At 46.1% G+C, this 51748-nt stretch overlaps 3 protein-coding genes across 3 annotated transcripts; 1 reads left to right on the top strand and 2 right to left on the bottom strand.

Moving 5' to 3' along the window:
- Positions 1–1845: 1845 nt before the first annotated feature.
- Positions 1846–5817, bottom strand: LOC131272479 (lysozyme-like). Its single transcript, XM_058274222.1, has 4 exons — positions 5617–5817; positions 2436–2633; positions 2268–2341; positions 1846–2198 (listed from the first exon to the last, which is right to left on the bottom strand). The coding sequence occupies exons 1-4, from the start codon at positions 5699–5701 to the stop codon at positions 2040–2042; spliced, it is 516 nt and encodes a 171-aa protein (XP_058130205.1). The 5' UTR covers positions 5702–5817; the 3' UTR covers positions 1846–2039.
- A 1439-nt stretch (positions 5818–7256) lies between these two features.
- On the bottom strand, positions 7257–25985 carry LOC131260346 (uncharacterized). Its single transcript, XM_058262045.1, has 15 exons — positions 24469–25985; positions 23752–24438; positions 19673–19989; positions 15994–17799; positions 15798–15930; positions 15208–15340; positions 14892–15033; positions 14619–14823; positions 14399–14532; positions 14194–14324; positions 12010–13434; positions 11025–11362; positions 10626–10949; positions 10436–10546; positions 7257–10324 (listed from the first exon to the last, which is right to left on the bottom strand). The coding sequence occupies exons 1-15, from the start codon at positions 25983–25985 to the stop codon at positions 9559–9561; spliced, it is 8169 nt and encodes a 2722-aa protein (XP_058118028.1). The 3' UTR covers positions 7257–9558.
- Positions 25986–27503: 1518 nt separating this feature from the next.
- Positions 27504–51535, top strand: LOC131268908 (protein flightless-1-like). The gene is made up of 2 exons (XM_058271208.1): positions 27504–27586; positions 50650–51535. The coding sequence occupies exons 1-2, from the start codon at positions 27504–27506 to the stop codon at positions 51533–51535; spliced, it is 969 nt and encodes a 322-aa protein (XP_058127191.1).
- Positions 51536–51748: the final 213 nt, after the last annotated feature.

The raw sequence follows: 51748 nt of genomic DNA, 5'->3' as shown, positions 1-51748 counted from the left end.
ACTTGATAACTATAAATAATGACTAGGATGATATTTTGCCTACTAGAACCTCACCAAACCGGTGTTTTGCTTCAAGAAAGGTGGGTGTACGGATACTTTTTTGTCATCGATTTTGAGCCTTTTTTTTGGGTTTCTATAGAACAAAGTGACCTACAAGTAACTTTCTCGAAATGTTAAGACCTCATTGGATAGAATAGAAGTTTATCTACGATATGTCATTTAAATGGTTGTCCTAGGTCATGTAGTCGCTGAGATAACTAGGCTTGAAGTTGAAATTGGTGACTGTACGGATACTTTCTTGTCAGACTGTATGTTGCAAAGACGTATGGATTGTGTCTGTTATGTAGCCAAATAAACCACAACCACAGATATGTGTAAGCTCCCGATGCAAAAACTGAGACTAAAAGATTAAAAAAGAAAAACTTGAAAAAATGTTATAGAATTTTAAATGTAATCTGTAGAAAAAAACAAAACCCCGAATGTAGGTAAACTTCCTTTCCTACGTTCACATGTTTTAGATTTTGCTACCAAATAGTAGATCGAATCACCGGGCTACCGAAAAGTGGGAGAAAGTGGAATAATAATCAGTAGAAGATTACTAATTCTTCGCAAAACAGAAAAAAAAGTTCTAAACTTCTTCAGGTCACATTGCAGTAGACGCGCGCAGCAGTAGAGCTCATCCTTGTCGTACATCATCGACCGTCGTCCCATTAGTCAAGCAGCGAAGGTGTGGTCCGCAAAACGTCCTAAAAACAGCAATATTTATTTAAGTAGAAACAGTGTACAGAAAACCGAAAGCATTAGTTTTCACTTCACAACACAATCGTCGTTTTCGAATAAGATAAAACGTAGGCGATCCTAATACATCGGAGCTGCATAACTTGTTGGAGAGAAATAATGGTGTGAAACGAATATCAGAGGTCCACAAGAACAAACCAAAAGTTGCCAAACTAAAACTTGCCAGTCCCAAGGTAAAACTAAACTAGTATACAGGAGAATGTTGTTTTATAAGCTCGACCGTTTCAATTTCAGTCATAAACAAGAGGCACCACGCCAGAAATCCAGGCTAATTGAATAGAAGTCAATTCAAACATCAAAAAAATCATGCTGAATGTTTTAGTGATCGCTGAATTGTTTCTTAAACTTTTCGGTATGAAAATAAGTTTCAAAAATTTTATTTAAATTGTATTTTTCTTGAAGTTTGTCCTCCAAACTGTGCAAAATTATAGTCTCTAGAGAACAGTGAAAAGACAATGCATTTGTTTTGAATTAGATGCTAATTCAAGGTAAATCAATGTATTGATTGAGAAAAAACTAAACGAAAAACTAAAGCATGATCCGATGAAAAGAGTGTTAGACAAGAGAAAGTATTAAATACATGTTAAATATTATTTTTTTACAATAACTTCTCGCTGATTGAATAAAACTCTGATAAGGTCTTTAAGACAATTTGAAAGTGTGCTGAATGAAAACGTTTCTCTGCTCAAAGAAGCAAAGGATAATAAGCTTTTGGGGGTGGGATAGGAAACATTGGACAAACCAAAAAGGAAAGCATGACCAGGCAATTCTGTGCGGTGCAATAAGCAACAATGTTTGACAACTTTATTCACGTCGCAGTGGGCAACAGGCAATATTGATTTTATCGTAAGGTTAAGTTTTTATTAAAAGTTACAAATTGCGCGAGAATGGTAGATCGAAGCAAAACAAAAACAAACCAAACAAACAAATCCCGAAATGAAAACTAAAACCTTCCTGTAACTACTAAAACTAGCTTTTGAAAAATAAAAATATGTTAAAGCGAAACCAATCGATGTCGGATTTTAATGTATAAATATATCCAATTCTTTATTTTAGTGAAATTGTGCAGTTCGCATATGGTCGATGTCAAACGAAGGAGACAAAAGAGAGGAGACACATTTTTCAGCTTTAAATCTAGCATAAATTAGCGAAGTCAATCCAAAATCTTTCCAAATGCAGCGGTTCCAGAGATCGTCCCTCGTGAAATGGGCTGATACCGTGTCTTGCGATGGTCAGGATGGTTACTGTCGGACGGCTCCATACTCGATGGCCTTACGCTGGATACATTCGTCGATCTTTGACTGGTAAACGAGCGGGACTTGGTTCTTGCAGTTGTAGCCGCCCAGCTTGTGGATGATCGCGTGGTCGAAGCAGTCGATGTTACCGTCGCCATTGCAGTCCTAAGGAAAAATGGAAGAAGTGTCTTAGTGCCGTGGGTCGATTGAAGATTGCTTGAGGAGTATTCTTACCTGGCCGAACTTTCTCATGTAACCCTGGACGGTGTTGGCGGCGCAGTATGGTTCGTTGGCGCAGTTGGCGTAGGCTGGCGAGAGAGAATAACAAAACAGGAAAAGAATCGTTAAAGAACAGAACGATCGTAAACTATGACGAGATGGGATGGGAAGCGGAACGCTTACCGTTCTGCGAGTCGGGGCTGTCGCCCTGCTGGACCGGTTTGCCAGCATCGGCCCAGTAGGCCCAGGTGATCTGGAACATGCCGCAAACATCTCCGTTACAGCGAACTGCCGTATCGCAACCACTGGATGCCTCACAGATGCACGCGAGGCAAGCGTCGGTGACGGGAGTTTCTAGCGCCGCAGGAGCCGCTTGTGGAGCTATTGAAGATGAAAAAAGAGGACCAAAATGTTAAATTAAAATTAGAAAAGAAAGTTCGATCTAAAGCCCTCCATAAAACGAGCTTTTTCGTCAAAATTTCCGAAATATGCAAAACAAAGAAGAAATCTTCGCATACGTTTGAATATTTGTTTACAAGATTCAACAACGTTGCATTATTGCATTTATATTTCGCATATATAGTCAAATAGCTTTTGGTCTTTTCTACAATTTATTTCTGAATTCGGCCCAATGTTAGCTAAAATATAAGCTTGTCTCATATTCTTAATTCAACAAAAAAGTATACATCAAACAGACTAATTTAAAAAACACATAAACAATTTTGAATTTCAAATTTGTGATTTGAAGTTCTATATTATAAAAATCAACAAATAAAAAATTCAGGATACAAGTGACATTTTCAAATCTATAAATGTGATTTATAAAAGAGGGTAGTGTGTGATAAATATTCGAAAAGCCGAAAAATTTTCAAGAATGTTAAATAATCTGAAAACTATGTGTTTCATAAAACGGTTGAAGCTGGGATAGTTTTGTAAGTAACACTTGTTGTTTTTTAAATTCTTTTAAAAATTCACAATCAAGAATATTATGTCTTTTCAAATAAATCATTGACAACTATTATTTAAAACAAACTGCATTCTAAAAAGACTAATGTTAGTTATGTGATGAAAATGATCTTATATCCGGAAAGCTTCGCCATTTAAATTATTTCATGACCTTTCTACATCATGATTAATCACACAAAGTTGCTTGTGCGATTGAAATGCGGATGAATTCCGGAAAACACGGGCTGTAAAATAAATAAACCAAACGACCATTGATTACACACTTTGCACACCGTTGTTTATTCGAACGAACTGTACAGTCCGGTCGATCGAACCCCAATCGACCCTTTCGTCATCGTTTGACGCGAGAGGATCGTTCGCTCGTTATCACCGATCGCTGCAAACCAGTGCGAAGAGTGATTGAACGGTTGGTAAATGCAGTTGATTTTATTCCGCCTCATAACATCAATCATCCTCTTAATAATGAAAAGCTATGATTGCTGCATATGAGTTAAGAAGTGGTTTATGAGGATCTTGTTAATAATAGGCAAGTGGAAGTCATAATGGAGTAATATATTGATTGATATATTGATTTAATAACCTATCATAAAACGGAACATACGGTGAGTGCATCAGTTTACTACGGTGTAGGTGATTGAATGTATTTTTTTTCTAATTTTTCCTCTAAGTACTGGTAGAGTGTTAATAAAACCCTCGAAGAATTAGTTTCTGAATAAATTAGAATAGGTTTCTTTAGCGTGCGAACCAATCCTTTTTGAACGTTTGATTATTTACCCTGAATTCACTGCATTAAACATTTATTTTGATGTTTTGAGTTCAAGGATCAAACCAAATCCAACTACATTTTATCTTTACCTTTTAAATCGTGGGAATTCCCTGTACCGATCTGAAAACAAATATCTGACCTAATGGCTGCCATTCCTTGACTTTAGTGAACTCTCAAACTTATCGGATGATCCGAAACCCATCTGGCAACATGTTTGGAACCATCATTAATCATCGAGCACGTGTTGCGAAACGCTTGGTGTAAAAGTTGGAACAAAAAAAGGACCCCAGACCCTGTCCCGTTATAACACGGATTCGTCACACCGAGCACTTCTTCCACGGGATGACTTCACCAAAACACAAGGTACAAAATTTAAATCAAACGAACGAGGTAATAATCTACATAGAAAACATAAATCCGAAATGAAGTTGTAATAAAAAAGGACAGAACCTTGCAATTCCGTAGGCTAGCGCGCGCACCGGAACCGGTTCACAGAAAAACCAAGGCCAGCTAAGATATATCTTAAGTGGCGCGTGGTAAACAAATGCCGACTAAGAGCCACACGAACATGACGTCTGTCATCTCCGGAGTCCGTTGGAAGATGTTGGTTTCTAGGAGGGCGACCATCAGGCAGGAAGGTAAAGGGATTAAAATGCGGATTTGGCAGCGGAGTTGCGGAATAACCGGTTGCGAAATAGTCATGCCGCTTTGTTTCCCTATCCGTAGCGATTATGTTATTTTGTCTGGCAGGGATTTGAGCTCGGTTTCTTGTTTTGTTCATCGAATTATTCTTTCTGCCAGCTTTGGCGGTAGCTCGAGGCTTATTTCGACGTGTGACATTTTTATCTTGTTTTTTGATCGTTTTCAAAGTTCTGAAGCTGGCCAAAGAAGAAAGGAACGATTTTCGACAAATTACATGAGTGTGATTAAACGAAAATCCATTCAAAATAAAAGGGTAAAATAAATTAAACTCATTTTATATTATTTATTCTCCTTCAAAGAATGCAAAGCAACCCGTTCACGGACGAATGCCTTTGGAGACAACCATTAAGATTTTGCTGTGCCTTCCTTTATGAGCAACACACACCATCCATCACTGAGACGCGTTTTTCGCATTGAGTCATACACTTTATCATGTTGTCGTGATCAACGATGCAATATCATTGTGCTTCCGGAACTACATGCTAACGAAGTGGCAGAATAGGAATTATTCTTGACAGGTGCATCACTGATAAAAGATTTCCATTTGTATTTCCCATTTGCATACGTGCTTGGGTGGTATCTGAGCACCATTAAATCTTCCCCACTGGTTGGAATTCTTATTAAAATTTGATTCCTCTATTGAAACGGAATTGAAGTGCGAATAATCAACAGTCAAATTAGCGTTGTTTTTACAAGATGCTTTTAATAGAATTGAAAAACAAAGTGTCCCCTTCTGAAACACTGGTTCGATAAAGTTGTCGGTTTACTTAGGCGAGGCCGATAAGTAGGCGGGAACAAATGACGCCATCGTTCTGTTGCTATGGTTTCGTAAGACCTCTGTCACCAATGTTAAACATTTTCCTGTTCGTTCTTTTTCAACCACAAACCATTATAAAAATGTTCGTAACAGCTCTTCTGGACTAAACTTACCAATATGGGATACATCGGCCTGGACGCTGCCCAATCCGATGGCAAAGCAGCAAAGGGAAGCGATTACAATCGATTTGGAAACCATATTTGCAATTTTTATAACAGTCCACCACACGAGCAACTCACACACACGTTCCGTTGGGGAATATTAGGCACACAAACTGACTGACCGACCGGAGGTATGGCACACGGGATAAGGCGTCCGCTTCGCACGCGATGATCTGCAAGACTGAAGCGGTTGTTGTGCCGCTGGCTCGATCGAGCATGAATATAACTCGCGAAACGCGCGATCGTGCATCGTCTTTTGTCCGCGAGATTCATCCCTTTCGAATGTACACCGCGAGATTTTGATCGCGAGGTTCATCGGAAACGGTCGTGTATTCATTTCAGAAAACGATTCAAGCAGAATGGACGCGATCGGAACGATGGAGATCCGTCGCATCATGATGTCATCCGGATGGGGACAGGAATTGTCGTAGCTTATTGGTTGTATCTGATGAAATCTGATACAGCCACGCACCGGGGGCTTCATTAGGTTGCGTTTTGGGCGCTGCCTTTTTATAAGACATCATTTCTTCTTTGCTCCCCAAAATCTGTGGTAAGCGATTTACGACGCTTTTATTCAAATAGAATTTCTTTTCGAACATCACACTTCCCAAACGTTAGACCGTGCCGTGTCGTTTTAAAATAGGCTAAAGTCATAAAGCGAAAGCACAACAATGTCTTGAATTAAATAAGATTTAGTAGACCGAAAGAAAGTTAACGAGCTAGGTTATAGAAACTGAAGAAGGAAACTTTATCTTTTAGTGTTTTGGGTTGCATGATGATCTAATGGATTTATTCTCGACGTGATTTCTTCAACGTTTGGCTGAATGTTTTGTTATTTCATGATCAACAAAAAAGGGGCATCATGATAATTCACCGGGAGGACAGAATCTGATCATAGAATATAAAACATTTTCGTTGAGTTAAATTGTCCCATCCTCTTTCTTATGTTTATCCTTAATTAATATACGGTTATGATTTTGTCACACAACCAGTATCGATTAAATATTTTTCTTCACCATGCGTCTTACGATAAAACATATTAAACCCCTACATGAGAAGGTAATTGTTTACCAGTTTACGCCTCTTCTTTGCCAAGTAAAGTAATGAATTAATTAAATCGGTTTTTTCCAATCGTGCAGCAACGTCCGACTGGTTTTGCGCATTTGCTCGGTGATCTTGACCTAGCCCACGGATGTTGCCATTGGACGATGAACCCGACCATCAGCTGTCCGGTCGTGGCAGAGGATTTATGAACAGGGAAAAACCCTCAGTTGATCCATCGGGTAATGCAGAACCGGTTGAAGGTAGCTTGTTCTGCAATTGAAGATTCTGAAGACAAACCAATGCCAGGAAGCCCAACAATGCTCATGAAATAAATTGTAGGGTTTATTTATCATTTACCATTGATTCAATCGCTATATTTAATGGTTATGGTATTAATGGTAATGGTAATTAAAAATGGTTGTTTTTTGAGTGAGTGAAGACAAAAAAAAAATAAAAATAAAATGTAAAAATAAACTGTCATCAATTCTTTGTTAGTATTTCTTGAAATATTTTAAGGAACACCGTCTGTGTTTTAATATGTTTGATTCTGCTTTATTAATGAGTAGAATGATCGATTGGCGAACCTACAAAAAGGGATTGGAGGGTTTGTTTGAAAAGTACTACTTGATCAGCTGATAATCCGGATTCACGACATTAGTAAACCTCCTGCATTCTACCATCCCTGCAAGCTGCTCGTTAGTGTTATATGCTGTGGATTGATTAGATTTGTTGTTTTGTAGCAATTTTCCCTGTGTTTTCAGTTTTTGATTACAAACCACCACCGGCTTCCTTCTTGCCTGCCATTCCTACTCGCATGTGTTACGCAGATTTTATTAATTGGTTAGATAATATAACAAGCGAACTCTCATAAATTAACCACTCCGGTTGCTCTAATTGAAGCACATAAGAAACTTATCGAAAAGTTCCTCGAGATCATTCTTTATTACACAAAGTTTACTTGTTTGAAGGAGGAAACCTATAATAAAAATGTAAAATGAACTTGGAAAATACATCCATACCATGTTTCTATTTTTCCTATGTACAAACTTATTTAATATGTTGCGGTTAAGAATGAAGTTAGATCCATTGTGATTAGCTATTGCGTATAAACTGGTTTTGGCTTTTATCAAAGCGTTGTTAGAAGCTGCGTGGCTTTTTTGCTAGCGTAGATGCGTTTAGTAGTTGAGTAGCATGACTTCTTCGTACACGTCCATGGTATATGTTTTTCCATTCCCAGAAAATGTTAGCATTGGGATGCAGATCCGGTTTCAGATCGTTAACACGAAACACGTTATTGAGTAGATAGATCCCCTTGTGGTAGATAAATAGTTGGACCAAAAAGGAAAACGGCCAAACAAAACACTCACACATTCACGCATAAAATGGGCATACGTACATGCATAGATTTTCGCCTTCCCACCGTCACAGTTTGTTCTAATATTTAAAGTTGTTAGACCCCTAGGCTACATATATAGTGTTTTCTTAAACATAAAAGCATTAGCAGTCAGCGGTTACATTTATCTTATTGGTTGGTGGTTGAATGGCGCAAACGAACGAATGTCAGTTTTTGGTCGGTTAGAAATGCACATTACGGTACGGTGGAATGTGGTGTCGCGCATTAGTAAGAGGGGTTACGGACAACAAGACGTAAAAAAAGCGGAACAAGTACGTCGTTACTATTTGCTTCTACTCAAACTGTGTAAAATGGTTCGAAACGTTTACATTCAGCAAAAAGTGTCTATTGCCACAACGTAATTTCCTTTATGATAAAACGGTGGCATCTAAAGTTGAGTTCTATTGTTTCTACTGCATTGTAGTTTAATTTTCTATCTTTCTTGATTGTGTTGTAAGTTTTGAGTTGGTGGTTAGTTATCGGTTAGGAACAATTCCTCTCAGTGCTCGGGTAAGAAATATAACGATCGTTATTAGGTCGATTGCAAAAGAAGCAAAAAAATATGCGGCTAAGCAAAAGAGAAAAGGCTACAAACTTTTGTTTTCCAGAAAAAGAACTGTTCAGATTGATTGCTCGATGACGCGAGGCAAACGCCTGGTTCTGGTTGCAATAAAGCAGATTCAAATCAGCACTGGCGGTTGTTTCATTATTCATTTGTTCACAATTTCACTTTATTGACATTATGTCGCACGAATCATACCACGCGCGGAATATCTCCTAACGTCAGCTTGGGTGTTTATCAAATATTATAACTCATCCGCATTACAAATATTTAGCGCGACCGTACAGGAGGATTTTCTGTAGCTTCCCTTACTAGATAAAACGGACCATTAATTCTAGCATGTGTGCACCCAGATCCATAATGCACTGTGGATTTGGCCATACTGACATATGGTGGCGATTTAACTCGTGCCATCTCTTCTCATATGGAAAACCCGACCTGACGTTCATGCTCTATTCCGGCTAGTGAATGTGTTTCCTGACTGATACTGATAGCGATTACACTGTTTATTATTTAATTCCGACTTTATATCGTTCTCTTAGTTCTGTCGAACTGCCACCGCTTTTGGGGCAATTTTAAACCATCTTCCAACATTCAGTTCAACGCGCGTACAGGCAAGCTAATTCTAGAACAAGTCTCAGACGACGTTCGTCTGCTTCCCGACCGTTTGACTACTTTTACTATTCACAACAAAAGTTCACCGTAGTTCAGAAAATAATTGAGTATATGAGATACGCGATGAAATGAAAATGTAATTGTCCCTACCGTGGGCAATAAAAGTGGTTAAAGAATGTAGGAACGGGGTTCCCTTGGTTGAGGTTGGGACCACTGCTTGTCTTTGAAAAGTAAAAAAGAAAATACCCCCACACTGTGGAGGGTAAAAGTGTTGTTGCCCTTAACCGCTCAGCTTGTTTGTGGCCATCACCTTCTGATTGTTGGCGGCCAGAAGGTTTTCCTGCACGATCGTACACGAAACGGGATCGGGAAGTTTGATGTCTAGCTGTCCAGCGCCGTTTGCGTTGTTCGAGGACGGTGCTCCGGACGCCCCGGTGTTTGAGTACATCTCACAAACACCCTCCGGAAGGGTGCCTTCGGACGACATCATACCAGCCGGTTTCAGTTTCGCCGAAGCCATCGCAACGACCGATGGTGGTTTGGCAGCTATAGCCGGTTTCCTGAGCTTCCCTCCGTCGGCGGTCTGTTGCTGCTGCTGCTGCTGGCCGATCATACATTCGTTATCGTAGATGCCACTCTGCTGTCCACCCATGCCGCCGGCGGCCGCCACCGACGTGTCGAAGGAATGTGTGAGTGATGTTGGCGGGGAGCTGTGCGCCAGCAGGGGTTGCTTTGGTTGGAGGTTCTGGTAGCATTCGCCCATCATGAGCAGCTGCGACTGATCGAAGGAATGCTGCTGCTGCTGCAGATACGGCTGGTGCTGTTGCTGCTGAGCGAATGCTCCTGCCATGGGAACGCTGGACGGATGGACTGACGAAGCGGACGGGCCCGTACTGTTGGCCGTGGCGTGTTGGCGTTGCGTGGGACTTGTCGGGACGCTCGGTTGCCGCTGGAAGAGGTTCGGGTAGCGCACTCTTATGGAGTCGACCACATCGAGGAGGTTTTTGGCATCCATCGCTAGTACGTGAGCTGCTGCTAGCATACTCCTAAAAGTGGAAAAAACAAACAAACGGATAAATTAGTTTATTTATATTCAAATAAAACTTTTATTTAGTTAACGGAAACTTTAAATCATAGTTTAGATTGATTAAACTTACTTCCGGTACTCGGCATCTAGCGTCGTCTCGCTATACTGCTGCGCCAGCCGCATGGCTGTAACTAGTTCGTACATGTCTTTGGATAATACTTTGTGTGCCATTTCCACTTCCCTGTAACAGTCGAACAAAAGAAAATATTTATTTACCGCAATTAAAATCTCTAGTAAGAGCATCCAGTTCCAAAACTTACTTATAACGCTGTGGCGGGAAGTTGGCCGACAGCTGATCGACTGCACCGAGCAGTGCACGCAGCTCGAACCCGACGTTTCGTACCAGGTTAAGGTATTCCGGTGCCTGCGCTCGGTCCACACCCTGGCTGAGGGCCATAATCGACTTAACCACACTGGTGGTGGCGGTGTACACCTGATCGTTCGTCCGATCGAGTGGCATCGTTTTGGTTGGTTCGACCTTCTTCACCGCGAACTTCTCATCGCCCGACTGGGGCGTGGTGCAGCGTTCCATCGAGGAGCTCTTCGACTTTATCATGCCACCGCTGGAACCGGGGGTATGTGGTCTGTGGATGGGTGAAACAGAAGATTAAAAACATACTGTCGAAGAAACCGAGAGAAACCGTCTCATAGAAACCTACCGTGAATCGCTCGTATTCGGTGTGGTAGGATAGTGATCGCCCAAGCTCTGCGGTCCGGACATGGTGTTCTGCGGCGAGAAGTGTGGGCTCTGTTGGGAATGGTAGCTTCCAGAGAGGGATGAACCTCCGCCGTTGATCGGTGGTGTGCCACTCTCCACTGGAGCCCCGGTTGGAGCAGATTGCTGCTGTTCGAGCGACATGTTGGCGGTGTTGGCCGTGATCAAACTGAGCCGCTTCTTAAGGTTGTTCTCCTCCTGCTGCAACCACTTGGAGTCGATTTCGCTTTCCTGCTGCTGCCGGCGGAGCTTCTCTTCCAGCTGTTGTTGCGTTTCCTGTAGCTTTAAGCAAAATAAAAGGTAAGTTGGAAAGATGTTAGAACAAATGCAGTGTAAGTAAATGAAAAACGGTAGATTTTAAAATATACATAATGAATCAAACATTATTCTAATTACGACCAAATAATACTGATAAAAAAACAAACTCGTATCTAGAAAATAAATAAAAATCTTTCAAGGCCATGTTAAACTAAAACTCGAATCATTCAACTGAAACGATTGAGAAAATGTGAAAATTATGGTTACAATGAACCGAAGAAAAAACCAATCCATAGGAGAAAATAAAAAAGGTTTAAAAATTCGCATAAAGAAGGTTTCTATCCAACCATCGAGGAAACAACATTCAACACAAAGAACAAAACTGAAAAAAACGCTAAAGAACTATTAAAAGAGAGGAAAAAAGAGGAAAAATATCTAAGACTAATGAGCCACACATAAAAATAAATGGATTTACTAGCATGGGAAATAATGATTGATGGAAGAAGCAAATGAAGTGAAAGATGTTCGAAATAATATCAAATGATAATCAGCACACAAATCAATCGAGGGAAAAAATGTAGTCGAAAGCAAGCACAACATCCTTAATCGTCAGTCGGTAAGGAGGAGACAAACAAGGTGATGATCGAAAAGTTTTAGTCCAATTTAGACACCTGAGCGGGCGGCGGCTGTTGCTGTTGCTGTGAAGTCGAAGCTTGTTGATCACCCATCACCGGCTGGTGGACCGGCTGTGCGATCGATGTGGCCATCTGCATCGGTTGCATCGGTTGAACGGCTTGATGGGCCACCGATTGGCTGTGGGACATTTTCATCGGTATCTGAACCTGCTGCGATGAAGCAATTCCTATGATCGGCCCGGAACCTCCACCGGACGACGACGACGCCATCATGCTTCCAGCGACTTGCGGAACCGGTTGGGGTTGTGTTTGCGATTGTTGAATGTAAATTTGCTGATGCATGGCGGGCCCGGGGGCACCACCTGCCCAGAGGGCGCGCTGTGGGGTGCCCTGCATTTGATGCTGCTGTTGCTGGAGGTTTGCTGCTTGCTGCTGCTTGCTGGCCGAACTGTACGGTGGTGGGAGGGCAAAGTTAGCCCCGGAGGAGTTGGCAGGAAGCCCTGGCGATACCACCAACGAACTCGGTGGCAGCATGCCCTTCTCGACGCTCTTCTTCAGCGCGATCGAAGCGCAAGACTTTACGTTCACACCGCCAAAGTCGTAGATTTCTTCCTGGAATGGTTCCTGCTCTTTCGGGGCCGCCGCTACCGGGCTGCGGTAGTTCTGGAAGGGCATGTTGCGCTCGAGACTACCCACGGCTCCACCACGACTCATCAGGATGTGCTGGTTACGCTCCAGACTACCACCCTTGTACGCGATCTTGCTGTTTAGCATATCGTTGACGATCGCGGCCGATTGGTTGCGTTCCAGGCTGCCACCTTTGATCGAGTTCAGGAAGATTGACTGGGTGGTGGGCGTCTGCTGGTTCCGTTCGAGGCTTCCCATGCGGTTCATATACCCACCACCACCACCACCGCCAGCATTCGAGGGTCCATTACCGCGCTCGAGACTAGCGGAGCGAACGCCATGTCCGACGCCCGGATAAAGATCGGACTGATTGCCACCACTGTACTGGCGGGTGAGCGAATTCGAGCGCATCGCCTTGACGGAGCTGCCGTACTCCATGCTCATCTGGCGTGTCCGCTCGAGCGAATTGATACGGGCCGCGTACGCCGACACGATGTTCTGTCCCACGTTACGCTCGAGGCTGCGCGATTTTGCTCCACCCGGGGGTTGATCTTCCTGCTGGGGCGATTTGACAAAGTTCGCCTGCGGATATTGACCACCAGTTTGTGGGGGTGGGGCAACGCCACCACTGTACGCCATATAGTTCCCTGGATGTCCACCCATTAGAGCGGGCTGTGACTGTTGCATCACGTACTGTTGCTGCTGATGCTGATGCTGGTAGTACTCGGCGGCGAGGGCCTGCTGGTGCTGCTGCTGGGCATGGTACTGCTGGTAGGTGACGATGGAGTTGCCTTGCGGGTAGTACGGCTGCTGCGTTTGATGCTGCTGTTGTTGCTGTTGAGCGTTGGAATGCATGAAATTATTGTTCATCAGTTGGGGGTTTAGGTTCGCCTGCAGATTAGGGCCACCCTGCTGAAGCTGCTGTTGTTGCAGTTGCTGCTGCTGTTGCTGCTGCTGCTGGAGTTGTTGCTGCTGCTGTTGGATGGCTTTATAGGTCGGTTCGATCGAATGGGTCTGCTGGGTCAGGGCGTTGATGATCTCGCACGGTACCGGATAGCCGATCGTCCCGTGCGGATGAGTGACGGAGGAGGAAGATGAAGCGGAGCAGCTGGAGGAAAGCATTTGCGAGCCCTGGGAGTTGGGCTGTGCGGTGACGAAGGAGGAACTTTGCGACATGGAATGAATGATGTTATTGTTAGCGGAAAGTACAAGAATATCTTGAGGGTTCTTATAGCGTTCCAGGGTGTCTGTGTTCTTTGGTTGAAGCATTTCCGCGGTACCGTCCGCAATGGTACTGCCAGCGTACGGATTCTGGTTGCATTCTTCATGCGCCATTTCTCCACCACCACTACCGCCGCCCTGCAGCTGCTGTTGCTCGGCGGAATCCGCCTGCTCACCGACAGCAGCTGCGTTGGCGGCGGTGGCAGCAGTGTGCGCCTCGTCGATGGTGGGATCAAGCTTATGCAGTTCGGTCACGGGTAGGGGAACGGTTTTCAACGGTAGGTTAGCGACAGCAATCTCTTTGGCAACTTGGTTATCAGTATTGTTTGGTGGTGCATTAGGATCTAAGTCTACGGCTAGAGTGTTAAATACCGAGGCCGGTGTCGTGTAGGACGACGGATTGATGCCCCGCTGCTCGTTCTCCCGCATCAGCGCCGCCAGCACGGTCGGGTCGCGGGCAACGATGTAGGTTTGGGGTGCACCCGGCACAAGGGGACCATCGCCTGGAAGAGTAAACGTGGATGTTCATCAGCATTCGAATTATTGACAACAAAGAACAACTAAAAACAATTCTTACCACCCATTGTAGGTCCACGGGCAGGCTTCGGAGGTGCCATATCGTCTCCGGCACCCCAGGACATTGCTGCCACACGGCGATTTTCCCGGCGCATCGTTTCACAGTCACTATGTCTTTCTTCCATCAAAATTTCGCTGCGATAGGAAAACAAAATATCGTTTAATTTAAATACGTTTGTCCTCCATGGTGAGGCGGAAGATGAAAATCAATTGCAACTTACTAGAGCGTTTCTTTGACACTCTTAAAGTTGGGCCGCTTCAGCGGCTCCAGTGACCAGCACTGCGACATCAGCGAGTACAGGCGGGGCGGGCAGTTCGGTGGCAGCGGAAGACGTTCACCGTTCTCTAGCTTCCCAATCACGTCACAGTTCTTAACGCCTTGGAATGGTTTGACACCGAGCATGAGAATTTCCCACGTACAAACACCTACGCACAACGAAAGAAATAGAAATAGTAAATATGGAACTGCTGTTTAAAGTAGGCTTTACACTTACCGAACATCCATACGTCGCTGGCGGTTGTGAAGCGCCGGAAGTTGATCGATTCCGGCGCCATCCATTTGATCGGAAGCATACCTTTGGTGGAAGTATAATACGATTGATCTTCAACCCATCTTGAGAGTCCAAAATCGGCAAGCTATGAAATGTAAACAAGCGGGAATAAAGTAACACATCATGGTAGGCATTGACTCGAGTTTAGTATCAAAACGAGTGAGGAGTTATTTGGTTGAATCATTCGCGTGGAACCTGTCCAAATTTGAAGTGTTAAAGCAAAATATTTAAAAAACGGTGCTTTTTCGTTCAACCTTACCTTAATACACGTCGGTGAGCTGACCAGAACGTTTCGTGCGGCAATATCGCGGTGAACGAACTTCTTCGATTCCAGGTAACTGAGCGCCGTCGACAGTTGGTACGAGTAGAGCAGAAGCGTACCAAGCTTGAGCCTGTGTGAAACAGTGAACAAATAGAGAAATTAGAACATGACCCAACGGTACTATCCCGAGGATAGTTGCTGCTTTTACGTCGAACGTTTACTAGCCGGGCACTGTTCGACCGGTGTGCAGCAGTTTAAAAGGAAGCAAACCAGTAACAGATCCGGACAATCGAAAGAAGTTTGCGTATGGGGATACGGAGAACAATTCGAAAGGATTAGCGGACTGAAGGGATGCACATTCGAACAAAGTCGATTGAATAACGATCCGCTGCCGGTGGCGGGTCGGAAAATGCGCTACCGTATCAACCAAGCTGGTCCGGCAGGATTTTGTAATGCACCAATACCCGCCTCAAAGTTACCGATAAAACCCTCTTCGTCGCTTGAACAACAATAAAAAGCGTTGTAAAATGCTCCCAAGAAGCAGAAAACGAAATTGAGAAGGGGTTTCCTTTCCACGGATGACTTACTTGGGACCGTTCTTCTTCAGATATGCTCGTAGTTCACCGTGACGGGCCAACTCCATGACGATCCAGATCGGCGGACCACTGGAAATTCCGATCAGTTTGATGATGTGTGGATGCTCGAACTTTTTCATGATATCTAAAATAAAGATTTGCCTTCGTGAGTACTCGATCTCCTCCTTATTATTCTCGTCACACTTACATGCTTCCTGCAGGAACTTCTCCGAGGTCGTAGTATCCGCGTCCGGTTTGCAGGTCTTCACGGCCACCTGAATAATGCCAGTCTTCTGCGCGTCGGCATTGCCATTATCCAGCATCAACTGCTCATCGAACTCGGTCGTCAGCGATTGGTTCAGCTTGCTGACCAGGGTGGACTTGTTCGGCAGCCGGCAGGTACCGATGTGTACGTCCCCGAACTGCCCCACGCCGATGATCTCGTTCAGCGTAATCTGCGTTCGTTCGAGCTCGTAGTCCCGAGCAGCCGGCGTCGAGTAGTCACCCTCCTCGTCGCACATACCCAGCTCGGCGTAGTCCTCGTTTAGCGTCGGTTTTGGAAGCTGACCGGCGGTGGAATCTTGCATCTCGTTGGCACCGTTCAACCGATCCACGCTGGAGGATCGCGATCCATGCCGATCGGCGCCGGACGTTTGCGACTCCGTGAGGCTCTTCTTCAGCTGCGAGCTCTTCTCGAGCGAGTTGGTGGCGCTGTTGCCGGTTGGCGGCGTACCCTTTGGTATGACGGAGCGATCCCACAGGCTGGTCTCGTTATTGTTAAATAATCTACAGTATCCATCGACTAGATCGGCTATACTTTCGGAAGTCTTAATACCATCACAAGTGATCGCCAGGTCCTCGCTGTTGCCGTTGACGCGGATCCGCAGCTGGGTCTTGATCTCGCCGCACGCGCACTGGCTGGCGGTGCCGCTGCCCGACGACCCGCCGGACGATCCACCCTTCTTCGAGTCTTTTTTGCTGCCTCCGTCGCCGGTGGACGAGTTGCTTCCCGAACCACCGCCACAGGAGCTGGTCAGATCTGGTTGGTCTTTACCCTTACCGCGGCCCGACGACTGGTGGTCACTTTTCGTAAGCGACGTCGGCAGCACACTAGTCGTGATGCGCTCAATGCTCTCGAAGTCGGTCACTTTCGTGGGCGGCGCTTGGGGGTTGACCGAGTACGAGATGCCGACGTGCGGGCCAATGATCAGATCGACGCGGATGTTCCAGCTGCTGCTCAGCTGCACGTTGAACTGCTCCTGGTCGAAGGTGTACTGCGTGCGCAGCAGGTCGAAGAATTTGAGCATGTACTCCATTTCGCTGTAGCTGTACACCTTCTTGTAGCCGGCCTGGATCTGCTTCTTCAGATTCTTCTGCTTAATCGTATCTATCACAGATTTCGGTATGAAGTTGCCGAAGCCCATCTCCTTCTCGATGTAGTCGAGATGCTGCTTCCGGTCGTTCGAGGTATTGCTAGTGTCTTTGTAGTAGTGCCGGATGCCGAGGCAGCACAGCTGCACCGCAATCTCCGGATCGATGTTCGGCACGTTCGACTGGATGTAGTCCTGCTTGACCTGGTCGAAGTAGAAGTGGCACGTGGTGCGATCGCGCTCGTACAGCTCCTTCAGGTTCTTCGGGATGTAGCGGACGCGCAGTTCCGCCTTCCACACGCTGTTCCCATGGCCGACCGCCGTGCTGCTCGCCTTCTGCTGCATGCGCTTCGCGATCGTACTCTTGTCCACGTTCGGGCAGTCCGCGTTGCTGCAGCACGGGTTGTAGATGTGGGCCATCACCTGCAGCATCGACGTGTCCGGCGGCATCCAGAGGACCTCTTTGGTAAGCATGTGGCGCAACCGGAGCGCGTAGCTTTGCGGGTTTGGCTTCTGCCCCGGCGACATATAGCCGACGATCAGATTGATGATCTGCCGTACGTCCGACGCCTCGTCGAAGCGTATCATCCGGAAGCCATGGTTTGGCAGGTAAACGTGCAGTGTTTGGGTGTCTCCGGTTTGTGCTGTTGCGATGAAGATAAAGATCAAGAAAACGTGGTTAAGCAAAGTGGAAGAAATTGATTCTTTCGAGAGTTTAAAACAGCAATGGGAAACAAGTTGACTACAATATGGCGAACGACTTTGGCATCGTAGCAACACAGCAGCTTCCACCGTAGCCTGCTGTTTGCATTACCGATGCAACCTGAGAATGAAAAATTAACTGCATCCTTTGCGATGGCACACGGACACGGCATCCTACACGCTGTTCTCGCATGAAATATTCACCGAGTCCGTACCGGTCTGCTACCTGTGCTACTCCGCCGGGGAGAGCGCAGCCAAGCGTCGCCGGGTTAACTTGGTTGACTGCAAGATTAATTACTCCGACAACCACTTGCCGGCGAACACAGGCAAGTTTGTGCACTCTCAAGGTGGAGCACTCCGGGTGGCTGGAACTCCACCATCGAACTTAATGCCATCGTCGAGCCGGACCCCGCCAAGCTTGTGACATCGGGGTCCAGCTCCGATGCGAGAGCTTTACGACAAACGGTCGAACGGCGCGACGGTGAACTTGCGAACAAGCGGCATATTAACTTTAAGCGAATGATACAAATTAGTCCGGTGCACTGTTTTTATCTAACATTTATCGCAGCAGGATGCAAACCTTCCCTCGCTGGTGGGCAGCATGAAATGGGATCTCGCTACAATTTTTAATTACACTTCAAGCAAACCCTTTCTTGCAGCGCGCGTGCGAAAACACTTGTCCATCGATGATGTCGAATGAAAGTTTTCGCGGTGCGAGATGATAAAACCGAGATAACAGCGCTGTCAGCTTTTGCAAAAGCACATGCAAAATAGAAGGCCTTCGGTGTTGGAAATCCGTGGAGAACCAAACTGGCTAAGTGCTTCCTACGACACGAATGGGAATTATTATAAAATCGGCGCACATTATCGCATTCCTTCTATCGGTGGTTTTAATGCACCTCGTGTTGTTTCTAACACATCGTTGGTGACTGTTGGCCAGGGTGTGGTTAATGCATATGATTAATCAGCAATATCTATCAATTTAATTATTGACACCAAGTTGAATACCTGAAATACTCCATTTACTCGTTTGGTACGTTTGTTAAAGTGCAAGCATATATAGAGACACAAAGGTAAAGGTTCCTTCATCCAATTTAGTTCTACTGAAATGTGTTTCTCGAATGAATTGAAAAATGAAATATTCTTCTTCTTATGTTTGGAACACTTTTCAAACGTTGAAAATAAGTTTCCAAATTTCAAATCTTACAAGAGCACTCGCAATCTTTGTGTTCCTTTTTTCTTGTTAGTTTTCAATTGGAGTCGTATCCACGTTATCTTTTATCCTAATACACAACCTTCTATTTTGTTTTTTTTTAAGTTGGATCATTCCTCATTCTAATTGCACTTTACATAATGTGTGAATCTCTTTTGCATTCTAAAATCAGAAAGCTAACTATAAAACAAAACTGCTTCAGTTTTAAATGCCCTGTCAGAGCATGCTAAGTTTACCGGGAGCTAACTTGTTTCGACACATTTGTATTCAATGCAACTCATATTTAATCGTCGTATGTCGCAATGATGGCGATAGAACCATCCTAAGACTACTACTTTGTAGCTAAAAATGTGCTAATAAGTCAATTTGAATTCAAATATTGTATTCTTCAATAAATAGAGGAGTGTGTAATAGTTCTTGTAACGAATGTTTTGTCTCGATTGTTTTAACCTTCCAACAAAATAAATAACTAGCTAAGATGGTAAACGAATCACAAAATTAGATTCAAAATATTTTAATATGAACAACCATCAAAACGGTGAGTTCTCTATCATCCTAACACCTTTTTGACTTTGGTCCTTGTCCTCGTCCGGGATACTTACTGGCTTGCCGGGAGGGGCTGAAGTGCGGCGAGTGGCCACGCGGAACGTTCAGATCAGCCATGTTGTGGTGCGGGCGATGCTGCTGCTGGTGCTGGTGGTGGTTGTGTCCACCGGCCGCCCCCGGGACCGCTGCGCCGGCCGAACTGCGGAGACGTGAGTTGCGTTTGAAGTCGGTCGCTCCGGCGCTGGACGTGCGCCAATGCTGGAGCGGGCTCTTGGCGGCGCTGCCGTACGAGTACCGCGATGGCGAGGCGTGTGGGCTACCGTGCCCCCGGTGGTACGGGGGCTCTCCTAGACCGTTTCCGGAGCCATCGTAGCTGTGGAAGATTGGAAGGTAGGAGAGAAGCGAAAGCGTTCATTAGTACATCATCGCCAAAAACCGGAGGATTATAACCTCACTTAGCTGGGAGTGGGCTAGGAAAAGGTAAAATCTATTTTTAAACCGTGAGCCCCAACAAGAGTAATGCGTCGTTCGCTTGCCGATTGACGTTGTTCGATTCTTCGCCGCAACAGTTTGTATGAACTTCCGGCCACACCATTCCGTTCGAGCGTTCAATTAACCCCGGAGTCGGAACGGAACAACGGTTCGGTTTGAACGATAAGCAAAAGGGGAAGGTCGAAAGGCTGTTGGTCGCCGACGTGCAAGGTTAACTCGGTGCAATATCACCCACCAACACACACCCCACCCACACACTGCCTTCGTTCCGGGTCAATCGGTGCCCTCGGGGAATGGGGGAGGAATTGCGGCCCGAAAAAGGAATTTAACAGCCGCAATAAAACCTGTACCATTGATTGGACACTAATTGCCGGTTCGGTGCGAATCTACGATCGCCAAAATGGCACCGGGGCGACTGAGGCGTATGATCGAATTTCACGCCACCAGCTCCATAAACGCCAAGGGGACAAGACCCGATACACTCTCCCCTCTGGTGGCCCTGTTGATTCATTTTAGATTGGCAAAGTGTCCGTTTTCGGGAGGTGTTTCGTGATTATGGCGTGCGCAAATATTTGATTAAAATCTCCCACAAAGAATCGATTGCACGACAGAAAAAGTAAATTGGAGGATTATTGTTGGCTTATATTGACTTTTAAACAGTGCAACAATCACATGAACCCCGCAAAATCCTGCAACGGCGTAAGACCTGGAGGGAAATTCGGGCATCAAATAATGCTGTTTTCTCGTGCCCATTTTCGACATCGAAAAACATCCACATAAATATTAATTAATCGAAGTCGAACGCAATCAGCGATCAATAGAATAAATCAAGTGCACGATGGGAACCTTCCCGTGTGAGCAAACAGAAACGGTGCATCTGGGAACGTCTTTTGCCCGTAAGGCGAAAGATTTATGCACACCACACCTGGGAGGTGTCCCGACGCCGCTGGAACTCGGCCGTCCACTCGGCCTACCGGCAGATGCATTTCATCATAACCTTCGCGGTTTATTCGGGGCAGAATAACACTCGCACATACAAACATACCATGCACAACATGCACCTCTCTCGTCTGTATCAAGATTCTTGGTCCCACAACAAGGAGGGAGCAGAGGGCAGGCCACTGGTTTCAGGTTTCTATTGCGATGTTTGTTATTCAACCGAAGGAGAATGGGGACTGGAACACTCCAGCAGAAGCGGAAGGTTCCCTTGGGTGCAGTTCCAAAACAAGACTTTTCGTAAAATTACCCGGGTGACAGATGGAACCGGTCCCAAAGATTAATTGCCTTCGATAAGCACCACACCTCAATTGCAACCGAAATATCGTCTACTTTGTGGAACAGGGAAGGCCGCGCGGGATATAAGTACTTGATCATAAATAGTGTGTGTAGAACGCGGTCACCATGGTGATGGCTATCGCGCATACCAACAACAATGGGGAACCTGTCGATTTGTCAAAATTTTGTCCGGCGTGTGGAAAAACGGGTCGTTAGAATCAAATTGAGCGCCTGGGGAGTACTGATGGCGGTGGTCCGTGGCTTGCGCTAGCAGGAAATCTGATCCATTTCGGGGAGTCAGGTGATTTGCTAACGCTCGAAAAGGCGCGACAAGATACCTTTGGAATTTGGGGACGTTTGGAGAAGCCACTTGTCGACTTGAAGGGAATGGAAGTTAGTTATAACTTTGGTCACGCAACTCATGTTAGGTTTAGGAGAGCGCTTCCTGAAGGAACTTACATATGTTCTGTATTCATTAGGTATATGCCTCTCTTTCTCTCTCTATCTCCTCTTCGCTTGGGCTCTATTTACATCACCCAAGCGGGAACTTGCCAATCCAACCCTCCAAATGGTGCCATTTTCAAGTTTTCAGCGGAAATTGGGAACCCACGGCCTACCAACCGAGCAAGGTAAATCTAGATTAGCCACCGATTTTGCAACGCACTGGCGGTGGACTCCGTGGGCAAACGAGTCCAGAGTCCGCGTCCACACGACCAGTGGCTGACTCCAATGGTTCGCAACATTGAAGGCGGCCTCCGCATGGCGTTGTCTCAAGTAGCAGGCGAACATATTGCGGAGGGTATATGTTTGCATGCGTGGTCTTCTTCGTGGTCGTTTTTGGCGAGCCAGTTCTCCTCCGGCAAATAACAAAAAAAAAAAAACAACACATACACAACCCCGTGGGAAGGGCCTCGAAATCTGGTGTCGACTAGCCGGGTTCGGTCGGTGGTTAGTGTCTCCCAGGTCTCCTGTCACCACCACCAGCAGTCATCGATTCGGTCTGGTGTTGGCGGTGCAGTTTCTTTTTGGTTTTTCTTCTCCTCGCGATCGCGATCGTGAGCACACACCTCGCGTGTGTGGAGAGTAGGTGAACCTGTTGGGGGGTTTCAATTGCCCGCGGTATCGGGTAGCGATGGCCAACTGCGCTATATGCAGCCATTGCCGGACACACGTGAAGGCTTTCTTTTGGGTGCGCACCCATCGGCGGATGCAACGGATTTTCGAAAGTAATCCCGTTTGGACCTGATTAAACGGCTTTGACACTGATCGGACAAATAGGAAACATAATCTGATCGTTAAATATCTTGAAGATTTTAAAAACGCCCAACGTGTAATGAAATGTCGGATCGATTGTAAACAGGATCGTCGGATTGAAATGAAAAAAGTGCCCGCATGCGATCTAATATCGTTGCCCGACTGTTAATGCACTTTTGTTTTTCGTGCCCTCCAACGTTTCTAAATCAGCTTTTGGACGTCGGTTTTCACGCCCGTTTGTGCAATCCGGCTCGTTCGTTCGCCAACACACTCCATAAAGTGTGGTGTTACCATTATCCCCAGAGCATGAAAACGATGTCATTTTTTCCCAATAACCAACTCGAGCGTGCGGGCGATGTATCCAAACGATTCCGATCTCTTAGGGGGGCGTTCAAATTGCAATAAAGTAATCTCCCGAGCTCACAAAGATGGTGTCACTTTTGCTGCTTTTCCTCAAAATGTTACATTTAAATCGGGGATATAGAGGCGAAGGAGGGAAAGCAAGAAAAAGAAAGATGCAAAGAAACGCGAGTTCATCGTCCACCCGATCGCGGTTTTGTGTTGAAAATTGATTTCTACCATCTGCCGGGTGTCGTGCCTGAACGACCGAATAAACCTGTCAAATCGGCGACATGGCAGACCATCAAAGCTGATCTCGTCGGCCGGGATGGGAACAGGGCAAAAGAGGAAGGTCCATATGCAACACTCTAGAACTAGTCAGATTTTAGTAGTGAAATTAGGGAAGGGCAGAGAGAGAAAAAAAAACTCGTCTTCCACACAAAAGTGACAACCCCGTCCGAGAGTGAAACTGCCCGTCTTCTGGGTGCGTCGGAATACGACGAGTGATCATCAAAAATGAGGTAATATTTCGAGTTGGGATTTTCCGAGACAGAACAGAAAACAAAATAGGGCAACGACTTTTCTTTGGGACGTTACGAAATTCTGCCACGAGCAAAAGAACCAAAAGAAACCATGTTACTTGGGTGACATATTCCCTTCGGGTTGAGTTTACATCGAAAGTCCATAAGGGAAGCAGATCATACATACACCCTTCTGTCTGATGCCATTTAAATTGACCCCGTTTCGTTGAAGATGAACAACTTTACTCGTTTACCTTTTGCGATACACCCAGGTATTGACTACGTCCGGGGTGTTGGAGCGTCGGAGGACTCCCCGGAAGGAGGAGGACTTTTTGCGGAGGATATTTCCTCCGGAGTTTGCTGCTGGAGTCCCGGAGGTGGCAAGTGACGCGGATGAATTCGAACCGGAGCCGCTATACGCTGCCGAGGTGCTACCAGATGGTGGAGGTTTACTGTGCGACTGCCGGACTAAGGCGGCCACGAGGCGTCGCTGTAGGGCGCGCTGTTGACTACCGGAAGCCGTACTGCCCTGCGAGGAGCCCGTCGTCGTGGAAGATCCCGAAAGCGATCCCGAACCACACAACGGTACCGAGGACGAGCTCGAACTACACGTGGGTCCAACGGCGGAGAGGCGTGCGGACAGGTTGTCGCTCGTACTGTCGAAGATATTCTCAAAGTTCCGGCCTTGCTCCATCATCCGTCCGAGCGTTCCGAGATCACCGGTGCTCCAGTAGAGCGTACGGCGGTGTGGGCGAGCGTGTAGATGCTGCACGAAGCTATCACTCTTCCAGTTTTGCCTCGAGACCAGGTCCGGCTCACTGGCGGCACGTCTCCTCAGTCGGCCAGCAATTGGGAAGCTTCTCCCCCGGGAATTATACACGCGACCGACCTCACAGTCATACCGGGCCATTCGTTTGAGGTACTCAAATTTCACCTTATTACTCCCGCCAACGGATGACAATTTCTGGGACTGTCCACTGGCGATGCTACCGTTGCTACTTCTCGCGAGAATGACATCTCCCCAAACCGGCCGCCTGAAGGGAACGTCCGGGGTTGGCACCACACCTCCACCCTTGAAGTGTGGACACTCGTGTGGTGGACGTCCCCGTTTGCTGCGTCGCACGGAGAGATTCAGACTGCGTCGTTGTTGTAGAAACCGTTGGAAGAGATTTGCGGTACGGCTTTGCGGAGGGTTCTGCTTTGCCTTCTGTGCTCCTCGGTCACCACTCCCACCACCAAGGGGAAGCCCCGGATGCGATGAGCTACAGCTAGTCGGGGGACGACTTTTTGGCAGATTGCTTACAGGGGTACTACCACCACCACCATTGTCGGGGTGCGCAATGGATGGCGATGGACTCGGTGACGTGGTTGCGCCACTCAGGGAGGAAGTGGTCGATGACAACCGTCCGTCGGCTTTCATCGGGAAACCCCCGGCCGATGACGTCGGGATTGGCGGATTGGTGACAACGGCCGACAACGCGGCAGACGACGACGACGTCGACGATGTCGATGAGGACGGCGGTTGACACTGTCCGCCCGTGGTGTCTATTTTAAGCTTCTCGTTTCTAGTCCGCCGATACTGCTGCTGCTGGTGTGCCTGGCGCTCGATCTCCTCCGAGTTGATGTCGTACCGCATCAGCACGGGATAGAACTCGGAGTTATCGACGATGATGATCGATTTGTTGCCACCACCAACGCCATCAGGTGGGCGACCGCTATCTTGCTCTTTCGCAGCTTCTTGTCGATCCTGAAGAAGTGCCGCCTCTTCGGTACTGAGGGGACGCTTCAACAGTATCGGCTCGAGTGCGTTCGAATCCACTAGCAACACCGCCCGATGGTTATCGCCGTTGAAAGCGGACGTTTCGCTGGCGAACGTCTTCCGCTCGGCGCCCGAATGGCGCCGGCCATGATTGAAGTAGAACTCGTGGAAGTCTCTTGCTTCCGCATCGGGCCGCTGCTCCCGACCACGCTTGTAAATCTCCTCCTCCAGCTTGCGGATCATATTGAGGTCCAACTGTTGGGCGGTGGCTCGTTTGGAGTCGCCTCGAGGCTCCACGACCGGTTCGGTGCCATTAGGAACTCCATTTGATATCGGTGGACGAGGAGGTGGAGGAGGAGTTCCAGCAACACTCTCCCCCGCCGATGGTCCACTGGAAGAACCGAGCGACTGTTTGAAGAAGCTGAGAAAACTGGATGGCCGTGGCCAGATACGGTTTCGGTTGCACTTGATACGGTTCTTATCCAGATCGATCACTCGCCGGCGCATGACGACGCCACCGTCACCGACGGCAGCCTGTGCCGGCTGTCTGACATCATCGGGCTGGCCGATGCTCGTTAGGCCCATCATGGTGCCACCGGTGGACTCTTGAGGTGAGGATATTCTTGGAAATACTTGTCCCTCGCCCGCCGACGGTCGCGGCGGATGGCGCAATACCGCGGCACGATTACTGAACACTGTCCCACTTCTTGCTGGCTCCCGCGCGCTCATGGTGGCATGGGCCGTTTGCACTGTGAGTAACGCGGTTGCATGTCATCAGGGCCTCGGAGGTTGTGGCACTACAAGTGGACTTCAATCACACGTATTGACTATTTTCTTTGACCTACTCGTCGGGGTTCTTGAGGCGCACAACTTTCACTCTCGCCCGGAAGCGGAACGACACCGTCTCGTTTATCTGTATTTCTTCTCGGAAGGCCAAAGATTACGCTTCCCGTTGGGCACATACACACAACAAACACGCACTCAAGCCACTTGAAGCTCGGTGTAATAGCTGGTGATGATTTAATCTTCTTTACGACCGAAACGCGATAAACGCCACGGTGTGCCACGGATATTTTACGAATGATTAATGACGATCCACGGGAGATTTGTTCACTGACAGCGAAAACAGGAGGAAAAAAAAGAACACCACACTTGTACACACGCCTGAAAAAGATGGTGGTGTCGTGTTGCCGATGATTTAGACACGAGGAGACAGTCGCCGTTTCGTCAGCCAGTCAAACGTACACTACAAAAATCACAGACAACAAAAGATGGAAGAGAACTTTTATTTCTATTTATGAAGGCACACGCCACGGGGAAGGTGAATTCATCATCGCCCAACAGACACCGGAGAGTCGATCGTCCTGAGGCGATCGTTGCGACGGATGACACCGAAATGACGCACGGTCAGCCACAAAAGCACCCGCCGAGTCCAGTCCGGTCCAGTCAGTCTGTCAGCCAGTCATGGATAGCTCACGGACACCGATTTTCATTTACGAATGTACGCACGAACACATGCCGATAGCGGGATAAGGAGGGAGTGTAAAAAGCCCGTTTTCTACACGCCGATGCCAGGTGAAATACTAAGTTCTCCAACGAAATGTTTGAACGGTTTTGTGTTTGTCTCTGGTCTATGCTTAAGAAGGCGACTCCATCCACCCAAGGTGATCCGGAGTTGGGGAAAATGTGCGCCGTTTCGGCTCGTAGGTGATGAGGACACCTACGCAACCTACGTCGACGACATCATCGAGCGAGGGACACAAGTCCAAACAGCTCCAAACGGCACGTTCGAACAGGATATGCCGCGTAGAACGCGAAGACCGATTTCAGTGTGGCAACGGAAACGTTGTTCAAGAGTGAAAAATAGTCGCGCCGTTTTGGAGGGAGAGGATCGTAAGATCATGTGCGAGGGAAGCATGCGCCAGTTTAAAAGCCAATTCTTCAGCTCTGTCACAAATAATAATCGACGAAAACGAACTTCACAAAGTGAGCGAGAGATGCGAGAACTGGAAACGACATGAACGTTAGGGCGGCTTATAGAAAAGTGCGCTTGTGGGTAGGCCATGGGTCCTCGCCTGCGTGGGAGGAAAAGCGCTCGGCTCGAACACACAATAGAATGGACAAATTCTAGGCTATGTTTAGCAGAAACCGAACTTGCATGACTAATGCACACAGAACCTCACGATTCATTCATTGCGTTGTTCAATGGGCCATAGAGGTGGAACAGTTTGGCCTATCCCTCCCGGTATGGACCACGATGGAGGTTGGTTGCGTTCGAAACTGGAACAGAACTGCTTCACCTCACAACCGATACCGGATCGTGCCCTCAGGTGAGTCCCTTGTTCAACTGGAACTCGAGATACTTCACCTCCCCCAAATAAGAGATTAATTCGTTCCGTGTTGCAGTTGAGCAAATGAATGCTTACAGTGGCCAAAAGGGGGAGAACCATATAGAAATCTAATTGCCCTCGAGCTTCCACAAAAGCCCGGTCGATTCTAGTTGATTAAAATGTAGCCAATATATTAGCCACGCCATCGGCTAGGGAGAGCTTAAACACGGGGGCTTTTTAAAAGTGACCAGAGCTCAACTGACGCTGCAATGGCCGCCGGCAAATGGTAGGAATGTTACATATTTGCCGATCGAGTCGAGTCATTCTGCCCCCTCGAGAGCCGCGCTTGTGCAAATGTTTGCCGTGCGTCTTAGAGAGGCACAACGCCACTACTTGAGGCGCTTGAAGTCGACGCTTTCGCTCGCAGCTGCAGAATGGAAGGATTAAAATTCTTAAATTCCTTATGCATGCGGAGGGAAGACCATGACGCTTGCAGTGACATAGCAAAAACCAGCTGGTTTCGCGTAAGTGTGATTGAAGGAATACACTCATCAAATCAATCGATTGAGATCTGCAAAACTCGCACCGGAGCAAGAAGACCAAGATGCACAGATATGGCCACTCACGGGAAAATATTCCCCACAGGCATCAACTCGGCGAAGACGTTTGTATCCCATCAAAAATCCATCAACACTGTGCGATCTCTATCACTTCACTCGGCCGCACGCCCCGGGGTCTACGAACGTCTTTTTAGGTGTTGGAACAGGTGGAACACACTGTCAATGTAAACAACTTAGGCCAGGGAAAACGTGGGTCCAAATATAGACTCGTGGAAAGTTCAGGAGTGAGTCGAAGATTTTCTATTATAGACAAATAATCTGCTAAAGTAACTGTACGGTAAGTGCAATTAAATATCTAACAGTTTTAAAAACCAAACAACTTAAGGCGTCATTCAATTAATGGCTCCATGTAGGAACACTAACAGAAACATGTGTCATTTCATATTTTTAATTTGCAGTTATTTATTTCGACATTCATTTCACCACCTTAGGCCACTTCCTTTGTGGAAAGGTTTGCATGTTGTTTCTGCTATATAAAGCACCCATCCACAAGGGCAAAAACATTGAACCGACACCAGACATCAAACGCACCACTATTCCGCCAACAATTGTAACACATTTCGTAACGTTCGAAAGAGCAAGGAAAAAAAGGAAAACCCTACACCAACAATCCTCCATAATTATGATTGATCTATTTGGACCATAACTACTTTCGTGCCCCAAAGGAGGATCGGGCCTTGTTCGTGGCAGAGATATTTTGCGCCCAAATGACGTTTTGTTTGCGATGACTACCCCACACCCACCCCCGGGGGGGTCGTCGAGGTGAGTCAATTCCTCCTCCCGGCTGAAAAGTCGGCATCATCGGATCGGGAATGAATGAAATGAAATGAAATAAGAGGCGGTGCAAAAAAGAAACACCCTAAATCTGCACACCAAGCTAGCCTACGTCAGGAGTCTGTAAGAGATAGAGCTCGGACTCGGAACAGGTTCTGAATCGGAGGAGACTCGAATAGGAAAACAAGACAATCCAAATTACCTATAACTCAAACGCGCCGGTTGCGGAGCGGGTGAAGGTGTCGAGGTTGACCATTTCGCACGCGGATGACCAGTTTTCGAGTTTTTCTATAGCCCGCGCTAAACGATTGAAAACCGGTATCCCAAGCGATCGTTTACAAAAGTAACATTTAGATGCCGACGAAATGGCCGACAAAAGTGACGATTTGTGACCAAAATGTTCAACGAGAACTGCGATTGTTGGATGATAATTATAGATTTCCATTGGCCAAGCGGGAACTCTCCAGGGGAGGTCAAAAACACGAGCAAGAACATAACAAGCGTTAATGTCTAACGCAAAAAAACACTGAACTAAATACTATTCCCGAGGGCTTTGACTTTTTTGTTTCAGTCACTTGCCATCATCAAAGACTTAACCACAAAGTAGACTTCTCAACGTATAATCAGCGTTCTCTACGTAGAGCACGCATTTGTCTCGCTTTCCGGCAACAAACCGCGTGAGTTCTAGGATTGGTCGAACCGTCTCTTTGCTTGGTTTGTTTTGATTTTCCTTGTGTTTTTTCTTAGTTTTTGCCATACCCTTTGACAAAGTCACGTTGAAGACAACAAGTTACATTGCGCTTATCAGCAGCGTAACGTAGAGGGTCGGTATCGACACCAGAGCGAATCTCAAAGAAAAGGAAGAAAGAGATAGAGGAAGGCTCGGTGGTGGTGCTGCTGCTTAGTCCTCTCCACTTGTTTCGATTGCAGTACGTTCCTATCTGGTGCCGTAGGTTCGAGTTCCGTGACCTTTTCTTATCACACATTCTGCAACCGGCCACACACCAGACGTCAGCCTTCGCTTGCACGACGAACGCAGCCAACGCCGGCGAAATCCATCGGACGGCACTGTAACACCCTGCGCGGACGGAGCAGCCTCAATTCGACGAACCGCAACAATTTGTCGAAGTGGCCATAAAAATTACCCGGCTATCACACGGCAGGAGAAGCGGCTAGAGTAAATACTTCTGGAAGATCATGGCCAGAATGGGCCCCCGTGTGGCCTGCATCGACATGCAGGGCCTGATATCACTTGCACTACGCAAGACACAAGACTTCAGGCTTGCAGCTGATAGCGATGGAATGCTCCACCGGAAGGTTGGTGTCGATTGCAAGGCGGAGTGGAAAACAAGGAACGTTCGTACTCCATCGATTCCCATTTCTCGACCAATCGATGAGCCCCTATGGGTAGGCAAAACGAGAGGCAAGGAGGTGGTACTTCGGTTCAGGACTGGACCATCATCAGGTCTGGCACGAGCGCAAGGCATAACAAAGTGTAAAATTGACCTTGTGCCAGTTTATGGGTGGACCGACCGACACTCTGGAAAACAGGTTCAACGTGGAATGTGCGCCCGTACTTCGTCGTCGTTGGCGTCGCTGTTGCAAGGCAAGGTCTCGCGCATATCCTTATTTACGATGCATTTTAGTAACGGTAAGTGGAAAGTGCAGTTAAGTTAATTCCATTAAGGATTATTCAAACACTGATGGCGTGGTGTAGCCTCGGGAGTTGCCGACGGTATGCGAAACTGTAGTGTGCGCATTGTTTATGGCTGATGGCCACCATTACTCAGACCTTAAGAATGGCTCAATCCTGATCGAATGGTGAAGAATGTTACCAAAAACCTCTTCAAGATGATCACCATCAAGCTGTCGCCTTTGATTAGTTGGCATCGGCACCTCAAAATGCGCCAAAAAGAAATCGAAAAAGACATTTCCATATGAATGAACCAATCACTCATGGCGGGAGTATCTCTGTTCCAACCTGCAAAACCGTCACATCACGCCAGCTTAATGGCATTTTTTCGGGGTCTTAGGTCAACACTTCGTTGGCGCAAGTTTAGGCGTCGCAGCTCCACAATCCAGTATTTTGATTAGGTCAGATAACACGTCGTTGGCGTCTAGAGTTCCGGCATACCCGGTGTCAGATGCGGCAGGATCTAAAGCCAGACTAATAACTGCGATTGTTTGGAAGAAAGAAAAAAAGCTAGGAACTACATCAGACCAAAGGGTCTTCAGGGATCATCTCTGCGACCTCCATGGTAAGGGGAAAAAAATACTGGACACACGCGCACACTACACTTTCAACAGTCCAACCAGATGTGGTCACCTCAACAGAATTCGACAGTTGTTGGAGCGGACGCGAAATTGATAATCGGTAGTGTCAAGAGGCGTGGACACGAAATAAAACGCCAAACGGAGGAGGACCCGGCGGCCTTCGGTTTGAAGTTGTTACATTTGACACATTTGGAAACTGCGGGGCAGCCCACACACGCGCCGACATTGGAAGTTCGTGTCGTAGCCGCCCCGTCCACCGATGCAGTCAGCAGTTTCAGGCTTTCTCGAAAGGCGTTCCATTTGGAACGATGCGTCGTTTTCTGCAACCCAAACGCTTCTCCATCATCATGATCATCATCATCATCGCCATCACTGTCAACCCCGTTGCATCCATTTTGGACGTGGGACACGCGCGGCCAACAAATTTACCAAAGATTTTGTGCAACCCCACACCCGCGCGTTCCCGGCTTTTTGTCATCCACGAAAGTGTTACCAAATCTATCTTTTTATCTTTCTTTTTCGGAAGGAACGCACTATTTCCCCGGTACCGGGAAAGTATTACCAGCAAATTTATCGTTGCCGTAAATTTTCATTACCACCGTTCACCATCACCACCTTCGAGGGTTGTTCTCGGCGCGATCTCGTTTAAAGCGGACGAAAGTTCCAAACCGAAAATAAAATCATGAGAGGTTACTATGTTTGGGAACCGCGCTCGTGTCTTCGCTTGCTCAACGGACGTCCGTCCCGGACCACGGTGCTGTCAACTCCGGAAGATTACCCATCCCAAACTGGGGTGAGGGGCTCGGGCATCTGCCGGGCATTCGTCCGAAGGAGTCCTAAAAATACCTGCCCCCTTTGTGTTGCACATTATGGGGAGTACATTTTGTCTGGAAATTCCATTTAAATCGTGGAATCTCGAACTCTTGACGCTGTTCGGAACCGAGGAGAAGAGAGTGCAGAATGACAAGAAAACTATCCGAACATAAGTAAGTGCAAGTTAACGTGAATTGAGGCGAATTATTTCCAATGATCCCTATGCAGATCCTCGTGCGATCTCCACTCGATCCAATTCTTCCTCATTCCGCTTCCAATGGTTACAACAGGCAAGCGAACAAAACATACTCGCTGTTTTAGGCCTAATTAATGAACCGTTAAAGTTACACTTTTACTGTCCGTGAGCAATCGTAAAGAAACCAGCAAAACCCACCGTTTCACACACCATCGTTAGAAATCGTGGAAGGTTTAAATTTAACCACAAGACGTTTTATATTCTCACCTCGGGAAGAGATTAGGAAGGGAATCGGGCGGCGTTGGTTCCGTGAAGCGAATGAGCCTGGTTTTACAAATTTGGAAAGAAATGAGGAAGTGTTTCACTAAACGTGCGAAAGGTGCGCATTCGGTGCGGTTTATGGACGTTGGGCAGAAGGTTGATGACTTCTAAGCAATTGATTGAAGTCTAACAACCAGCCATGAACATGATTTTCCTATTTATGAACTCAACTGTCTTTGAGGAGTACTGGAATATCTTCCACAGCAGGATAAAAATAAAAGTCTTTTAAGACTTATTTAGTTAGTTTAAGTATTCCACAACTTAAGAATGTCCAAATACAACTGTGGAAGCTTATTTGTGGCCAGAAATGCAACTCACACCGTCGATCGCTGACATAACATAAACAAACAGCTCTTTCTTTTGGAGCAAAAAAAAATGGCTGCATGAAATGAAAAAGGGGAAACATACGGATGAATCTGCAATCAGTCACCATCGTTCCCCTTTCCCCCTTCTTGATGTCCCTCACTTCCTGCCCCTCACCCGTTCCACGTTTCCACGCGAATTGCTTCAGATCGCAATAACGATTCTGCGGACGCACCCTGCGCTTGAAAAATAACAATTTGACAGATGGTTAAGCGGTTTATAAACACTACCAGACCAGACCTGCCCCAGACCAGCCAACCCACCCCGGACCCATCCCACTTCACCCCTTGGTCCATCAGTTGCGATACCATTCAACGCAGTGAATCCAATCAACTATGTTTCGATTATGTTTGCATCTCGAAATGGATGACGGTCTCGATCGTATGGTTTGTCGGGGGGGGGGGGGAGGTTTGAGGCGAACCCAAAAATAAAAAACACGAAACCAAATGATGTACGATGGAAGGAAACGGATGGAGACGGGCACGAGTTTCAAATTTGTGCCGATACAGATATTTGCAGAATGTTCCGAATTCGCGAAACTGTGCTTGGTCCACTTCTCTTAATCCGGGGTTTATGTAGCGGCAAGTGTGCAACTTGTGCACGATCTGTTACGATCGCTACGAGATCGCTGTAAAGGACCGGGTTTCGAGATTGCGGATGATGCCGCAATCGCTGTTCGAAACGGATCGCCAATTTGGTTATTTCAATTTATTTGGTATTTAAGAAGGGACGCTCGAACCTATCACGACTTCCCGAAAAGCTTAAGCGTGTAATGCCTCGAACAGCGAGCCCTTCTCACCGGGGTGGTGGTGGTGTTCCAAAGCATCTAGCCTCCCCTCATCTACAGCCTTCCAGGTGAGAAGCAACCGACACAATATGAGAATACGTAATAAATCAAATTTAATTGACACGAGTCACACTTTTTTGCACTCCCTTCGGTTTCCTCCAATTTTTCTGCACGACCGGTTGGTTGGACCTGTCTGACCCCCCTGGTCACCCGCGCACCTTACAGGAACATAAAGCAACCCCCGGGTGCTGTAGTAGGCCAGTGGGGCTACCGACTGCCAACGTGAACCGGAGGAGGGTTGCGAAATTTTCCTGCAAATATCGTGAGAGATCGCTGATCACTTTCGGTTTCGTTTCGATGCGAAGGCCGCGATAAAATTAATCTCCACCAGGGAACCATGCCCGACCTGGAGATGCAGGTAATGGTCTGCCGCATTCGTCGATCGCTACTCCACCTCGCGTTAATCTCCGTTCCGTTTGCTTGCGCTTCGTCCGGGGAACTTCAAGAGCGCAACGCAAAACCGAGTTGGCCAGCAGCGAACGGGTTTAGCCGAAGAACCTACACCACTTTCATCGACCACGAGCAGTAGCAATGGCACACCAGTTGTGAAGAGCCGATGAAGTTGCCTTGCTCAAGTGTGCTGCTCCCTTGCCGGGGTGTCCACCCCGACTTCCGCAGTGATTGATCGATTTTGAGGTCATTGAGCCAAGCCCCCGTGTGCTACGACTCCCGGACCCTCAAGCCGGCACAGGAGAGGAGTACGACGTGTGCGTCTCGGTGCGATTAATCTTGGCACGCACGCGACAACAAGCGCTCAAGTGGAACACACTACACTCCTCCCAAGTCCGATATGTTGTGATCCCTAGAGGCGGCTCACATCATGCACAATCGTGATGATTCTTGCGGCGTATCCCAAAGCGTTTGCACAGCTGTTGTGCCCCCGCTGCACTTTGGTCACTCGCGCTGCATGTGGTGATTTTTCCGATCCTCCCGACTGATAGTGAGGCGACCGGGCCCCTCGTCGACTACCTACTACAACACCATCAGAGGTTGGAAAGAAATCCGTCGGAATCAGAGCAGGAAGAAAGAAAAAGTGTGGTACACGTCCACGGCGGAACAGCACACGCACGAGAACTATAATTAGATGCACTTTGCTAAACCCGTGCAGAGGCGAGGAGTATCATCCCCGAGGAGTGTGTGTTACGGACGGCGGAGAAAACTAGCGATCAGAGGAGATAGGTCGGTAGTGTTATAGATAGTCGGTGGTATGTCGCGAGGAAGTAGGAACTTTCATCACCCACGAGGTGAGGATTTCACTTTCATGCACTTGGCGCATGGTAGTTTAGATAACAGCTAATGATACGACTGGACTGGACCTCTGACTGGGCTGACCGTGGACACCAAGGATTTAGGCGACTCGCATGTGTCACCATTTCCCGATGAACCAACCTTACACCAAAGGGAAACACTTCACGATGACACCACTGGGCACTGTTTCTCAACCATCACCCAATATCTTCACACATCTCAAAGGCCACCGAATGCGCACGAGGTTCTCCACTAGAAGATAGGTACACACACGCACACACACACAATCCGTGGATTGATTGATAAGCGGAGGCGCCGCCGTGCACCGACGAAAATTGCGATAATCACCAAACCGAACTGCGCGATGCGTGCAACTAGGAGATACGCTGAGAGATTCCGAGGACTTAGGACTGACAATGGCACTAAATGGATCCACACAGGAGATCCGCACGAGCGTGAACGTAAGATCCCGCGAACTCGCACAACAGCCAGCTCCAGAACTGAGGTCTCTTGCTGGTATTTCTTGGTCACGTTCCAAGTTTGCTGCTCTATGCTACGATTTTCGCAAAGCTCTTAAGTCGCGCGCCGGATGGAGCCCGAGCGGTAGATCCGTTGCGGTCCACGTCTTGGCTCGATCTGTCAACCGGTGGTGGCTGTCCGCGATCACAACAAACGCGACCCAAAGTTGGACGCTCTCGCGCCACCATTCTCTCCCCTAGTGGTTATGGTGCGCTCTTTCTCCATATTTATCTTCAACATCCAGACCAATCTCTCACGGAGGTTTGCAGCAGAGGCCCACCCCACACGTTTTTGTGTGGGCTGTAGGTGGTTTTTTTTCCCCGACCGGCGCGAATGTTTTTCTTCTCCACCGCGAAGTAGCGGAATTTGGTTTGTGGCGCTCGTTTTGTAAGCTCGCGGACTTTATGTTCTCGCGGACTGACTATCGCGCTCCAACACTTCGAAGTGGTGGTTCTCTCAGGCTCACTTATCTCGCAGGGTTCATGAGCAGAGAGTAGCGTAAGTGTCTCTTTTGCGTAAAGGGCCGCTATTGAGGGTTGATTAAAAAGTTTATGGGGTCTTAGTTTTATTTTGTATTTGAGAACTAACCATGTTCAATTTTCTATTACTATTTTTCCGATATTTACACGCAAATATATCCGAAGGGACTAACATCCTTTACAGTTCGATTAAGAAAAGGCCGTTTATCATCCCGGGTCATTCGTATTAACAAATGCATCACGATTTATTAAGTTGACTCTGACTATAAAATACATAACCACCCAAGATGCAAGATTAGCACATTCAAGCAGGTTATTTTTGAACCGAAAACTGATCGTCGCGGTTTCAAAGTGATACTTATTATCACACGACAAGGTGTTCGATCGGTGCAGTGTCACTAAGGTTTCATGTCGATAATCAACACATTCACAGGAAACAAAACCAATATCTGATCTGATGGTTCTGAACTCTTCAATTTAACACAGGATAAAAGAGTTCATTAAAGAAATATTGTCCACCGGAAATGTTCCGCCATCATGGCCATCAAAAACAACCGAACGGTGGTAAAGTTCAACGAACGATTTTGTTTTTAATGTTTTACTTCTCCCCATCAAGGATACTTTGATCGCTTTCATTTGAAATCAAAACATAGCCGGATCACGTTCTTCTCCGCCAAGATCAATTAAAGACACAATCCGAAGGAAGTTGGTCGATTTTTTATGCCCTTATTTGGATTATTATGCAATTTCGCAGCGGATATCAGAAGCGAAAGAAACACATTCTCGGGTTCTTTTTATTATTTCACATTTGCATACACAGCTGGGTCGGCCGGAAGGGCTGTGCCAATTTATGAAGAGGAAATAGAGAGAGAATAAACTATATGAAACAAAATACGAACTTCTCGGATCTGTGTTTGTCTAAATTTTAAAAGATAATAAATTGTTTAAACAGATGCAGTTTCGGGTTTTTCACAATGTTTCAACCAACAACAAGTGAATGACCTGCATACACTTTATGCAATCTTTAATGTACCACATCGGTATCGGTTGTTTGCACCACTGTTTTGCTTTGCTTGAGCTCTATCGATAGTGAATGTGCACGCAAAATCTCATCAGACATTAAAAACATCAATCGAAACATATGCGCTGCAGCCGATGCCAAACTTCTCTTCTCCTATCGCCACCATTACGTTTTTGTTCTCCCATTACTTGATCTTTTCATATTTTCCTTTGGCTAGAAACAGAAGCCGACATTAATTTACAATCATTTACTGCCATCGTCCGATAGATGTTATTGGTAAGTAAGTATCAGCTAAAGGGGAAAAAAGTATCGATCCTTCATGAACGACGGTGAAGAGACGATCAAAGGGAATCTTTATTCTCATGCAACATCGTTATCAGCAATTAAGGGAAATGAGCATGATACAAAGCCAACAGCGTGTAGGCCGATCTGTTCCGGACTGAAGCGATTGTAAAAAAATAACAACCACTTGCCACAATAAGATGTGAATCGTTGAATGAGTCATTCGAAATTATCAGATCAAATGAAAATGTTTTGAACAAGGATCGAATAAGAAAATTAAATACTAATAATACTAGTAACACTTTAAAGATTAAAATAATAAAATATCTCCAACTGATTGTACTTAATAAATTTATCTCCAATCGTGTAAAGATATTACATACAAAATACAATAAAGACAAATTTATGCAAACATCCCAGAACCTTGGCCGTCTGCCTTGGCAGACGCAACACACGATACGCAACGTTAATGTAAACACAACCGACAACGATGACGATGGCATTGATTGTTTGCAAACCAGTTACCTATCCTTATCGTTGCAGACGGCTGCAGAGACCGGCCAGACACCGGAAGAGATGCACTTGCGGACATTACGGATCGCCGGTTCGGTACTCGGACCACGCCAGACCTCGATCGGCCACGTGCGTTGGCGAAGCATTGACCCTTTATCGTAAATTATCCTAACGAGTGTGGAGAGTGCTGTAAATTCGCTTCGGTTTCGGTCGAGCCGAGCTTGTGGGGGGTGGGGCGCGGAACGGTGTTAATTTGAGTTTATATCCATGTAACGGCCTATAACCGGGACTCCCACACACGCAAACCAAACGAACAAACTTTTCGTAGCGATACGATACTCTGCCGCCGCTTTCCCAGCAGGTCACGTGTAGGTTGTACGACGCGGATGGATGCAGCATGTCGGGGAGGATGCCCAGTGCCGACCAGGTAAAAGGTGGCATCCCACGCAATTATGAACCCGGCGCGTGAAGACTTTTGGCTTGGCCAGCAATTTATGTTGACCGTCAACATCGGGCCGGTTTTGGAGCGGCCTCGTGGAAAACATTATACGTTTGTATGCACATTAAAGAATATATAGTGAAATATCCCTGTACCTGGACAGTAAAGGAAGGATGGGTTCAGATTTTATAAGCGATCTTTCCCAAAACTGACGTGATCCCAATTAAAAATCTTTTCCAAGAGCCAGCTCTTCCTTTTCAAACCCGTTGGCGTATACGCAGAAAAGCACTTAGTTGGACAGGGTAAGTGGACTAAACATCGGGTACGGGTAGAAGAGTAACAGAGTACATAAAACACTCATCAAATCACCACCAATTGCCGGGCCGACCGGACTATGGAACTGTTAACCCGTCACATTTGAGATATCGTACGGAGCAGAATCTCGAACGCTGACACAGAGAGCTTTCAGAACATTCCGCCAGAGTGCGCCCTCGTATATCGGGATGATCTTATTTTGTTTTTCTTGGCGCACACTCCCGAACCTAAAGACGATCAGTGCACCGACCGGCGGGAGATGCTGTGCGGCTGATGGGAATGATGCATTGGTTTGCATCGGAGAGGGATGATGATGATGGTTGATGATGGTTCTTCACCGCTTTATTCTTTTATGATAAATAAGAAGCCAAAGGAAGAATGTAAGTGGCCCGATGATTGGAACGAGATTGCGGCACTCGCGCTTTGGTGTTATATGAGCGGATTGTTTTCGCTCGTTGTTGCGTATTTTTATCTTCTCTTCTCCGTTGAAGTACACTTCTCCTTTCTATTCTCAACCCAACCCAAACAAGCGCCAGTCGGTCAGTCAAACGGTCGGTCATCAAGATCGGCATTCTTAATTAGAGGCGAACTCGGGACCCCCCTACCCAGCAGAGCACAGCGTGTTCTTCATCCTTTCTCATCGCAAGATTACGCGAGCCGGCATTTAAAGCTACAATTGAAGTGATCATAAGCAGTTTTATTGTGACGCAATGACGAACGACGCATTACTTACGAAAAGTGTAGGCTCTCGGTAAAAGATAGTTCCGTTGGATAAAAATCAGAGAATGGTTTTTGAAGTGAACTTACCTGCAAGAAGAAAAGGAAAATGAACATTAGTAAAATAAAACAGTTAAAATGCATACAATATACTTGAAAGATGAGAAAAGTTTGACATTACAAAGTGCAACACCAATGATAAATCATAACCTTTTCGAAACACTCCGACAAGATGGAAAGCTGTCAATACTGAACATGGATCAGTTTGCACGGATTGAAATTGAGACAATACCAATAATATGATCATTTCGTATCGATCGCAATGGCATTTGGTAATCGAAACCCCCATCGAAGCTGATCTGATGAGATTTGACGCAAAGTGTATTGAGTAACACAATCCAAGCAGCGAACGTTGATGAAGTGCAACGAAATGTGATAGAGAAAGGGTCAAATGAGAGGGACAAAATAGGACAGTGAGGAAGAAAAATTTAATTTTCCTTTCAATCCGAACAAGCAGACGGAAATAATTAGATTGGTGAAAGGAAAATTGCATCAATCGGGGAAAACGATGCAACTTCTTCACTTTCCTTTGATTTCGTTACAAATGGTTAGTGAACGTCCCCGTGGCACATAATCGAGCGAAGATGGAAACGCTCAAGGAAAATCGGTTTTCTCTCCTTCTCCCGACGCACTTTAAAAATAAAACAGGTAGAAGAACGATAGAGAAGTCGAGCAGGAAGCCAGAAGGGCCTTGAGATCGGAGATGATCATCGGAAAGTCCAACGACCGACATTCGCCGTGTGTTTGGCGGCGTTGCATTTGCCGTCTTTAACAATATCCGGGGTTAGTGACGGTAGTTGCCACCGCTTTCTACCAGATGGGGCCTTTTCCAAGCGCTTACTCAAAATTGCTTGCCTTGACGTGGCGTTCCACGTACTGGCGCCAGATGGTGGGACTGATGAAATATGCAAAATGGGTGGAAAAAGCCGAGCCAAGGAGAAGCATAAGCCGATCGGATGATAATGGTGAAAAGCTGAGGCACACAAATGAGGCACCGACCGAAGGTGGAGCGCATCGCAATAGAATTGGATGAAACGGGAACGTCTCTACCGTGCGTCTCCCACTGGCGTCTTCACGTCGTGTACGTGCCCAAAGGTGATTATAAATGATTAAGATGCATCTCGGCACCGCTAGACTGAGCGAAAATCCGTTCCACTTCGACAGCTGCCATCCAATATGCACAGGGGGGTGAATAATGCGCGAGATAAAAGGGTTTACAGTTTTCCCAAGTGCGCCGTCATCTTAACGCTCGGAAAAACGGGAAGGGCCCAGCCGTAGACCTTAACCCTTCATAGGTGACACACGTTCGATAAGTGTGGCATGGGCTGGGAAAATGATCTCGTGGACGTATCTGGGTCGAGCGCAAGTAAATCGTGGAGGTGTCGTGATTAATTGCCATTCTCATCCCATGCGACGGGGGAGCTGGCGCTCGGAACCCGTTTCTAAATGGTTCTACTACGTGGCTGAGGTGATGGGCGAAATTCACCCGACACTTGTTACTGATAGGAAAGGAATGGAAAATCAATTACCCTCAATCGATCGTGAGGAGCGTATTGGAACAGGTTTTAATTAAATTTTAAGGAGACTTCGAAAATATTTTATGATCTCTGCAAACTTCTTTCAAACTCTCAACTTCCGACAGGTCATTGCTCCGACACGAAATAGCTGTTTCGTGCGCTGGGTGAGGCTACTTTTACTTACGCTCGACGAGCCTACGCACAAAACCCACGGGGACGAACGCCCAAAAGGCTGCGCCCTCGAAAGTGGGCTCCTGCAACTCCATACAAGCAAAACATGCCTGGTTTGCGTCGAATCGAGTACAAGGTGTTCCGTTTTCGAAGGTGGTGCAAAAAATATTTATACTAATCCAGCATTTGCCATAAAAAATGGGTAATACTGTTAGCAGAACTACACATTAATTCAATAGAAGCGAGAAGGCAGAAACACACCCCGTCCTCAGGGGTGGAAAAATGAATAAAACCTCGCACTCTCGCGCCGCCATCGTGGCTCGTCAACATCGTGTGTCCTCGACGTCCTGTCGATTGCAAGGCCCGTCATGCAGGGTGTAAAAACGAGGTAAACCAACGGTTATGCTGTGGGCAGGTAGCGTCCCTTTGGCGCACGGAGAACCGGTACGTTGACGCCTCCTCACTTGCAACAAAGCGAACAGCGATTTTATGCAAATGCTTCGCGACTCCGTGGGCTCCATTTTATGACGTTATATGTGTACAGTCACCCCCTAACGGGGGTAGGTAGCTTCGGCAGCAAGGCGTTTAGAGGCACGGCAAGCCGAAGGTGCGAACGGCAGACCGGATAGTACCTCGGTTAGGTTGAGCAACATGTCGAACTAATTTTTCCTTTTTGCCAAGATTCGCCCGAGCGACAGTTTTGCATCTCTTAACAGCCCCGTTTGCGTTTGGGCAGTGCAGTTTACGCTGGAATGAAACGCCTGGTTCGGTGTTTAATAGTTTTCGATTTGTGACCGCAAACGGGTAACGAAACGGTATAAAGTACTGTTTATGACCGCACGGCTTAGGGGAAGAGGTTAAATGTTTGCCGGATAGGATAATAAAATTGGTAGCCGAACAAATGTCCACAATCTGTGCATCGTCGGTAACGTTGGCGTGGACACTGCAATTTAATGGATGCTGACTTCTTTTTGCAGATCCGGAATGATTGCGTTTTGATAATCTATTTTAATTTATCTAAGCTTATGTCTTGCGATATAAACGATTTTTTTTAATTACATGGTTTGTAGAGCTATCTTATCTTTTAATATCTAAACTATAGGTTTCATCGTCGGAGAGAGCAACCCTTAATTAACCCTTGCGTGCAATTTAAAAAAATGACTTTCTTTATTAATTATACTTGTGTAACGATAATCATAAGATTATCCAATCCTTACTTCATGTTTGACGACAATTTTTACAGTAAAATCAAACAGAAAATTTAAAAAATGCCTCAACAAATCACTAATTATTTGAAACTGATAATTTTGAACCCCAAACTAAACAAGTTTGACAAGAAAAAATGTCCATTTTGACACAACTGCACCGTTAAGGGTTCATCGGCGTACAAATTTGTATCAACAGCAGAGTAATTAGACAATCTGTAAGCCACTCATCAGGCTTACAGTTGGGCCAATAATTATTGACCGATGCAATTAAGCAAACGGGTGCACTCGGTAAAAAAAAAAAACGGGTTGTAACTGGTTTGCTGATTCGCTCCTATAATAGCTGACAACCGTTTCCTCGATGGTGTTTGTACCCCGAACCCGAACGCGGAGATATAAATTTTACTCGGGACAACATTATTTACCCAACTGTGCAAGGTGTTTTGCAACCAACCAACCATGCGAATGATATCCTTTGCAATAGCCTTCCACCTCCACAGTGTTCGATGTAAATGGGGATCAATTGAAAATAGTTGCCCCGCTGCAGCAAAACCATTAGGAGGGTGAAGGGAAACAAAATTTGCATCGATTTCAAACGAACACACGTCAAGTATGGTGTTATCTTTGGTAGAAATCGAAAAACATAAACCCACTCCCAAACAGCACTGTAACGGACGGTTGGGTAGCATTGGCATTAGTAACCTTTCAGTTCTGCAACATTTGGACTAGATCAGAAAATCGAACCAGACATTTCCAGCTGTTCTGCACACACTCTCAACCGGAAAATTCGCCGGTTTCTTGAGGTTTCCATCGGTGATGGTGGTTAATCGCTAGTTCGAGCGACCTTTGCTTCGAAAATGCAGTCCGAAAACCGAACTCTCTGTTGAGGCAACCTTCGAGATTGGTGGTGGGTGCAGCGAAAACCCCGAATCATCTCGCACCGCATCCAGTTTATGGCTTATAATTCAACGTTCTGCGCGCCGGAAACGAAAGAGAACATCGACGAAACCGGGCACTGGTTAGCAAACGGTTAGGTGGTCAGTAGTGTCGGAGGCTGCGCGAGGCGGAGATGGTGTAATAAATATTTAATTACCCACCAGCGTCTATCCCTCTCCTTTGTCTCCACAAGCTTAAACATTTTCCGAGCTGCAGGAACGAAAGAGAAGTTGTGTTGTTTACGATTCTTGAGTCCGTTCGACCCGCTAACACTTTGCTTCTTGGGCATGTTTGAAAGCCACCAACCGAACGGAACGCGAAAACGATGAGGCAATTAATTCTAGTTTCTTTAATCGAAAACATCGTGATGCGTTGTTGTTGTTGGGGTTCTGGTTGGGACGCCACCGAGCCGCACATTAGCATCCGCCAACGCCGACGACGAACTGTGGCGCGGTCCAGTGTTTTACAATCCGCTTACAATCGGAACTGCGTTTTTCCCCGTCGAGAAGATGATGATTATACGATTTACCACCACCAAGAGTGCACCCGCGAAGGAGTGGCAACTCGTATGCAGATGCATGATATGCAATTGAGATCAATGACACATGCAAATCATGACCGAAGGGAACTTTTAATCCGGTAAGACATACTAAAGTTATTTCTTACATTGTAAAACTGGGTGCCACGTTTGGACTTGCAAGTTTGTAATCTAGCGATCAATCGAATATTTTGACAGAATCAGGGTAACCGTAAAGCGCTACTGTTTAGGGGATGCTGAGGCAATATGTATCCCTCAAACGAATAATTGGCGATATTCTGTTATATTACTAGTACTATTAAATAAAATTATTGCTACCTTTGCCCCATCGTTCCACAATACCACACTTTCCCCTACAGTTTGGTTGCTGCCTACAATTTTTTCCTCGATTCATACAGGAAGTTGATCTTTTCTCTCTTCTTCTCACGATCCAACAAATATGCCGCCAGAGTGTCTGGTAATCACTTGATCGTCCTCCAACCGACCAACCGCGACCAGAACGAAAATAAACTTCTCATAAAAAAACCGGCAGCTCAATTAACGTTCCCAACATTTCGGAAAATAAATATAATAGCAGCGGATTTTCTTTTTTTCTGAACTCATATTCTTGATTTACTCTCTGCCGTGACAGTGTGTCCCCTTAAATTCGTGTGCAATTATTTCATTCATTCATTTGACCATGGTTGAGGTTTTGATAGACATTTTGTTCTTTTTTAAGTCTCTGAAAAAAGAACCACAAAAAGAACATCTCACGATCGGCGTAACGGATAGGGGGTTTGGTTTTTTTTTATTTCTTTCCTTTTGCCAACCTCAAGTGCGGACACTTTCACGGCGTACGCGACTTTTACGACCCACAACTCGATCACGGCTCAGGGTCATCCAATCGTTAGGGTGGAGCGGAGAACCCGGCGGGTAAAAGGAAAGGGGGGTATTGAAATTTTTCTCCCAACACACCCACAGCCACTTGCTACCAGATGCCGAGGCAAGTGTTGTTAAACTCCACCCAAGCAAATCGTGAGCAAAAATGTAAATACGCCCAACAATGTCGCGTGCGTCTCATGGCGGGAGAGTTCAGTGACTTCGCGTGTGCCGCCCTCTGCTGATGGTGGGACACCCTTATGCATTTGAAAGGAACGGGATTTTAATAAACTTGAAATTAACAAAGAAGAATGAGCAAACTTGGCATAAAATTGACAGGTAAAAATGTGAGAAGTGTGGAAACCTATGTTAAAGTCATGAAAAACGGTCATTCAAGAGAATTGAAATAGTTCCAGTTCTGTTAATTACACGTAACTAGTGTTCCCCATAGTTCAATCATAGAACGAATATGTTTTACCCTGCAAGCTCAATCGAAAGGCATAAGAGTCCATCCATCTTCCGGAGGTCACGTTCGGACTGGAGACACACACTCTCCGTTTACCACAATGTAAATAAAACTGAAAAATAACGTCCCGGGAAACAACATCCACCATCCATTTCCGTCCGAAATCGGCGACCACGAGACTGTAAACAAATTAATAATACCAGCACCCGTAAAGGTTACCGAATGTCCGAATGTCCGATCCCTTTGTAACGGAGAGAAGGCAACCGAGCGAAAGTTCATGTCCTTCCAACTGTGAAGGTGCAATTAATTGTTGGAGGTTACCGCATGCAACCGCAACGCGAATGAAGGAAAAGTGGTCAATTTTTCGATTTCTTTTTCTTTTGGAGAGCAAACCACATCCTTCGCGGATTGCTTTTTCCCACACGATCCCGCTATCTGGATCTGATAAACGCAAGAACGAGCGCGATTAAAACACTGATTGGCAATTTGATTGATTGACGATTCCATCAATTGCCGGACGTCGGTCGAGATGCATATCCCGAAGGGGCCCCGGCTAAGCACACACACTGGCCCAACCGTCATGCTGTAAGTCACGTTACGTCCCGCCTACAGCATCGACTGATGGAAATAACGCCATCCGCAAACCCCATGGCCACTCCGGCACCGAGCAAACCATGTTGATTGGAACATGATTGCATTAATTAATTAAACGGGCCCCCGTCGGCTCGATTCGGTTTGACGACTCTACACCGTCTCCACCGCCATCCATCGGGCCAGATTGTTGCATGTCGATTAGGTTATTTAGTATAATTTTATGCTTAAACTGACACCAAGTGCGCTGACACCTCCCTAGGCGACAATGCGTGCATCATCCGCAATGTTGTGTGCGCAAAACTCTAAAACACGATGCATATTTGACGATTTCATATTAGATATTGTGGAAAGGGTTAAAAAACTGCTTCGTAGTTCATGTTTGTTTTCCTTTACTGTGTAATTAAATGTGTGATTCATTTCTTTTTTGATTTTAGAATAATGAATAATTTATTCAGCATTCTTATCCACGCGAATAATTTTAGCTTTAATAGAACGATTACAGGAATTAGGAATGATTTATTAAATACCCTAATCCAATGTCTTAGCTTCCCAAAAAATTGAAAATAATTATAATTTATAATAGTATAATTTTAATGCTGCATTTTCATTTATTTATGGGACAAACACTTGTTAGAACTAATGACAGCTAGCTAACAAAAATGATAGCTAAGGCAGTTAACGTGATGAAAGAGAATTAACATTGGAACAAATAAAGGCAACTTTTCCTATGCTTACGATTTCCTAAATTTAATTTGAAAATAGATCAAGTTTACCTTAAGTTAACAAAGACGATTTATTTTCTTCAAGAAGGAAATGATGCTTGAACTCCAATGGAATGTCGAGCATGAGCTATTTAACACGAATTTTTGTAGCGTGTCTTCGTAATGTAGGATGAAGCTGTTATTAATTTAAATTGTAGATAAACCTGATCAAAACAGACAAATTAATTGCACTAATTTCCTACAAGAAATAAATGATACATAAGCACAGTTTAAATGATGAATATGATCGATTTAATCGATAAATATGCGATACATAATATAACCGATTATGTTTCAATAAATCATCAACTGGAAAAGAACGGATGTAGAAGAACTACTAATTGGGCGAAAGAAGCACAACAGCAATTAACGCATTAATCAGCTAATAATTATTAACCTACTCCAAACTACATTATTACATCCGACAGGCATGCGAGAAATGATTCACCGACCGCAGACACACACACCCGGCCCGCTTCCGGCTCCCATCGTTCCCAATCCCGGGGATCTCTTCTCCGCTTCCGGTTTGATGTCACGCGGTTCGCATCGTTAGCCGGATCGGCAGAGAACAGCATGCCGGTGGAGCCACACACACAACTCGTTTGGATACTGCGTTCTACTGCTACCGAGCCGGACAGTGTTGCATGCCGAGCGAGGAATGAATTATACGACAGTGTCAAAGCTTAATCAACCGTAATAGGTTTTCACGGCATGCATAGCAGTCACACCGCGGCTGACCAGAAGGCGGCCGGCCAAACGGGAGGATGATGTTGCCGGTGCCCACTTCCTGGAACACACACTTGGGCACCGGGAGGAGGAAGGAAAAAAGACGGGCACAAAACAACGGGAGACCATGGAGGAACACGATACACGGGCAATGTAATGCACCACATGCTGGTTTTGCCGGTGGCGAAGTTCTGGCGAGGAGGATGCTTCTGCGAAGGATGACGCTGCCCTGGAGCTGCATAGTAGCAGTATGCTGCGCTCACGCGAGAATAAATTAAACGAGTTTATTACAAACTGTCACCAGCTAGTGAAGTCTGACCGTTGCGACACGGATCCGCAGACCGTAACGGTTTCGGGACGGGGTGGACGGTGCAGCTAAACTGCTTCCGTCTTCCGTGTGGCGTGCATCGAGGGCATTATTGTCTAGGGCCGCAAATCTGTTCGCGCCCGAAGAGGCCCCTCTAGCGGCACATTGGCTTTTCCGAGCATACAAACAAAACCATTCAGTACGCTTCAGCGAGCCTCTAAAGACGATTGTCGTGTCGAGTGAAAGTGGTAATTGGAATAATAATTGCCACTCACACTTTCCGGCATCACGAGGGGTTCTTTTACTATACCAACTCTCTTAAGAAGACAAAACACCACTTGCGAATTGCTTATTTTCGTGAAGTAAAGGCAAAAGATACCTGGGAATGTATCATAAAGGGTTATAAACTAATAAGCAAACCAGACTTTGTTGAACACAAGATTCCAACATTAGAATGTAGAATACCAATTGCTATAAGTAGTGATGTGCGTACTGAGATAGAATGAATTAGTGAGTTGGATTTAACTATGGAACTCATTGATTCACATCCTCTCGGATAGTTTTCTTTTACTACTTTTAGTACTTTTACAGGGTTTCTAATCTAATCTAATGTAAAAGAGTGAATTACTAATTTAAAAAGTAACTAGAGCTCACAAAGATTTAAATTCGTCTAAGGAATTGAATCTCAATTTGTGATTTAAATCTCAATTAGGAATTTAATCTCAAACTGGGACTTGACTCTGGTAAGATTAATTAAAAGTTTAAACTGGAGAGAAAGTGTTTGAAAGATGTGATTTTGCATTTGCTTGGGATTCCAATCTCTGTATAGGATTTGATACGGATTCAGATCTCTGTGGTGACCAGCAATTCTTTTACTCACTCTTGGGGTTCGAGTCCCTACTTCGGAGTTGAATCACTGTGGCGACTAGCTGTTCTTTAAATCACTCTTTTGGAATTGAAATCCCTGTAAAGGATTCAAATCTAATAACACATTTTTGGCGTTTTGAATCACAAAATAATTACTAAAAGATTCAATCGTGATGATTGATCAGTCTGATTAAAATCTGAAAAAAGGCGTTTCCCATCACTAGTTGAGTCTCAAACCGAATGTTAAAGAGTTGTACTACATTTTTCACCATTTTATCAGTTAATACTTGGCCAATTATGGGCCGGTGCCCTACTCATTCAATTTCCAATTGTGCTACATGAAACAAATAAAAAAACCTCCTATCAAATGAAACTCCTCAGCAATGCAGCAGGCAACCAATGCGGGCCGTAAAACTAAAGCAATCAAAACAAACAAACCAAACTCTGGTGAAAGTTTCCCAATAGCACGTGCCGTTCTTGCCAGTCTTGAAAGTGGCTACCCCTTTTAGGCTAATCGATTCTTATACCTCCCCTTTCTTAGGGTAACGTAATTGACTTCAATTAAGATACAATTGCATTTTACGATCGGCTACTTCTGGCGAACGGCGTTGCCGCAGAAGGGCGAAGCGATTCGCGATAAACCCGTTTGAACAGCGCGCCAAAAGGGTGCAGCTGGGCGGAAAGTGCAATCGAGCGAAGTAAAGCGGGATGTTTAAATTTAGATAGCACATGTAAAGGGAACAGTTATTCAAAGAGCAGGAATTGATTTTAAGTTTGCATAAATCATTGGTATCCGAACGGAAACTAGTGTCCTTTCTAATCAAGTATATAGAACTCGAGGAACTGAAACATTGAAAAGTGCAAGACGCATACAGTTTTCCGTTTCTATGCAATGACAATTTATTAGACGAGACACCGTTGTACACTACATGCAGCAACACTCGTGCGCTTGTTTTGACAAACGCCAAACTACATCAGGGACAGTCCAACAAAAAGGCACAAGCACAAACATTGTCAGACATGACAGCCTCCCGTCGGCATGACTATACGTCATCCGTTGCACCCCAAGATCGTTAGGATATACAGTTACGGGGCCAGTACACAGATTGAGTCGTTGATTTGCGTTTCCTCTTTCGACGCGGTTTCCATTTGCATCGTAGCTCCGCGCTGTTCCGAGGGTCGAACCCGAGTATCAAATGCATGTAAGAATTCAACAAACCCATACCAACTACCTTCCTTCTCCTCCCGCTCGGTGTGCTTGTGAGGATATCACAATATCCCGCGCGCCGTCCACCCGGAACGCCTCTAACGTCTGTCTGTTCTTGACTTTTACATGGTTTGTCCCGGCCAACCCCGTGCCCGTGCGAACAACGTGACGGTCATTCCAGCGCCGTGTCTAATTTCAATTTAAATTCAATCACGAGTTTCTGCCCGACTGCAGCCGCAGGACTATATGCTCGCGAACCTGGGCCGTCGAAGATGGATTGGAGTGTTCTATTTTGGGGTCTTAACTCGAGCGGATCGGCCAAGAGTGCAACGATTTGCATTCTCGCCGTTAGGAACCAGGAAGGACGCGAAGCAAAAGGTTAAAGTGAAGGTTTGTACACTTCTTTTTACTGCTTAACATGAGTGTGCGAGATTCAACAAAAGAACAACATTGAGCAAACAACCGTGAAAGGTTGTTTCGAGGCATGCATTCGACTGATTGCAATTGAGATAAACACGCGAACAATTTGTTTGGATTAATTGAGATCAAATCGCCAAATTTGACATTACGGAATGTCTAATTGATGTCATGCTGGAAAAAGTATCCACAAGTCAACCCACAAAACGGTTCACTCTTGAACGCAATTCGACAAGATTTTGTCCAAGGTGATCCGGGGCGGAGAATTTCAAACTGCAAGGTTGTGCTCATCAACGTGCTGACATCAACACGCACTGATTAAATGAGCAAAAGAACGAAAAAAAAGGGCCGGCCTACACTCTCCGGCCGCGTTATCTTTGTCCTACTAATTGAAGGCATCTTTCCGGTTTCCGAGGGCTACAATCATGGCGCTCGGTGAGATCCGCACCGGAGGATTGGGCGGTATAAAAATGAATCCGTCCCGTAAATAGTGCAAACCGGACTCCCGGAGTGGTCAGTTTGGATTGGATCTAGCGTGCGAGTGCAGGTTATTGTTCAGAAGACCCTCGACAGAAGAGGAATCTAGGATGGGAAAGTTTTTGCAAAAAGTGTCCTGGTTGGTAGTCCCTATTCTTAGTGAAAGTTGTACAGCGTTATTGATCGAATGTGTCTCCTGTTTTTTCCGTGTGTAGTTTTCTAGTGCTGATAGCGGCCGGATGTGCGTACCCGGGCATTCCCCGGAAGCTCGAGTGCAACGAACAGCGCGAGCATGTGTGCGAGATCTCCAACTTTACCATCGTCGAATCGATGGATCTGACGGAGTACGAGTTCCCGGACCATCCGCATCTTGCGTTCGGGATGTTCCCGCACTCGGACGACTCGACGTACGTGGTTACGATCACGAAGGAGCTGGCCGACATCCTGCAAACGACCGAGAAGCTAGAAATGCAGAATGTGTCCCTGCAGACGATGGTACTCTGGCAAAATCTGCGCTCGCTGGAAGCGTCCCACAACAACTTCTTTGAGCTAACCGTCGAGGAGGGTCAGAACTATCAGCTGCGCGAACTGAACCTTAGCCACAACCGTTTTCAGACGATCGATTTCGTGAAGGCACTGCCAGCTCTGCGTGTGCTGGATCTCCGACATAACTATCTGGAGGCGCTGGACTTCTCCCTGTTCGATATGGCCACCGAGCTGTGGAAGCTAAATCTTGCGAATAACCGCATCCAGACCATCTCGACCAGTGGATCACTCCATTTGCCTCGCCTTACAAGCCTGATGTTGAACGACAACATGCTGAACGTGCTGGATGCCAGCGAGTGGCGTTTCAGTATGCTGCAGGACCTGAACCTGGCACGCAACCGGCTGCGCTATCTAAGCATGTGTGAGGTGAACCACTCGTTCCCGCATCTGCAGATGCTGTACATGGACGAGAACCGGTGGGACTGTGGCCACCTGAACGCCACCATCCGCCAGCTTCACCTCCTCACGGTCAAGCCGATGGTCTACTACACGAACAGCGGCAACGACGACGATGAGCAATGTCCGAAGTCCGTTGAAGACATCTGCTGCTACTAGCACGACATACATCATGGCGCACACATGGCAGTCAGGAGATCCACTACACCCGGGCTGTGACTGTGATGTATGTCAAATTCGTTTTAGTTCCACTCTTGTGTACCCAACGTAACAATTCATTGAAAAGCAATAAACTGTGCACTTGACAGCGTCGATCCACTCGATAAACCTAAAACTTGATTAATTATAGAACTAACACAGATGATTTTACCA

The sequence above is a fragment of the Anopheles coustani genome, chromosome 3 (genome assembly GCF_943734705.1).
Source record: "Anopheles coustani chromosome 3, idAnoCousDA_361_x.2, whole genome shotgun sequence".
Taxonomy (NCBI): domain Eukaryota; kingdom Metazoa; phylum Arthropoda; class Insecta; order Diptera; family Culicidae; genus Anopheles; species Anopheles coustani.
The sequence above is the reverse complement of the archived record's forward strand: the minus strand, read 5'-3'. Positions and strand labels throughout refer to the sequence as shown.

Coding starts and splice junctions, on each gene's coding strand:
- LOC131272479 (XM_058274222.1), bottom strand. CDS start 5,701: ATGGTTTCCAAATCGATTGTAATCGCTTCCCTTTGCTGCTTTGCCATC. Junction 2,634..5,616: donor GGCCGATGTATCCCATATTG/GTAAGTTTAGTC, acceptor CATCTTCAATAG/CTCCACAAGCGGCTCCTGCG. Junction 2,342..2,435: donor CAGCCCCGACTCGCAGAACG/GTAAGCGTTCCG, acceptor CTCTCTCGCCAG/CCTACGCCAACTGCGCCAAC.
- LOC131260346 (XM_058262045.1), bottom strand. CDS start 25,985: ATGAGCGCGCGGGAGCCAGCAAGAAGTGGGACAGTGTTCAGTAATCGT. Junction 24,439..24,468: donor GGTAGCATCGCCAGTGGACA/GTCCCAGAAATT, acceptor CGTTGGCGGGAG/TAATAAGGTGAAATTTGAGT. Junction 15,931..15,993: donor GAAGTTCCTGCAGGAAGCAT/GTAAGTGTGACG, acceptor TCTTTATTTTAG/ATATCATGAAAAAGTTCGAG.
- LOC131268908 (XM_058271208.1), top strand. CDS start 27,504: ATGGACCACGATGGAGGTTGGTTGCGTTCGAAACTGGAACAGAACTGC. Junction 27,587..50,649: donor ATACCGGATCGTGCCCTCAG/GTGAGTCCCTTG, acceptor TTCCGTGTGTAG/TTTTCTAGTGCTGATAGCGG.